The 72,089-nt window shown below is 35.2% G+C and overlaps 2 long non-coding RNA genes across 7 annotated transcripts; both read right to left on the reverse strand.

Moving 5' to 3' along the window:
• Positions 1 to 32,255: 32,255 nt before the first annotated feature.
• On the reverse strand, positions 32,256 to 56,162 carry LOC107842574. 6 transcript variants are annotated; one of them, XR_007044893.1, is made up of 12 exons: positions 55,931 to 56,044; positions 52,159 to 52,227; positions 51,934 to 52,047; positions 46,363 to 46,469; positions 45,867 to 45,925; positions 45,467 to 45,537; positions 45,264 to 45,389; positions 44,879 to 45,156; positions 43,323 to 43,441; positions 43,159 to 43,239; positions 41,246 to 41,338; positions 32,256 to 32,691 (listed from the first exon to the last, which is right to left on the reverse strand). It is a non-coding gene; the product is annotated as an uncharacterized LOC107842574 (long non-coding RNA). The 6 variants fall into 6 exon arrangements; XR_007044894.1 differs by lacking the exon at positions 32,256 to 32,691 and adding an exon at positions 39,641 to 39,791; XR_001665902.2 differs by lacking the exons at positions 32,256 to 32,691; positions 41,246 to 41,338 and having other exon boundaries at positions 42,703 to 43,239.
• Positions 56,163 to 58,164: 2,002 nt separating this feature from the next.
• On the reverse strand, positions 58,165 to 59,124 carry LOC107842036. Its single transcript, XR_001665574.2, has 2 exons — positions 58,755 to 59,124; positions 58,165 to 58,356 (listed from the first exon to the last, which is right to left on the reverse strand). It is a non-coding gene; the product is annotated as an uncharacterized LOC107842036 (long non-coding RNA).
• Positions 59,125 to 72,089: the final 12,965 nt, after the last annotated feature.

Genomic DNA, 72,089 nt, shown 5'->3' on the forward strand with positions numbered 1-72,089 from the left:
AGCTTCCTATCAGAGAGGGTTTCCTCACAGCTTATCGTTACTTATGCCACGGTATTGATACCCTTCCAGCTGGGGTTATAGGTTGGACCCCACCAGTTCTGTTTTAGGGCATGTCGATTAGATGATTACCTCCCACCGTCTCAATTTTAGTCTCAGTTTCAGTCTCAGTAATAGAACTTAGATAGTTCTATAGATTTTTGGACTATCAAATACAGTCGCTCAGTATCAGTATACTAGTTATACGAAACTCATGATATTAGTTTTCAGCTTCAGGACTATCAGATACAGTACTAGTTTTTCATAATCAGAACTATCGAAAAATAGTTATTCATTTATCCATAATGTAGTGTCAGTACCTCATTATTTAGTATCCCAGCATCAGTAAACTCAGCTATCTGTAAATCCATGTTATCAGTAAACTCAGTAGTCAGAACTTAGTATTCAGTCCTATCACAATCTCAATTACAGTTACATATTTATGCATGTATTACCACGCTCATATCATTCAGTCAGTTAGTGTTATCCATGTATATGAACCCTTTTGCATTCAGCCTACCTCACTTGCATACCAGTACATTCAAAGTACTGATGCATTTGCGCTATGGTGTCTTATACCATAGATTCAGAGATATGAGCTCCAGAGCATCAGTAGATTCTAGATATCAGCAGTCAGTCAGCAATGAGTCCTCATCCTTCAAGGATGATATGATTTGTTATTTTATTATTTCAGTACTTAGTTATTTTAGTAGTTGGAGTTAGTTGGGGACATGTCCCATAAACTCCACAATTTTTAGACAGTTTAGACGCTTTCAAACTACAGTATATTCAGACAATATTTTAGTTATTTTGAGTATTTGATACTCCACACTTATGTTGTGTTTTATCTATTATTCAATTTGAACCTTACGTCCTTACATCTTCTATTACGCATTTTTATAGTGTATATATATATATAGAGAGAGAGTATATTATACAGTGTATAGGTACATATATCAGTCATGGGTTAGATTGTGGTCCTTCGGGGTCATGAGCACCATGTAGCATTCCGGGTACAAGGTTTGAGGCGTTAGAGTCTTGACCTCCTAAGGAAGAAACCTCACATTGGGGAGAGGTGTCGCACTCTTTCCAGGGAGTATAACCTAATCCATGTGATCGATCACAAGCTAAATCTGTCATCCGTATAGAAATATGAATAATCTGATAATCTGTACCTACGTTGGCTACGTAGTTCTGTGGAAGATAGGGCACTCTAATTCCACACTTCCCGCTCGATGCTAAATACTACTCCCTCTGAAATTTGTATGCTCAAACTATTAGAAATCCACTTTTAAAACTAGTATAAGGGTTCATATGGAAAACCAATTATGCATTTATATGAGTAAATCTGTAAATAAAGCTAATCTGATTTCTGTAAACTATTATAATCTGGAAAGTGGATTCCAAAGTTAAACTAGTTATTGAAAGATCAAAGCTTTATTGAAAACTATAAATAATCTACTCATAAGATGCTTAAAGCATCATCTTTCTTAAAGTAATACTATTAAATCTTGAGATAAATAACCCATCCGTCAATCTCATATTAAATCAATCATAATAATCATGCTTGATAATGTAAATATGGATAAGACAACCCAAAATCTGTAGATTTCAGCAATATGTATGAAAATTTGAACATAATCATGGAATTCCAGTTTTAAATCATTGGAAATATCATAAACTTGAAAATAACACTGATGGGTGTAAACCCTAACTTGAATTTCATGTGAAATCATATAAATTTAGTAAGTTTGAATTTAAAATAAATTTTGGGCATAAGGACGAAAGGATTGTCCATGCTCATAACCCCACATACCTTAATTGATCATCTTTGATGAAAATCTTGAATCTTGGATTCCTATAAATGCTTTGAAGATAAATTCTTAGAGTTCTTGTGTTGGGGATCCTCAATCTTGAATTTCTTTGGTGAATTAACGGAGGAATTTGGATTTCTTGGGGAGAAAGTTTGATGTGCTAAGGTTTTCCTTGAGAGAGATTTGATGAAAAGTGGATGTAAAGTGCTATGGAGGGGTTAATTCATTGTTTAAGACGGATTGGGGATGAGTAAGTTACCAAAATACCCCTTTTATCTTTTAGACGGAACTGAAAAAATGAACTTTTTTGTGAACTGGGTGGCTACCGACACGTGCCACTATCACGGGTTTTCACTGGAAAATGGACGAGTGGGAACTAGGCTTTCACCGCGACATGCGACGATCACGCAGCCCTTTAGTTTGTCATTTTGACCACTGGCGCGACGCGCCAGTATCGCGAGGTCTAACTGGAAATAGCCAAACGGGAAATTAGCCCTCTCCGTGATGCACTAATATCGTGGAGGTCCACTAAAATTTGGCAATCGTCACTTTACACTTATCCACAATGCGCTAAGGTCCCAAATCACGGTATTTTACGACTGGAACTTAAAATAGCCATAACTTCTTACTCAGTTATCGAATTTAGGTGAATCTTATATCGTTGGAAAGCTTATTCAATTTCCCACACAATAGGAGGTCTAAATCTGAAGAATTCCATACTAAATAACTAATATTCATTTCAAAAGCTATCCCTTAACATTTTAGGGATGAATTTAAGCTAAGAAAGGTATGGGGTATTACAATATCTCCCTCTTGGAAACATTCATCCTCGAATTTTGCAAGTTAGACTAAGAATACCGAGGAAATCTGAGACTATAAGATATCATGCACAACTAAAATAAACTGAGCAACTGAATCTAAATCATTCTAAGCTTCTAAGTAATTTTATGAGTGCATGAACTTACATGAGGACAACTATATAGCTAAATATATGAATAGAAAAGAACTATATCAAGGAAGAGTATTACCTTCATCTAAATCTGAGTTTACAGGGAAGAGGTGAGGGTACTTGGCTAGCATATCTGCTTCTGCTTCCCAAATGGCACCCTCAATAGACTGATTCCACCAAAGAATTTTGACCAAGGGAACTTCTTTGTTCCTCAGTCTACGGATCTGATGATCTAAAATCTTAACTGGAATCTCTTCATAAGAAAGTTTGTTCTGAATGTCTGAGATTTCTAAAGAAACTACAATGGTAGAGTCACTATTGTACTTCTTAAGCATATAGATGTGGAATATGGGATGAGCAGCTGACAAGTCTGCTGGAAAATCAAGATCATAAGCTACTTTCCCAACACGACTCACAATTCTATAAGGGCCAACATACCAGGGACTAAGTTTCCCCTTCTTGCCAAATCTCTTCACCCCTTTCATGGGTGAAATATTCAAATACACTAAATATCCAACCTCAGACTCAAGGTCCCTTCTTCTCACATTTGCATAGGATTTCTAATAACTCCGAGCTATTTTCGATCTTTCTCTAATCAATTTAACTTTCTCCATAGCTTCAAACACTGTATCGGGCCAAAGAAAAGCGGCCTCACCCACTTCAAACCAACCTATGGGTGATTTACATCTTCTCCCATAATGAGCCTCAAACGGGGCCATCTGTATGCTAGAATGGTATTTGTTATTATACGTAAATTCAATCAATGGAAAATGCTCATCCCAACTACCTTTGAAATCAAGAGCACATGCCCTCAACATATCTTCTAGAGTTTGGTTGTTCCTCTCTTCTTGACCATCTATCTGAGGATGGAAAGCTGAACAAAGATAAACTCGGGTACCAAGGCCCTTTTGAAAAGCTCTCCAAAATTGGGAAGTAAAATGACTACCCCTATCTGAGATGATAGACAAGGGAACTCTATGCAATCTGACTAACTCTCGGATATATAACATAGCATAATCCTCAACTGTATAGAACCTAAGAATTGGAAAGAAATGCACTGACTTAGTCAATATGTCTATAATAACCCAAATCAAATAATGCTGGTGACGCAAATGGGGTAAAACAGTCACAAAATCCATATTCAACTCCTCCCACTTCCAAGTAGGGATACCAAACTCTTGTAACATAACCTGTTGACAAGTTACACACTTAGCTATAAATGCTGCTATATCTCTCTTCATACCACTCCAGTAATAGATTTTCTGTAAGTCGTGGTACATCTTGGTAGTATTGGGATGAATATAATAATGTGCACCATCCGCTTCAGCCATAATCTATTGTCTCAACGCATCAATACATGGCACACATATTCTACTTTGGTATCTCAGCACGCCATCTCCCCATTAGAACAAAACCTTTACTTTTTGTTCTTTAACTGACTCTTTTAGTTTGACCAAACTAGAATCCATATCTTTCCTCTCCTTCACTTCCAAAACTAGGGAAGATTCGAAACTACTTTGAACCCATACAATCCCTTCAGCTGAGTCAACCAACCTAACGCCCAATCTAGCCAAACGATGAACTTCTCAAGATAACTCTTTCTTATCATTCTCCACATTAGCAACACTACCCATAGACAATCTACTAAGGGCGTCTGCTACTATATTGGCCTTGCTCGAATGATACAACACACTCATATCATAATCCTTCAGCAACTCTAACCACCTTCTCTACCGGAGATTCTCTCACTGGGTGAACACATACTGAAGGCTTTTGTAGTCCATGAATATATCAACATGAACACCATATAGATAGTGTCTCTAGATTTTCAAAGAAAACACCATAGCAGCTAATTCCAGATCATGGGTTAGGTAATTCTTTTTATGAGGCTTCAACTATCTAGAGGCATAGGCTAGGACCTTACATCTTTGTATTAACAAATAACTCAAACCAACTCTAGAGGCATCACAATACACCACAAAACTGTCTGTACCATTAGGTAACACTAAGATTGGGGCTGTAGTGAATCAACTCTTCAACTTCTAAAAAGTCTTCTCATAGGAATTTGACTAATGAAACTTAACTTTCTTTTGGGTCAATCTAGACATAGTTGATACAATAGATGAGAAACCTTCAACAAAACATCTGTAATAAGTATCTAGACCTAAGAAACTCCTAATGTCTGATGGAGAGATGGGTCTAGGCTAATTTCTTATGACTTTTGTCTTCTGGGATCAACTCTAATGCCATCGCTGAAACAATATGATCAAGAAAAGCTACTGACCTTAACCAAAATTCACACTTTTTGAATTTAGCGAACAATTGATGATCTCTAAAAGTTTGCAAGACAATCCTAAGATGATCTATATGGTCATCCTCAGTATGGGAGTACACAAGGATATCATCTATTAATACTATGACAAATATGTCTAGATACTATTTGAACACTCAGTTCATGAGGTCCATGAAAGTTGTTGGAGCATTGGTTAGCCCGAAGTACATGACTAGAAACTCAAAATAACCATAACGGGTTCTGAAAGCTGTCTTTGGAATATCAAACTCCCTTACTTTAAGCTGATGATAGCCAGATCTAAGGTCTATTTTTGAGAAATAACTTGCACCTTGGATTTGGTCAAATAAAATATCAATCCTAGGAAGAGGGTATTTGTTCTTGAATATAACCTTATTCAACTGATGATAGTCAATGCACATATGTAAAGAACCATCTTTCTTTCGTACGAATAAGATGAGAGCACCCCATGGAGAAACACTAGGCCTTATGAAACCTTTATCTAAAAGATCCTTGAGTTGTTCCTTCAAATCCTTAAGCAATGTGGGAACCATTCGATAAAGAGGGATAGAAATAGGCTTAGTATCTGGGATAAGGTCAATAGCAAATTTTATCTATCTATTAGGAGGTAACCCTGGGAGATATTCTTGAAAACTTCCAAAAACTCATTAACCACTCGAATGGACTAAAGTGTTGGAGTCTCAGAATTAGTGTCTTTAACTTGAACTAAATGGTAAATGCAACCTTTGGAATATCAATGTTTTGGGTTGAAGATAAGATATGAAAGGACTCTTGGGAGACACTAAATTGCCTGACCACTCAAAGACTGGATCATCTGGGAATTGAAACTTCACTACATGGGTACGACAATATATGTTGCATGACAAGAATAAAGCCAATCCATACCAAGAATAAGATTAAAATAAACCATGTCTAACTCTATCAAGTCTGCTAATATAACTCTATAAAGGACAGTTATAGCACACTTCTTATAGATTTTGTTAGCAACACCTGACTCACCTACTGTGGTAAAAACTAAGAAAGGCTCAGGGATCTTTTCAGAACTTATCTAAAAATTTACAGCTACTAGTAGGGTCAGATAAGGAAAACTCGACCCAGGGTCTAACAACATATAAACATCAAAATAAAAGACATGAAGCATACCAGTCACAACATCAGGTGAATCCTCCTACTCCTAATGGGATGGTAAAGCATAAAACCAATTCTGGCACTCACTGCCACCATTACTGGACGAGGCACCTTGAAGAGAGATTGGGCAACCTAGAGGAGCTGGTGCATTATTAGCTTAAGTCTGAGGATGAACATATTTATATCCCTACCTAGCATATGGCCACTCTTTGATTCTATGGCCCGGCTGGCCGCAAACCTCTTCGACTATCTAAACACTAACCAGGATGATTCTTACCACACCTAGCACACTAAGGATAACTGGGCCTATTACTCATGCTATTCTGAGATCTGCACATAGAAGACTTACCCCACTATTCTTGTCTGGTTCTGGGTGCATGAGCACTGGCAGAATATGGTACAGGCATAGATGAATGATTCTAAAACTATGAACAATTTTCTCCTCCATACTAATTCTGACAATGATTAAACTGCCCTGTTTTAGCCCTCTTATTTACTCTCTCTTTTTCCTTCATCTTCTCTACCTTAATCTACCGAGCATGCATCAATAATCTAAGAAGATCCATATATCAAATGAGCATAGCAGTCCTACACTCCCTAACTACCAACCCAGACACACCGATCACAAACTTACTCATGCCTGACCTAGGGTCAGCCATCTGTTCAGAGGCATACTTAGGCAACTGGTTGAACTTGAGACAATACTCCTTCACTGTTATTGGGCCTTTTCTTAGGTTTATGAACTCTTCTATCTTAGCTTTCCTCATCTCATGCGGGAAGAATTTGTATAAGAATGCATCCTAAAATATCTTCCAAGTCATGGGGGTTGCATTCTCCCCTCTACTTTTTCTTAACATCACCACCCAATCATATACAATATCCTTCAGACTATAGGATGCTAATTCTACACTCTCTTCTTTAGAAACATACATAATTCGGGTGATCTTCTTCACCTCATCTAAATACACCTGTGGGTCCTCACCTGCCTTTGACCCAAAGAATTCTAGTGGGTTTATCCTCATAAAATCTCAAATTCTGGCTATGGCTAGGTCCCTATATTGCTGAGGTAGGACCGCAGCCTAACGGTTGCCCTGAACATTAGCTATTACAGGTTGGGGTAGCACCTGCAAGGCAGCCCGAAACTCTGCATGTGACACATTCTCGATCAAAGGATCTGCGGCCTGAGATGGCTGATTGTCATTTTTATGTTCATTAGATGGATGAGGAGGCAATTTCAACTATCATATAAAAGCATGAGTAAGAAGCTGATAGAGACACTAAATGCAAGATAGATCATGAAAGAAGAGATAAATTCCTAAGAACGCTTCATAGCCTCTTGCTCATAGATATGGCTCGCTTCACGCTAATGATCAAGACTCTACATAACACGGCTTGTCTGACTTCCTAGGACTCTCTAAACCTTAATCTATGATACCAAGTTTTTAACACCCTAAAATATGAGCTCTCGGGATGCCACACGATGCTCTGAACTACAATTAGTTTTGAGCTAACCCTGGCTACCTTCTACTAAGTCTGGATCTCAAAATAGGTGATATGAATGTAAAACATAATACATACAAAAATATTATCTAAAACATACTAAAATTTTTGGTAAAACAATACTGAAAGATTCTGAATACTGAATTAAATGTATAAAACTGAATCTAGTAGTCCAACAAGCCTCTACTTACTAAATCTAGAGAGTCACTGGGACAGGCCCCAACTAACTCAAACTGTCTAAAATGAATACGAAAACATCTATTAATAAACTAAAAATATTAATAGCTAAGTCTCCAAACTATAAGGACTCACCAACTACAGAGATATAGATGAGATACTCGGAAATCACTCGCACTACTGAAGATGAGCACCTAAAACTATATTATGAGACAATATAGCACATAGACCTATATGTGGATTAGTGTTTTGATGATGTACTGAGTATATGGGGGTGAATAGAATAAGTGAGCAATATCATAAAAAGATATAAAATCATGCATGCTAAATGTAAATGACTCACATAGGCTTGAGTAAATTTGAAATCTGAAGATCATAAATCATAAATAATAAATCATATACTGTAAATCTTGGGAGCCATTATACTTAGTTCTAAAATCTGCATTCTATTCTTAATCTCAAATCATATAGGTTAAGTGAAATCCAAAAACTTATTTTGAAAATCTTTACTATCAGGGAAATACTTTTTCAAAAGCTTATCTATAAGGGAGGTTCTCTTAACTGACATAAACCATGTGAGGTACATAGAGTCCAATGTCTTGACCTCCTAAGGAAGACACCTCACATTAGGAAGAGGTGTCATTCTCTTGCCAGGAAGTATAACCTAATCTATGTGATCGATCAAAAGCTAAATCTATCATCCATATAGAAATGAGAATAATCTGATAATCTGTTCGTACATTGGCTACATAGTTCTATGGAAGATAGGTCACGCTAATCCCACACTTCCTACTGGGTGCTAAATGCTACTCCATCTTCAATTTGTATGCTCAAACCATTAGAAATACACTTTTAAAACTAGCATAAGGGTTCATATGGAAAACCAATTATGAATTTATATGAGTAAATCTTTAAATAAAGCTAATCTGATTTCTGTAAACTATAATAATTTGAAAAGTGAATTTCAAAGCTAAGCCAGTGATTGAAAGATCAAAGCTTTACTGAAAAACTGCAAATAATCTGCTCATAAGATGCTTAAAGCATCATCTTCTTGAAGTAATAATACTAAATCTTGGGATAAATAACCCATGCATCAATCTCATGCTAAATCTATCATAATAATCATGCTTGATAATGTAAATATGGATAAGACAACTCAAAATTTGGAAATTTCAGCAATATGCATAAAAATATGAACATAATCATGGAATTCAACTTTTAAATCATTGGAAATATCATAAACTTGAAAATAACAATGATGGGTTTAAACCCTAACTTAAATTTCATGGGAAATCATACAAAATTCAGTAAGTTTGAATTTAAAATAAATTTTGGGCACAAGGATGAAAGGACTATCCTTGTTCATAACCCCACATACCTTAATTGATGATCTTTGATGAAAAGCTTGAATCTTGGATTCCTATAAATGTTTTGAAGATGAATTCTTACAGTTCTTGTGTTTGGGATCATCAATCTTGAATTTCCTTGGAGAGTTAATAGAGGAATTTGGATTTTTTGGGGAGAAAGTTTGATGAGCTAGGGTTTTGCTTGAGGGAGATTTGATGAAAAGTGGATGTAAAGTGCTTTGGAGGGGTTTAATTCATTATTTAAGATAGATTGGGGTTGAGTAAGTTACCAAATACCCATTTTATCTATTAAAAGAATTGGAAAAACAAACTTTTTTGTGAATTGGGTGGCCACCGCAATGCGCCACTATCGCGGTGGCTCACTGGGAAATGTACGAGCGGGAACTGGGCTTTCACCGTGATGTACCACGATTGTGAAGTCCTTTAGTTTTTCATTTTTACCACTGGCATGACATGCCTGTATCGCGAGGTCTCACTGGAAATTGCCTAACAAAAAATTAGCCCTTTCCTCGATGCACCAATATTGTGGAGGTCCACTGGAATTTGACAATCATTATTTTATGTTTCTCCGTGACGCGCTAAGGGCCTAAATCACGATATTTTATGACTGAAACTTAAAATAGTCATAACTTTTTACTCAGTTATTGGATTTAGGCGAATCTTTTATCGTTGGAAAGCTTATTCAATTTCTCACACAATGGGAGGTCTAAATTTGAAAAATTCTACACTAAATAAATAGTATTAATTTTGGAAGATATCCCTTAATATTCTAGGGATGAATTAAAGCTAAGAAAGGTATGGCGTATTACAGAAGACTTCAAATCAAAAAAATGGTTCATAAAACCAAACGAACTGCCAGGTAACCGAACTATCAATTCCAGAAAGTCACTAATGACTTGGGGCAGATATGGAGAAGCTCTATCAACAAAAATAATCAAGACCACAGACAATGACCTAAAGGGTCATTATACTTTTTCTGTTGGAAAGAGTGGTGTATTGTGTTGCTTAGTCCATATGAAAGAGTGGCACATAATGTTGCTTACTCCATGGGAGAAATTCATTCGTTTCCTAGCCATTCTCATACCCTCACTGGAATTTACATCTTGAATCCTACTCGTCTTATGCATTTTTTCTTCAATCCCATGACCTGTGGTGTTGTCTTTGCTTGATTTTTAGGTGTTTGGACATCCATATATCATCATAATCAACTCACAAATCATACTAAATCATCATACTCCACGAATTAGATCTCAAAACCAGAAACACACAATAACGATGAACTAGAAACTTGAGCTAAGATTAGGCTTGCCCACGTTGATCTTTAAATTATTATTTTGACTCTTGGCTTGATCCAATTGACTCTTGAACATTATAAACAAGTTTTTCAAAAATTAATTTCTCAAAAATTCCATTAGTAACTCTTTACACATATTAGTATCCATGATGGTAGACTAGACAAATACCTAGCTAGAGTTAGTAACACTAGTTTTCTCGATTGAACTTTAAGTGATCAATTTGAATGAAACTTGTTTGAAAATACCTTTAAACATTGTAATCACATAATTAAATACTTATATACTTATTTATATCATTATTTACTCATTAAGCACACGAGAAGTCATCACAACAAGTCTAAATAAGCTAGGATTATAACACTATAGTGCATAAAACCACCTCAGATTAGAAATCCTCCATTGATTGTTTTCTTTGGGTGGTATTGGAATCTTAAATTCTTTGTAATATAAGGAGTTATCAATGAGGATCTTGGGTTGGAAAGTTTGTCGGTTACAATAAAAAGGTATGGCTTTGATGAAGGTTCTATGGTGGAACTAAAAACTTAAAGAAGCCATATGAGATGCAAAAGTGGACATGGAGTCCAGGTATCCTCATTGGTTATTTATTTTAGAAATTTATGCGTGAGGTATGTATTCTTCATGACATCTTTTTTTTAACTTGGTTATAGAAAGGGTGGATTTCTTTGTATCTTTATTTTCTAACTTAGTTAGAGGTTGGGAAGAAGGTATTGGGATGTAAATCATCCTGATTTATGTCCTTGTCTTCTAATTTAGTTAAAAGAAAGTTTGATGTGTATTAATGGTTAACTCGTGCTTGTGCTTGACTTTACCCGTCATTTGAGGATGAATAATCCTAAGTGGGGGAGAATAAAATACAATAAACTTTGGCCTTTGCAAAATTTCTTGAGTTTTGAACATTATTGACAAGGTATGATTCATGGGTACTAATCGTATGCTAGGGTACGCTTAGTTTCCCTCCTCTTATATGTTAGTCAGTGAGTTTTGGTTTTATTTGAATGGTTAATTGGCACATGGTTTTGTCTTTGGAAACACTATGCCCCTAACTTGTTTTATAAAATGTCTACGAGAATATTTTTGGTTAAATTATTGGACTTTCATTGAACTATGCCTGGTATAACTTGGTAATGGAACCCTAAATGGTTTGGAATGGTTAAATGGTAAGATCTTATTTGTTATGGTTGGTCAATTTAAAATCCTTGTGGGGTACAAGGGAATCCACCAAGCAAAATTAAAAAAAAACATCCTGTGGGGTACATGGGATTCCCTAAAGTCAACTTAATAATGTAATCTATGGGTACATGGAAATCCCTTCTTCTTAAAAAGGATGGCTAAGGAAATTTCTTGCAATCTATAGTCGGTATGATGATACCACTTCTTATAGTCTTGGTTAATAATAAATTGAATTGGTAGTTTGGTTGTGTGGTAATGGTTTTAATTAGGCAATAATGGCGGGTTTTAATATCTAACAATGATAGTGGGAGTCTAATGGACGAATAGTAGAAACTCAAGTTTGCCAACATAAGGATGGGTTATGGAGACCATATACTTAAAGGGTACACGGGAATCCCCTAACACTTGTATATATTTATCAAGGAGAGCGAAGGGTACACGAGAATCCCCTACTCCATGGCATCTCCAGTTTGTGCTGCTACACATATCGAGTCCCATCCAGGGGATAACAGTAGACCCATATAGCCCATGAGTTAATTATTATAGTAATTCTACATATACCCAAGTTAATAGTTTTAATGGCATTCTAAACTTGATTCCCCTTTGTAGCATGGTTTATATATGTATGTATGGTTATGAATGCATATGGATAGTTTACTTGGTTTTAAAAGTTTTTATTATTTTATCCTTATCCTGATTAGTTACTATTGTTCACCCGCTAACCCATCTTCGGGCACTTGTATCCTCACTTAATGCAGGAACCAACCATACTACTCATCCTATTTATTGATCGAATTTGGGAACAGTCGATTCTAGATTAAAGTGGTGAGCTTCCATAATTTGGAAGATATCCATTTTATGTCATGGATTACTTTATATGCTTTCATCTTTTTATATACTTTGGTTTTTTTCTATAGTCGTAGGCATGTCCCGAATAGATACTCTTTGATTTGGATTAGAGGCTTTGTATGGATAACTGTGGACTTAGATATGGAACAGTTATGATTTATATATTATATACATTAGATTATCATTTTTGGTTTGGTTGGTCTGTTATAGTATGGATTGACTTGGTTGGGTTAGTCTCGGATATAGACTTATCCAAAAGTCATCACATTGTTAAATCCTTATCTTGTTATATGTTTGGATTTTATTCGATAAGAGGTATATGTTTGTTGGTTGGGTTGGGTATTGGGGATGTTCTTTGGTCTCATTTAGACTTGAGATACCCATTACGATAAGGACCTAGTTCGGGTCGTGTCATTGTGTTACCTTGATATGCCAGGAAGATCAATTCCTCAATAGAGCATATATATATCCCCAAGTTTTGCCCATATGCATTGGGACCTTTCTAGTTGGGGGAGAGCTTGACCTATATAGCTCATGGTTGTCATCTTATGTTATGACAATTAAGCTACACAATCAACAATGTTAAGCCTTGTCTCCTATCCCGGCATGTGATATATATATATATATATATATATATATATGTATATGCATTTGATTATGTTCATTGGTTTTGAATGATTTTGTACTGTTGATCATGACATTATATTATCCTTATCCCTAAATTACATGCTAGTGTTTGCCCTACTAACTGTCTTTGAATGTTGTATCCCTATGTGATGCAGGCATGAGAGATACTTCTATTTTTCTGCACAGAGTTAGGTGGATCAATTTGGTTTGTCATTTATTATAGTGAAGTAGTGAGCCTCTATTCTCCAAAAGGCTTAGACATTTTATTAGTTTTATCATGAATTAGAATTGAGAGTTTTCATTAACATTAACATTATTATTGTCGTTGTTAGACTTGGGGACATGTCTCGATCAATTTGGTTTTTGATTCATTTATTATAAAGCTTTGTTGGTTACTGTGAACTTGGGTGATATTGGTAGGTTGTTTGGTCGGTTACCGATTGTCAGCTATGGGCATGATTTAAATATCATTGAGCTTACTTTTATGTTATCTTGTTATATATTCAAATTTCATCCAATGTTAGGGATGTTAGTTCACTTTGTTAGGTGTAGGGGTGGTGTCCAGTCTATGTGGAACTTGTGATGCCCACCACGACCAGTCCCTTATTTGTGTCATGACAACATCCGAAGACACCCATCTTCTTTCGCACGTAAAGTACAGCAGCACCCCCACAAAGAAACACTAGGTTGAATGAAACCTTTATCAAGAAGATCATTTAACTACTCTTTTAGTTCTTTTAGATTAGTTGGAGCCATCCTATAAGGAGGAATGGAAATGGGATGGGTATCCAATAGAATATCAATCCCAAAATCTTTTCTCCATCGGGAGGAATTCCAGGAAGGTCATCAGGAAAAACTTTGGAAAATTCATTAACCACGGGGACAAATTGCAAAGAGGGACCCTAAGAGTTAGAATCTTAAACCCAAACTAGATGATACGGACACCCTTTGAAAATCAATTTCTGAGCTCTAAGATAGAAAATAAACCTTTCTTTTGATACTAAGGAACTCTACTCCCATTCAATCATGGGTTCATTAGGGAATTAAAAACTGACCTATTAGTTCCTACAATCTAGAGAAGCATAGCATGAATGAAGTAAATCCATCCCCAAGATTACCTCAAAATCCACCATATCAAGTTCTATCAAATACACCAATGCCTTTCTATAAAAGATGGATACAGCATAACCCCTATATATTTTTTTAGCAACAATGGAATCACGCACTAGAGCAGACATAGAAGAGGGGTTAAAAATACTTTCATCACTAAAACCAAAATTCACATCCATATAAGAGGTCCCATAAGATAGGGTATAACCCTGATCAAGCAAATAATAAATATCATAAGAGAAGAGTTGTAACTATAAGGTACAACTTCTGGTGACACCTCAGATTCCTGATGGGTAGCAAGTGCATAAAGATGGTTATGCCCATTATCGATACCTAAAGTGGTACCTTTAGGTGCAGGAACTAAAGAAGTGGTGATCGATATCTTACTATCTCCAATGGCAACCCTGGCTAAAGGACACTCTTGCTACATATGACCAAGCAGACGATAATGAAAGAACTAATTTTTCCCCTTCTCACAATAACCATGGTGAAGATACCAACAAAACTGACATGGGGGTAAGGTAGGTTTTGACTGAGTTCCACTAACCTTAGATTAGGTACCATATTCCTTAAGTCTACTACTAGCCTAAAATAATGATCACCAGAAGGTTTAGGATAAGAAGCACTAGCTGTCGAATAAAAACTTCCCCAATTCTTCTTCTTAGTCCACTGTTTATTATCTCTCCCACTATTCTTCTAACCTACACCCTGCTTTGAATATCTAAACTTCGTGTTCTACCTCTCTGTCATATCAACCTATGAAACACCTATGCTTAGAACCATTGAGAAATTTCTTTATTTAATATCACTGGGTGGGTTTGACTAAGGGCATGAGTCATACCCCTTAGATATGAGTCGTATCCTTCTCTCCATACCTTCTCTAACCCTAGGATGTGTGGTGATGATATCTCACTATCCTAGGTATGACTGAGCCTCAAACCAATCATGCCTTATGGTATGAGTCGTACAAAGACCAATTGTATTGAGTGATGCCTCAATTTAAAGTTAACTGTTTTTGGTACGAGTGATATGTATCAGTTAGTGCATGATTCATACCTTTAGTATATGACTCAAGGGTGTGTATTCATACCCTAACCAGTATATGTGACCTAGGAAAAGGCTAGGGTACAAGTTAGGGTACCACCCGTACCCTATGGTACGGTTCCCTAAGTGAGTCGTACCCCTGCACAAGCTCATTTCCTGCTTTTAACTAAAGGCTTTGTGGTCATTTCCTACACCAAAAAACCTAAGTCTCCTCACTATATAAGTTTTTGTAGCCTCCTAAACATCCATTTTTGATGGATCAAACACCCTAAATACACTTTCAAACTCATTTCTGAAGAATTGGAGGCTAGGGTTTCAAGAGTGATCTTCAAGAGGCAAAGTAAAGTCAAGAAACTTAGTGAATCAAGTTTTCTAAGGCATGTAACTCTTCCCCTTTATAAATAACTCTAAACTTGTGTATTTTACAATTGAATTAGTTAGTGCACATGGTGATTTTAAAATCAAATGAAAAGGGTTTTGTTGCCTAATGATGAATATTGTTGACTTTTTCTTAGACTTGTGTTTATATTTCTTTTTGATGATGATTTGCATATATGGGTTTTTTTGTATATTGTATAATATATGGGTCTTGACTAACCCTAATATTCATGATTTCTACCATGAATTTAGTCTTAATTAAGGTACGCACATAAGGTGTTTGTGAAAATATCTAAATGAAATGACTAGTTACATGTTGATGATGTTGTGAACTAGGGAAAAGGCCCAAATAGTATAAATGGTTAGTTCATGCTATGTTAAAGATATTTTTAGCCATGTTATGTGTTATAGTATCACCATGTTGGTTTGATAGCTAAGAAAGGGGTCCAAGTCCCTAAGAATGAGCTCGAATTGTGTGTGGAGCTAAAGTATGGTATAGAAAGGCTAATGAAGCTTGAATGGCTTGTAAGGGTCTTGATGACTATGATTTGAATTGAATGATTATATGAATGAAGGAATTGTCCTAATAAAGTAGTTAATCAATGATTACTCCCATAAAGACCTTATGGCCACATATAGTGTTAATGTGAGTAAATGGTTCAAGTTTTTAAATGTTAAATGGATTGAACGGATGATAATACATGATCAAAAAGGGGTTAAGAGTGCCAATTTCATCTAATAATGGAAATGAAATGACTAGTGGTTCGAGTCCCTAGTCCGATAAATGACTTGTGGTTCGATTCCCTCGCCCAAGAAAATGACTAGTGGTTCGAGTCCTTAATCCAATGAATGGCTTCTGGTTTGAGTCCATTTCCCAATGATATGGCTTGTGGTTTGAGTCCCTTGCCCAATAAAATGACTAGTGGATCAAGTCCCTAGTCCAATTAAATGTTTATGGTTTGAGTCCCTCTCCTAATGAATTAGCTTGTGGTTTGAGTCCCTTTCTTAATGATAAATGTTCAGTCATAAATGTGGAAGGTCAGAGTCTTCACCTTGTGACATGGAAATAAGTAAAATGAGAATTCTTGCTAAGTCTTATTTCCTTTATGGCATAATATGAACATGTTGTGTATGTATATATGTATGATTATGTATTTAAGAATGTTGATTAAAATGATGAAATGACTTAGCTTTAAATGATAATGTTATTTTATCCTTATCCTTGAGTTGCATGCTAGTGATGTGTGAGCAGATGCTAACATATTTAGGGATTTTAACTGAGAATAATTGTAAGGTCTTAAGAAACTTTTATCATTTTTTATTGTTTTCTCATTGATATTGCAGTAAAAGTCAAGATACAAGAGAATCGACAATTATGGGAGTAAAAGAGTTAATTTCTGAGCAAGTAGAGATGGAAGAATAGCTAATGACTTGTCTGATAAGTCGTCATCCTTGTGATAACTATCAAAGTTGCCATCAGGCTTAGACAGAGAATGGCCTTCAACTGAATGTGTGACGACATCTGTGATGGGCCGTCACATGTCTGATAAGCCATTAGGCTCATCGTCAGGCTTAGGCAGGAAATGGATTAAAGCGAAGAAATAACAACATCTATGATAAGGCGTCACATATCTAATAAGACATCAAGCCTCATCGTCATCCCAAGAAAGAGATTATCAAAGAGAAAAAGAGATAAAGATATTCCTAATAAACCGTCAGACTCCTGATAAGCCGTCACACACGTCGTCACCTGTCCGAGAAAATACTGTGATCTATGATTTTGTTTACATAATTAGACTAAAGTATTTAATGCATATGTTAGGGTTTTCATTTAGCATCTTGGACATCTGGAACTTACATTTTGAGAACTTTTCTCTCTATGTTTTGACTTTAATTCTTTAGAGAGATTATTACTATTGTTTTGGGATTTTCTACTGGATCAAATCTAAGAAACACTTATTGCTATTCATCTTGCTGTAAGATAATCTATCTAAGTATGAACTCAACTTGTTGTCTTGCTTATTTAATTATGAGTAGCTAAATTCCCTTAACTTGAGTTGTGGGATCTATAGGTTTGGGTTTGTAAGTAACTAAGTGTTCAACATTCTAACGGTGGTAGGAACTTCTTGTTAATTCCATTATTTTACATGTTGACTATTAGTTGCAAATAATAGACTTTGCTTACGGGTGATTTGCTTGAGATGAGAAATCAACCCTAGTAAGAAGTGAATCATCAACAGGGACTTGGAAGCATTAAACTTCCATTTAATAATTAATGTTATAACAAGATTAATTAACTTGGGATAACATCCTGTTATGAAATAAAAATTCCCTAAGTTTGAGAGAATTAGGTAATTAAATGTCTAAATAGGTTGAGAAACATTTAGACATAACTTCGACAAGGATAGTCTATTGTTCCTACCTACCACAAGAATCTTGAACCGTTACTAGCGTCTGTCAAATCCCGATACCCATAGTGAACATAACTCTATTTTTCCTTATCATATTGATTTCAAACACAAAACTAAGAATTAATTATTTTTTACACTTCAAAAAAACCTCATTCATAGGAAACTGGTAACTATTAGTTTATTAACCCGCAGATAACTTAAATTCACACCCTATTCCCTGTGGATTTGACCCCAACCTAGTTGGGTTATATACTAATAATGATCGCTTATATTCTTATAAGAGAGGTGTAGTTTGAGCGTTATCAAAAATGGCGCAGTTCTGGGGATTACGGTTGTGAATTAAAGTTTGTGTGATCTAATTGATTATTAGTCAAGTTTTGCAGTTTTACGTTTATTTGTTGTTTTTGTTTTCTATAGGACTTTTGTGGTATATTCCAAGAACTAGAAGTTCCGGAGGATCATTATTACCATTTAATCCAAAACTGTAACTATTCGGCAGAATGGCAGACCAACTGGAGGCTAACAAGTTAGCAGCCTTAGCTAGAGCTCAGGTGAATGTGCAAAATGTCAGTCAACAAGTATGGCATCTGAATCTTGAGGATAAAGATTCGGGTGACGAGGAGTTGCTAAACCCTGGTAACCCAAGGCGTGCAGAGCAAATAGCTGCACTAGTACAGCGTAATGCTAACAGGAACCGTCTGTTCTAAGGAAGGAAAGATAACCAGCCGATCTAGTATGACCTCAATGATAATAATGATGGAATGGATGGAGCAGGTGCAATAGGTTCAATTATTCCTCCACCATTAGCACCTAGGTCAAAATTCAACATTATGAGTATTATGATTCAAATTCTTAATCTGAAGGGGTTGTTTCGTGGCCTTCCTGGGGATAATCCAAACTTGTATCTGGTGAACTTTGGCACCATCTTTAAATCTTCTGATAACCTAGGAGTGGGTCAGAATTCTATCCTTTTGAGATTGTTTCTGTTATCTCTGACTGGGGAGGCAACATTGTGGCTTAATGAGTTGATACCCTATTCTATCACCAACTGGAGGCAGTTGAAAAAAACTTTCATAGAAAGGTTATTTACACCTTGCAGAAGGGTACAGTTGAGGCATAAGATCAGTAACTTTAGACAACTCCCAACTGAAGACTTGCATGAAACATGGTAGAGATTTAAAAAGAAGCTGACGCAGTGTCCAAACCACAATATAATGGACATACTCTTGATGGAGACTTTGTACAGGGATCTTAACTCTGTGACCAAAATAATTATAGATAATGTTGCTGGTGGTTCATTTGTTGATCTTACATTCCCAGAGGCTTCAGAAATGCTAGAGAGAATGACCAAACAGAGTCGGGAATGGCATACCAGATACTCTGTGGTAGGAAGCCCCACTATTTCTGTGGGTATGACTACGGAACAACATAGAAGAGATGACGAGTGTGATCAAGACATAGCTCACCTAAAAACACAGATGGACTTTCTAACCAAGAATTTACTATCAGGTAAAACTGAGAAAGTGAAGGCTATGGAATCGCAGCGCAAAGTGGAGTCTAACTCAGAAGAAGAGGCAAACTATATAAACAATCAGGGGGGTTTCTGAGGCAATAGCCATGGAAATAAAGGTCGAACTTACTATGAAAAGGCTGGATATAAAAATCAAAAGCAAGGAAATTGGAAGAGCAATAATGATAGGAGCGGGCTATATATCTCTCCTGGAAATCGTGAGGCTGCTACAACAAGTTCTGAAAAGATGTCCATAGAGGACATGATGGCTAAATTGTTAAATAGAGTGGAGGCTACTAAATCAAGTGTGAAAACCATGAAGACCGATCTGTCCTCTATTAGTCAGTTGGTAAACTCATACTCTACTATGATCAAACAGCTAGAAAACCAGAGGAAGAGTGAAACATTACCTAGTGATATGGTCCAGAATCCGTAGAATGATTGCTAATGTATAGAGATTACCACTTGAAGTGGTAAGATATTACCCAACACTTATATGGGAAAAAATATAGTTGATGAGGTAGTTGATTATGAACCAGAAGAAGGTGGTCCAGTGGAGACTGAGAAGCTGGACAACCCTACTGATGCTTCAGAAAAGGGAAAAGAGAAGGAGAAGTAGGTAGTGGTTACCACTATTCCAAAACCATCACCTTCCTTTCCTCAATGATTGAAGAATAAAACTAATGATGCAAAATTCAGCAAATTCATCGTAATGCTCAAGCAATTGACAGTGAATGTGCCATTGGTTGAGGCACTGGAGCAAATGCCAGGATATGCTAAGTTTATGAAGGATCTGTTGACAAAGAAAAGGGCAGTAAGATATGAGATAGTGGACAATCTATACAATTGCGGTGTCGTTTCTACACGATCCTTAGTGCAAAAGAAGGCTGACCCTAGAGCATTCACTATTCCATGTACAATCGGGCCTCTTGATATTGCTAAGGCCCTATGTGATCTGGGGGCGATCATAAATCTGATGCTACTAGCCGTGTATAGAAAGATGGGTTTGGGAGTTCCAACACCAAAAAACATACGACTGGTGATGGCGGATAGGTCTATAAAGCAGCCAATAGGAATATTACATGATGCATTGGTAAAGGTGGCCAACTTTATACTTCCTTCTGATTTCATAGTCCTTGACTATGATATAGATTTTGAAGTTCCCATTATTTTGGGTAGACCATTCCTTGCTACTGGGAGAGTGATAATAGACATAGAGCAAAATAAGTTGAAGTTTAGGCTCAATGACAAAGAAGCAAGATTCGTAATGCACTCACCCATGACACAGCAAAAGGAGATGAAAGTTTTCTCAATCGTGGATGTACTCTATGAAGATGGTAAAGAGGTATCAGCAGGTTATCTTGATGAAGTCTGAGTAGTCAAGATAGTCGAGCCGTGTCGCGACACTAAATCAGGCGCTATTGGGAAGCAACCCAAAATTTTTATATTTTCAAATAAAGTGTTTTTAGTTTTTGTAGTTAGGTTCTAGGACAAAGAAGGTGAAACTAATATAGCCAGCTCAAGAAAGTTGAGACATGTTCTAATAAGGCTAACGATGTTTGTGATAGGCTATCACACCTGTTATAAACCATCAGAGATGGCTTCAGAGAATTGAAAATGAGGCAATATACTGCCTTAAACTGACGACATCATTGATGACTTATCAGATATCTAATAAGCTGTCAGGTGAAATTCGAGCCCAGAATTAAAAAAAAAAAATCCAACACAACCCAGTCAACCTTTTCACCTTCCTGCGTACTCTTTTTTCTCTCCTTTAAGTTTTATTTCCTTCCATAGTTAGTTTATTACCTTTCTTTTTCAAAAATATTTCCAAGTAAAATAAGAAAAATATCCTTTCTTGTGAGAAAAAAATCAAGGACCCTCTTTCATATGTGAACTCTTCTTCACTCAAGTAACCAAGTGAAAGTCGTTCATCAGGTATGCTCAAAAATTAACTCTTCACTTTATTTGGTAAGTGATGCAACTAATATAAATCATAGTTTCTAAAGGATTGAGGAAAGCATAACTTTCTATTATGTGAAAAGCGACATCTAGGGTTTATAGCGTTGTATTATGCAAAAGGACCTAGGGCTTAGCTCAAAAACACAACTCCATGCGATTCTAAAAAAAATGGTTTGATAATCAAGACTAAAACTGAGCTGGAGGTTGTATTCTGAGCAAATGACATGTTTGATAAGTTATCACGCATATGATGGCTTATCAAACTATGTTGTCACAAGCAGGGAAAGATAGGCCTATTCTATTTAAGGCTGACGATATGCCTGATAAGCTATCACAAATGTGACGGCTTGTCATACTATGTCATCACAAGTTAGGAAAAATAAGCCTGATCTATTTAAGGCTGACGATATGCCTGATAAGTTATAGCAAATTTGACAGCTTATCAGACTATGTCGTCATAAGTTAGGAAAAATAAGCCTGTTCTATTTAAGGCTGACGACACGCCGATATGCTATCACATTTTTTATGACTTATCAGAACATGTCATCACAACTTTGCTCTAATACAATTGTGAACCTCTTTTGAGGGATGTGGAATTATAATAACTGAACTTCTTGAGTTGTATGATCATGAGTGCTAAATGATTGCTTTCTTTTGCTAAAAGTCTGGTAATGGCACCCAAAGGAAAGAGTACCAAACCTATAAAAAAGGTGATAAAGGGGAGTTTACCTTGGAGACTCTTTGATGAGAGATCCGATTAAGAGAAGGAGGAGCTACTACTCAGGAAGCAAAGGAAAAAGAAAAGTCCAAAAGTCCCTTCGCCACCTCCACCAGTTGAGGTAAAGGAGAGTGAAGAAAGTGATAATAAAGCAACAACAACACCTGATAGTACGGCTTCTGAGCAGCCTGAGTCTGAGCATTCTGAGTCTGGGGAGCCTGAGTCAGAGTATGTTGATTATCTGAGTCCCCTTTTACTGAGCAATAGGATGATAAAGAATCTCCAATTCGGGGAACTTTGGTTAAATGATGGAACCCCGGGGTTCGATATGGTGCTAGGTGGAAAATTCCCAAGGAACAAAAAATATTCTATAATGGGCTTCTCAAAACTAAAAGAAGAACCGTTAAATGCCCAATATTTGAAGAAAAGAAGATCATCACTATTGGGTTGAGCAATACCCTGAAGTGGAGCAGAAATTTTGAGACTATGACTTAGGATGGACCACGAAATGAGGAATCTCCTTTTGGCCTACACTAGTTCGGGAGTTCTATGTAAACTATCAGGCTCGACTGGAGAACATGTGCAAAGAAGGAGAGAAAATAGTGGATCAACCTTTATTGGATAAAGTTCCAGTACGGGGTGTGATGGTTGATCTCACAGAAACAACAATTAATAGATTTCTTCATGGTCCCAAATTCATTCCTCAGTCTACTTCACCTATATTCTACACTCAATTGAAGCATTGTGCAAATTAATGGTCTTGGTTAGCCACTCTCAAAGCTGAAGAGAAAGCTGAATGGCTGACCAACCCAAATGAAAGGATTTTTAAGGCCTCCCCAACTCAAGAGAAAAGGTTCTGGTGGGGTGTAGTGCATACCCATTTGATGCCTACTAAAGAAGATAACATCATTAGAGACTATGGAGCAATACTGGTTGCAAGTCTTGTGGCTAAACTCAGTTTGAACTTTGAAGAGATCATTGATGAGAAGATGAAATTTGGTTCTCAAGACCCGACATAGCATATCCTTTCCCTTGTCTAATCATGAGGTTGTGTCAGGCAGCCAATATACCTAAAGTTGCAGGGATAGACAACAAATTGCCAGCCAAAAAAACCTACAACCCTATCCGATATGATGAAAATCAACTAAGGCTGACACTTGATAGAGGAGCAGGGGTTAAAACAGATCCGCCAATTACAGGTACCAACTCAGCACCTAATTTAGCAGTGCAGGAGTCTGAAGTTGCAGCATCGACATCCTCAATAATAGCAGAATCAGTGCCTAGAAATAAAACAAATCCATCAGCTACTGTGTCTACCACAGAATTTGCCTTTAACCCAATAAATTTTGGGAGAGTGGCAAAACAAGAAAAGTGGTGCGAGGCTCATCTATAAATTTTTACCAAATAATTTGCCTCTACGGTAGACAAGAGGAATAAGGTCGCATTGGAGCCCTTCCGATCCTTGCCCGATCAGATTGCTGAGTTAGAAAACAATTTCAATACATAAATATGCGAAATGTCGGGCTCAGACCTTGCATAATTTAGAGCAACCCTGGATAAGGTAAAGGCAGATGTTGGGGTATTACAGTAGCACCAACTTATGGTATTGGTAGATCCAGCTGTTGCTGAGTCTGAAGGTAAAATCCCATTGCTTGATCTCATGGGGGAACTAGTGAAGAAAAATAAAAAGAAAGGTGAGAAGAAAGGTAAGGGTAAGAGAGAGAGGCCTGATAGCGATAAAGAAATAAAAACATAGAAAAGGGCGAGAAAGAAGGCTGAAAAATAGGAGACGAAGAAGGAGATGATGTCCTTAGTTGACAATGAGAAATAAGAGGCAGCCATCTGAGCGAGAGCCATAGGTGCCTCAACTAGTAGGCCCCCAACAACTGTTGGGACAGATGCATCATAACGGAGAGAGACTCCCGATGGAGATAAGGCAGCTTCAGATGCAGCAGCAAGGTCAGGGACCCATGATCCCTATGATTGATCTACTCCAGGTATACCCTAACCCTTAGTTCAGTTTTTTTATTTTAAGTTAAGGGTGTACGGTGAGTTATTGTTGTAATATTTTGTAGTTGACTAGGAGAAATATAAGTACCTGAGGAAGTTAACATGGTTTTTTTATTTTGTTAACACCACTCAAATGGTCTAATTCTTTAACTGTGTGATTTGTATCTAATTGTGACCACTGTGCATCTTTGTATGGTATTAGTTCTAGTGACTTGATATCTATTGTTAAACAATTGCATAAACTGGATGAGTAGTAACTTGTGATATACTTGTGTGCCATGCGCGTGTGATATTTTACTTAGTTCTCTTTTGTATGTTGAATCCAGAACTTGCCCGATTAGTCTTACCTAGGTTGAAGGATAGGTGTGATGAAAGGATTATAGGACGTTTTGATGTTAGCCCCCTTTAGCCTAAATGAACTTCCCTTTATGCATAATATCCCTTGATCCCTATTTTGAGCCTGAATAGCTTATTTCTTTTTATGACACCTATCACTATCCCATTTATATCATAATGAACCTTTTTTGGCCCTGGTCCTCCTTGGATATTGTGCACCTTGACTTAGGCAAATGGCCTAAGTTGAGGGTGGCTTTCATAGGGGTGCATGATGTAAAATGAGTATAAATAAAGGTAGAATAAAAAAAAATAACTAAAAAGTTGGGTGCGGTGGAAAATAACAAGAAAAGAAAAGTTGTGAAAAAAACAAAGTGATTGTACAAAAGACCGCACCCATCCTGAATATGTGTGATCAAAAAAAGAGAAGAATAGAAAAAGGCTAATGAGTGAGACCCTAAAAGCTAGTATAGTGTCAAGGATACTAAGTCACTTTAAATATCATCGAGTATTATACCAGCCCCTAGCCTACATTACAAGCCAAAGAGAAGACCTATAGTAATCCTAGATGACCTATCTGGAAATCTTGGTAATGAAAATAAGGGCAAGCCTATGGTATTCGGCACACACTGATTGGAACCTCATTTTGAGAGTGAGTATATTTTGATTGTCCCCATGTTTACATAGGTGATATCTGATATAAGTGAAGTGGGACTTCTTTGTAGTGAGGGCACACTGGTTATATTGTTAAGTGCTAACTTATTTAGATAGTATAGTCTTGATACATGCATAGTTATTGTTGCTGAACTGATGTCATAACTTGATTCCTGTGTGTCACATTGTTGTTCTTTGATAACATACACAGTTGTTTTTTAATTGATTGACCTTGGAGATGGTGAAGATGTTTTGAGATAATATCGATAGTTGACTGCTGAATGTGCATTGTATCCTCTTGGTTGTGTTTTAATTGCTTGAGGACAAGCAATTGTTTTAAGTTTAGGGTGTTAATGTGTGAGCAGATGCTAACACATTTGAGGCTTTTAACTAAGAATAATTGTAAAGTCTTAAGCAACTTTTGTGTTGATTGTTTTCTCTTTGATATTGCAGTAAAAGTTGAGATACAAGAGAATTTGCAATTATAGAAGTAAAAGAGTTGATTTCTAAGAAAGTAGAGAAGGAAGAATAGCTGGCGACTTGTCTGATAAGTATTCATCCTTGTAATGAGCTATCAGAAAATGACCTTCAGCTGGAATATATGACGACATCTGTGATAGGCCATCACATATCTGATAAGCCATTAGGCTCGTCGTCAGACTTAGGTAGGAAATGGATTTTGAAGTGAAGAAGTGACGACATCTCTGATAAGGCTTCATATGTCTGATAATCCATCAATCCTCATCGTCATCCCAAGGCCGAGATTATCAAAGTGAAGAGGAGCTGACGATATTCTTGATAAGCCGTTGGACTCCTGATAAGCCATCACACACGTCATCACCTATCTGAGAAAATATTATGATCTATGATTTTGCTTTCATAATTAGACTAAAGTATTTAACGCATATGTTAGGGTTTTCATTCAGCATCTTGGACATCTGGAACTCACATTTTGAGCACTTTTATCTCTATCTACTGACTTTAATTCTTTAGAGAGATTATTATAATTGTTTTGGGATTTTATACTAGATCAAATCTAAGAAACACTAGTTGTTATTCATCTTGCTATAAGATCATCTATTTAAGTATGAATTCTACTTATTATCTTTTTTATTTTATTATGAGTAGCTAAATTTCCTTAACCCGAGTTATGGGATCTATGGGTTTGGGTTTGTAAAGTAACTAAGTGTTCAAGATTCTAACGGTGGTAGGAACTTCTTGTTAATTCTATTATTTTACATGCTGACAATTGGTTGTAAACAATAGACTTTGCTTACGGGTGATTTGCTTGAGATAATAAATCAACCCTAGTAAGAACTGAATCATCAATAGGGACTTGGAAGCATTAAACTTCCATTTAATAATTAATGTTGTAACAAGATTAATTAACTTGGGATAACATCCTATTATGAAATATAAATTTCCTAAGTTTGAGAGAATTAGGTAATTAAATGTCTAAATAGGTTGAGAAATATTTAGACATGACTTTGACAAGGATTGTCTGCTATTCTGAGTTACTACAAGAATCTTGAACCGTTACTAGCATCTGTCAAATCCCAATACTCATAGTGAACATAACTCTGGTTTTCCTTATCATACTGATTTCAAACATTGAACTAAGAAGTAATTATTTGTTACACTTCAAAAAAATCCCATTCATAGGACACTGGTAACTATCAGTTGATTAACCCGCAGATCACTTAAATTCACACCCTATTCCCTGTAGGATTCGACCCCAACCTAGTTGGGTTATATATTTACAATAATTTCTTAAATTCTCGTAAGAGAGGTGTAGTTTGAGCGTTATCAGCTAGCGCTTCAACCACTTATCATCTCAAAATGCTATGTCCCCACACGACATAGGGATCAAAGCATTAGCTTCTCTTTCTACGCAATAATTAGGTGATCGAAGCGGTTTGTGCATTTACTTTAAAGTATTGAGCTTTCTTACTTAAAAAGCCATTCCTTATTGGTCCTCTATCGTTAGACTTAGTCTTATTTTGACTTGGTTTGGCTATTGTCGAGGGCTTATCCCAACATGTATATTTCTAAACATCAGTTTGTATATATGTATTGTGTTTGACTGTGGACTTGGGTATAATAGCTATTTTGATGAAGCTAATAAAGTGTTTAGACATGTTTAAGCTATGACTTGTAGTATGTTTTCCATTATCTTATTTTTATTTAGGATTTATCCAACCCTTGTGATTTATATTGAGGGTTGGGTTGGGTTATCGGGGAGACCTTCGATTCATGTAGGCTTGAGGTGCCCATATCACATGGCCCTATTTTGGGTCATGTCAAGAAGGTATCAGAGTCTAGTTTTATGGTCAGTAGAGTGTCCATAATACCTGTTAAGTAGAGCCTCTTTTATGGGTGAAAAGTGTGCCATGTGTCCATAATACCTGTTAAGTAGAGCCTCTTTTATGGGTGAAAAGTATGCCACACTTATAAAAGAGGGGCTATAAGACATTTTAGGAAATGTTTCCCTTTCTTGTGTTTTAATATCAAGCTATAGAGTCTAAGGTCTTGGATTTCTCTGATTTTCTTTGGATATCTTTTAGGTCATTCCACCAAGGAGATCTGAGATTCAGCCAAACACTTCTTTCCCGACTAAGGGCACTATGGACAAAGCTCGTTCAACTTTTGGAGTTTAGACCCAGGCTAGGGTTTCCACATCTGACCATCTTTGTGGGGTTCCACCATCCTCAACAACCCCAACTATGATAGTGACCCTCCTATTCCATCACCTCAAGGAAATACTACAAATGTGGAGTTTCATTGCTCTATCAATCTCTTGACTTAGTTAGTATCTTCTCAATCGGAGCATGGTTCTCTGGCTACTGTTTCTTTTGAGTCCACAAGAATTGGTCAATTCATGAGGTTTAATCCTCCTTTGTTTATGGGTACGAAGGTTGAGTAATATCCTCAAGGTTTTGTTAATAAAATGGAGAATATCTTCTGAATCATGCATGCTTTGTAGGTTGAGGCCATTGAGTTTTCTTCCTACTAATTGAAAGATGTAGAGTACTAATGGTAAGAAGGGTGGGAGTTGTCTAGAGGTGTTAATGCTAGTTCCCTTATATGGGAGGATTTCTCCAAGGTTTTCTTAGACCGCCTCTTTCCTCAAGAGTTGAGGGAAGCAAAAGAAGAAGAGTTTGTGAACTTGAAGCAAGAAAGGAAGTCCGTTCAAAAGTATGCCCTAAAATTCCATTAATTGTCAAGGTATTCTCCTGATATGGTCTCTAGCATAAGGGCTAGGATGAGTAAGTTTGTCTTGGGATTGTCCTGTGAGTTAGTCCTTGAGAGAAAAGAGGCCTCGTTGATTGAAAATATAAACATACCTACGTTGATCTTGTATATGCAAAAAGTGGAAGAAGAGAAAAAAAACAAGTTGAGTTTAGTATAAAACAAGGGAAGAAGTATAGGTCTTCTGAGCACTATGGTAGATATAGGGGTAAATGGCCATGGAAAAAGTGGGGGACTTTGGGCTCTTTCTCCTCAGTTTAGTGGTCATATCGGGAACATGCAGTATGAGTGCCCTTCTTGGGTATATCCTTGGCCCGACAAGGCCCCTATTGCTACTCCATCTACTCCCACACCAAAGGGTGCTAGGTCTACTTCTACTTTTATTTTTGGCACCGGCGCTGGTTAGAACCGCTTGTATGCACTTGCTACTCTCCAGGATTCTGAGGTGTCTCCTAGTATTGTCATGGGTATGTTGAGACTTTTCTCTCTTGATGTATATTTTTTTCTTGATACAGGGTCTACACTTTCTTATGTGACCCCATATGTGGCTGTGCATCTTTATTATGGTCCAGAGATTCTATCAGTTCTATTTTTTGTTTCTACCCTGGTAGGATACTTTGTGATTAACAGAAGGGTCTATAAGGGGTGTTTGGTATCTATTGGTGGTAGAGACACTCTTGTAGACTTGATAGAGTTGGACATAGTCGATTTTGATGTCATTCTTAGGATGGGTTGGTTGCATTTGTGTTATGCTTACTTAGATTGTCGGACCTGTCAGGTCATGTTCAAATTCCCTAATGAGCCAGTCATTGTATGGAAGGTGGTTCCTAGGTTCCTATGGAAATATTCATTTCTTATCTTAAAGCCCAAAGATTGATTTCAAAGGGATGTTTCCATCATTTGGTTCGAGTTAATGATTCTAACTCAAAAAAACCTTCTCTAGAATTTGTTCCCGTGGTTAATGAGTTTCCTGGGGTATTTTTCAATGATCTTCCTGGTGTTCCTCCCGATAGGGAAATTGATATTTGGATTGATCTTGTTTCGGACACTCGTCCTATTTCCATCACTCCTAATCGAATAGCTCCGACAGAGACAAAAGAGCCTAAGAAGCTATTGACGAACCTCCTAAATAAAGGTTTTATCCATCCTAGTATGTCTCTTTGGGGTGCTCCCATGTTGTTTGTGTGCAAGAAGGATGGTTCACTTTGTGTGTGCATTTATTATCATCAGTTGAACAAAGTGACCGTAAAGAATATCTATCATCTTCCTAGGATAGATGATTTTTTATCAACTTTAGGATGTGAAGTGTTTATCTAAGATTGATCTTAGATATGGTTATCATCAGCTTAAATTAGGGATGTGGATATCCCTAAAACTGCCTTTAGAACTCGGTATGGTCACTGCAAGTTTTTTGTCATGTCCTTTGGGTTGACCAATGCCCTGAAGGCATTCATGGATTTGATGAATAGGATCTTTCATCCATTCTTAGACATGTTTGTCATTGTTTTCATAGATGATATCTTAGTGTACTCTAAGAGTAAGTCGGGTCATATAGATCACCTCTGTGTCATGTTGCAAACTTTAAAGGATCATCGTTTGTATGTCAAGTCCTCCAAGTGTGAGTTTTGGTTAAAATCCGTAGCTTTTTTTGGTCATGTTATCTCTAGTGAAGGGATCATTGTAGATCCCCAAAAGGTTGTAGCAGTTAAGAAGTGGCCTAGACCTACGACTCCAACCAATATTCGGTTCTTCTTAGGTATAGCCGATTACTATAGAAGATTTGTAGAAAGTTTCTCGACTATAGATACCACATTGACCAAGTTGGCCCAAAAGAAGGTCAAGTTTTCATGGTTGGATGCGTGTGATGATAGTTTTGAGAAGTTGAATAATAAATTGACTTCGGCTCTAATTTTGACCTTGCCTGAATGTAATAATGGATTTGTGGTATATAGTAATGCTTCTTGAATTGGTCTTTGTTGTGTGTTAAATCAACATGGTAGGGTAGTGTCCTACGCTTCTAGGCAATTGAAAGTTCATGAGAATAACAGCCCTATACATGACTTAAAGTTGATAGCCGTGGTTTTTGCATTAAATATTTGGAGAAATTATCTTTATTGGATTCATGTTTATATCTTTTCTGATCATAAGAGTCTTCAATATGTGTTTACTCAAAAGGAGTTTAACCTCAGGCAAAAGAGGTGGCTTGAGTTGTTGAAAGACTATAATATGAGTCTTCGTTACCATCCTAGAAAAGCTAATGTGGTCGTCTATGCATTTAATAGATTGTACATGGGAATTTTGGCCTATGTGGATGAGGACAAGTGAGAATTGGTGAAGGACATTTGCCTTTTAGAAAATCTTGGAGTTTGACTTGCAGACTCCGAGGAAGGTGGTGTATTTCTGTATCTGGTATCTCAGTCATCTCTTGTGGTTGAGATAAAGGAAAAGCAAGTATTGGACCCCGACTTGATGAATATCAAGAGTAATATGGGTCAACACAAAGTTGCAGACTTTATGAATGGTGGTGATGGTATCTTGAGATACCAAGGTAGACTATGCATTACCGATGTCGATAGATTGAAGGAAAGGATTATTGTCGAGGGTAATAAATCTCAATATGCTATACATCCCAGTTCCAACAAGATGTATCATGATCTTAGAGAGTTTTATTGGTGGGATAATATGAAACAAGATGTGGCTAGTTATGTGGACAAGTATATAGTGTTCCAACAAGTGAAAGTTGATCATATGAGTCTCGAGGGATTGTATTGACAGTTCCCAAGTGCACACACAAGTGTTCGTAGTCTACTAAGTTGTAAAGTAGCCTTCAAGAAAGCCGAGTATAGATCCCATAGGGACTTGTTTCAACAACGATTCAATTCTAGTTCGCAGTTTAGATTAATTTAGTGTAAAAGTAACCAAAAAGAGAGTTTGAAAATTGTAACTGAAAGTAAAGTAACAGTGTGTAAAGTAAATTCTTGATAGAATCAATAGAGTAAAACCTAGGGTTAAATCACTTTGAACAATCATACTATGTAATTGAACTTCATTTGTTAACTTGCTTATCTTGGTTGTTGATTTGTACAGTTAATTGCATGATCATGGTCTCCCAACCTCTAATCTTTAACCTAATTTGGACATTACAACTACATTGTTGAGCGGGAATGTAATAATCCAATTAAGTGTTTTAAAGTTATCATCCTACGTGTGAATCAAGTAAGGTATCTAAGTACATCCCTGTCCTAGACACTAATTCAAATTCATTATTTATAAAAGAAGAAGAACCATACTTTGTTCATCTCCACGTTCTATCTCCCTATTCCCTCTCTCGAGATCAAAAGGTAGACAATTGATATATTTTCCGGGTGGTCAATCCATCAAATAGTTAAATCAAAGATAAACACACAACCAATAATGATAAGCAAAATTAAATAAACTTAATTCAAAATAATAGTACTCATGTTCTTGGCTTTAACACCGAAAAGGAGTTTTTTAGCCACTCATAGTCATAATCATGATCCAAAAGGTTGAATACATGATATAATCGAAAAAAAAGCTAAAGGAATAATGTAAAACCTAAAAAAAAGTGTAGTAGCAGCTTCTTGATGTTCCAAGACGTCCCAAGATGATTAAAAATGTGTAAGTTGTATTGTATTTATAGAAAACCAATCACAATTCGTGTAGTATAAGGAATTCACTTGAATTTAGCACTGAAATAAAGCAGGTGGTGTAGGCTTGGCAGGACCGAAGTAGAGGGGGTGTCACGGGCATCATTCCACCGCAATAGAGGGGGTATCTTAGCCTCAACTCCACCACAATGGAGGATGTGTCACGGGCTCATCATGGCCAAACTATGGAATGGCATCTCAAAATATTTTCTAAGGCATTCAAAGCACGTTGTGAACTATGCAACGCGGGCAATTCATATGCAAGCACTGGAAGTTGCTTCCACACTTTTGGTTAAGTGTTGATCGTTCCATATTTTGTCCCTTGTATTATGGTGCATCTCCAATGGATTTCTAGCCTTTATATTCTCATTATATCACCGTATTCAGCTCACAAAGATTCCTACATAATAACACACCACGAATTAGAGATCATAACAACACAACATCCATAACAATGAATCAAAACAAGAACTACAATAAAGCTAGTTCGCATAGATCTTCACTTATCATTTAGACTCTCGACTTAATCAAATTGAACTTTGGACATTACCAACTAGTTATTACACATATAATAACACACACTTAAACCATTTAGAACTCATTAAACTCGCTAGAATTCCATGAAACCAACTAGATACACACATAGATCAAGCTAGTAAAGCTAGTTATCTCGATTGAATGCTAAATGACTCAATTAAGTACAAACTTGTTGGGAAACACTTTTAACAATGTAATCACGTCCTTTGACACTTAAATGCTTATTTATATCAACATTAACACGTTAAGCACATGAAATTATCTCAAAACAAGGCTAAACAAGCTAGAATCGTAATGCTTAAGTGTATAAATACACCCAACATCACCACCCTACACTTAAAGCCTTGTTCTTCCTCGAGCAACCCTTTACTATAAGCATCATGATTTGAGGAGACTCTACACTACTACCACTATAAAGACACTCAATCTAGTACTACAATGACTACACAGAATGGTAGTTTTTACACTAAACATGTTATACACAGTTTGAAAGCTCAAGAATACTAATTTAAAATATCTTAGCCTTAAGAATTGACTCACAAAGTGGAAAACTTATGCATATTTCTCAATAAAGAACATCATACAAATCCCCCACATTAGAGTTGGAGTTGCCTTCTAGTATGAACTTCTTTCACCAAGTATTCCATGTCTCTATGTTGTTGAAATATGTAGGTGATATTTCATTAGTTATCGCTTTTAGGGATGTTGATATCTCAGACTCTTTGTCCTATGAGGAGATCCCGATGAGGATCTTGGATCTATAAGTTTTTTGGTTCTAAATGAAATAAGTGGCTTCAGTAAAGGTTCTATGGAGGAATCAAAAGTCTGAAGAAGCTACTTGGGAAGTGGAGAAGGACATAAATCCAAGTATCCGCATTTGTTTTCCATTATGGAAGCTCCTAATTGATGTTTTTGTTAATCTTTTTTATTTGACTTATGATTGTGGTAGATAATAGGTTTGAGTCCCTAAGCTTTGAAGGAGCCAAGTGCCTTTGGTAAATGATGGGTGTGAACCCCAGGTGAATGAAAAGAATGGTTGAGTAATAACGATTGTGATGTGTCTTGTATCCTTGTTGTATGCTTTGTTCTAACTTGTTTAAAGGTTGGTTTGATATGTGATAATATGTTAACTTATGTTTATGTTTTCCTTAATCGTCATTCATGGATGAATGATCTAAGTGGGGGAGAATTAAAACACCTAGGCTTAGAACCATTGAGAAATTTTTTCATTTGATGTTACTGGGGTGGGTACGACTAGAGGCATGAGTCCCACACCTTAGATACGAGTCGTATCCTTATCTCCCTCCCCTCTCATACACTAGAAAGTGTGGTGAGGGTTACTCACTATCCTAGGTACAAGTGAGCCTCTATCCAATTGTACCTTAAGGTATGATTCGTACCATTACCAATCGTATTGAGTGATGTCTCAATCAAAAGTGGATTATTTTTGGTACGAGTGATGTGTACGAGTTAATGCATAAGCCGTACCCTTTTGATATGTCGCAATGATGTTTAGTTGTACCATAACCAGCGTAGGTGACCTACAAAAAGCCTATAGTATGATTTAGGGTACCACTTGTACCCTAGGGTACGTTTCCCTATATGAGTCGTACCCCTGCACGAGCTCATTTTCCAGCTTTTAACTAAGGGCCTTGTGGTCATTTCCTACACCTAAATACCTAATTCTCCTTACTATATAAGTGTTTGTAGACTTCTAAAAATCCATTTATGATGGATTAAACACCCTAAATACTCTCTCAAACTCATTTGTGAAGAATTGGAGGCTAGGGTTTTAAGGGGGATCCTCAAGAGGCAAAGTGAAGTCAAGACTCTTGGTGAATCAAGTTTTTTAAGGCATGTAACTCTTCCCCTTGATAAATAACTCTAAACCCATGTATTTTACACTTGAATTAATAAATTCACATGGTGATTTTGAAATCAAATAAAAAGGGTTTTGTTTTCTAATGATGAATAATGTTGACTTTTGCTTAGACTTGTGTTTATACATGTTATTTATGATGATTTGCATATATGGGTGCTTTTTGTATGTGTTATAACATGTGGGTCTTGATTAACCCTAATCTTGATTATTTCTACCATGAATTTGGTCTTGATAAAGGTAGGCACATAAGGTGTTTGCAAAAATATCTAAATGAAATGACTAGTTACATGTTGATGATGTTGTGAACTAGGGACAAGGCCCTATGAGTAAGAATTGTTGGTTCATGCTATGTTAAATATATTGTTATACATGTTATGGAAGAGTATCACCATGTTGATTTTATGGCTAAGAAATGGGTCTAAGTTCCTAAGCATGAGCTTGAATTGTATGTGGAACTAAAGTATGGTATAGAAAGGCTAATAAATCTTGAATGGCTTGTGAGGGTCTTGATGACTATGATTTGAATTGAATAATGATTTGAATGAAGATATTGTCCTAATAAAGTAGTTAATCAATGAATACTCACATGAAGACCTTGTAGCCCCATATGGTGTTAATGTGGGTAAATATTTCAAGTCCTTAAATGTGAAATGGATTGAACGGATGATAATTCATGAAATAAAAGGGGTTAAGAGTTCAAATGTCATCTAATAATGGAAATGAAATGACTAGTGGTTCGATTCCCTTGTCCGATAAATGGCTTTTTGTTCGAGTCCTTCGCCCAAGAAAATAACTAGTGGTTCGAGTCCCTAGTGTAATAAATGGCGTATAGTTCGAGTCCCTTGCCCAATGATATAGCGTGTAGTTCGAGTCCCTTTCCTAATGAAATGACAAGTGGTTTGAGTCCCTAGTCCAATGAAGGGTTTGTGGATAGAGTCCCTCGCCTAATAAATTTGCTTGTGGTTCGAGTCCCTTACTTAGTGAGAAATGTTGAGTCTATAAATATGGAAGGTCAGAGTCTTCACCTCGTAACATGGGAATGAGTGAAATAAGAATTCTTGCTAAGTCTTTTTTCCTTTGTGGCATAATATGAAATGTTTTGTATGTCTATATGTATGATTATGTATCTAAGAATGTTGATTGAAAATGATGAAATCACTCTACTTTAAATGATAATGTTATTTTATCCTTATCATTTAGTTACATGCTAGCTCTCTAACCGCAAACCATCTCCGTAGTCTATTTCCCCACGCGACATAGTGACCAGAGCATCATTTTCTATTTCTGTATATTTATTGGGTGATCGAAGCAGTTCGTTCATTGACTTTGGAGTAGTGAACTTTCTTACTTCAGAAGGCATTCCTTCTTGTCTCCTATATTTAGACTTAGTTTTATTTTGACTTGGTTTTTCTATTGCCGGGGGTTTGTACCTACATATACATTTCTAAACATCAGTTTATATAGAGGTATTGTGGATGACTATGGACTTGGGTGTAATGGTTAGTTTGATGAATCTAATGAAGTATTATAGACATGTTTAAGCTATGACTTATAGTATACTTTCCACTATCTTATCTTTTGGTTGGGATTCGTCCGACCTTTGTGATTTATATTGAGGATTGGGTTGGTTTATCGGGGTGACCTTTGGTTCATGTGGGCATGAGGTGCCTATTCGACATGGCCCAATTTCGGGTCATGTTGACCTGCTTCTTTTTTGCATCCCTACTAGCTGTATATGAACCACTACCCTGGATATGTCGATATCATTATTTAACATCATAGTCTTACACTCTAACACCAAATCACGAGTCAACCAGAAGCAAATTTCCTTAATCGAGACCTCACATTAGATATTACTTAGGAGCATAAAGGGACAGTTACTGGAATTTCAAAGCATACTCCTTAACACTCATCTTACCCTACTTCAAGTTCACAAACTATTTTGCCTTAACTTTCCTCAACTCATGAGAAAATAAGTGATCAAGAAAAGCACTTTAAAAGTCATCCCACAATATCGACCCAGCATCATCACCCCTCATCGTTTCTCACTCCTCATACCACTGGTAAGCTACATCCTTCAACTGATAGGCAGCAAACTCCACACCTTCTAAATAAGTAGCATGCATAACCCTAAATATCTTCTCAATTTCATCAATAAACCCCTGAGGATCCTTCTCAACCTTAGAGCCTATAAAGGTTGTAGGACTCAACCTTATAAACTGGATGAATTAGCAACAAAACCATTATGATCAGGCCGACGAGACTGGGATGTTATTGATTGAGCAAGCATATGAATAGACTAATCTAACTCCACATTAGATATCTCTCCCTAAGGTGACTAATCATAAGAATCACTAGCCCAAGCAGACCGAGAATGACTAGTGGGACCAGTGGAACCCCAGTGGAGTAGTACAGTCAGGAGTAAGGACCCTAGATTGGGTATGCACTTCATAAATAGGCGAGTTCTCTTCAAATTTTTCTCAGATAGGACAGAGGGTCCAGCATAATTTCTACGACCATCATATCTTTAGGGAGGCATGATCTGAAATGCGAGTAAGCTAGGAATTAGTGATGTTTGATAAAAACTAGACTTTATAGCCCAAAATAGAACACAATAAAGGAAAATATTCCTAAATGCCTTGTAGCCTTCACCTTATAAGTGTGGAGCGCCACACAACCATAAAAGGGACTCTACTCGACATGGCTATGTGGAAACCCGAATACCCTGAATCATGCTTTGATACCAATCTTGTCACGGCCTAACCTGGGCCTAGCTATGAAGGGTATCTCAAGCCTACCAAGGGCCAAAAACCACCCCTTAGCCTTATCTTAAGAGCAAAATTAAAGTACACAATGGAAGCCAACCAAACCAATGATAGATAAATGATACCAAAAGAAAAAGTAAACAGTCAAAACATGACATCAACAACATCCCACTTCTATCCATGAAAGCCTCTAATCAAAGAATATTAACTAAGTCAGGACTTGCCCCCAACTATAACCAAAAAGGATCTAAAAGAACTATTAAAACATTAATAAAAACAATAAAGTGAATGGGTCTTCCAAAGAATAGAGGCTCATCACTTCACAACTGATTGACAAAAGTACTTAACCACCTAACGCTGAACAGGAGCAATAGAAAACCTTTTAAACCCTATATCATGAAATGATGCAGCGTCAAAGGACAGTCAGTGGGGCGAGCATTAGCATGTAACTCAGGAGACAAGTATAAAATAATCCAATTACCAAAATTCAATCATAAACCATATGCATCACATTCATATACATATATATAAGATGTCAGATCGGGAAAAGGTCCATGAACATGAGAGTTTAAAATATTAATCAAAACTATGTAGCTCGCTCCATCCTAAAGGCACGCATAGGTTATATGGGCCCTGCTCCCCCAGTTGGAAGGGCCCAGTGTGTGCTAGCTGCACAAATCAAGGAAAAACTAAGAAAAGCCTAGAGACACAAGATTATATTCCTCACAAAATATATAATGTGTGCACCAAAGCACACGGTCACATAGACCCCTAACATCGGTAAATGTGATTTTTAGTGTTGATTCCCCTGGGACCTACACCTTCACGGTGAGCTACACATTTTTTTAAGCTCAAATTAAAATACTTTACACCTAAGCCAACCATTAACCAGGGAGTTCTTTATGAAGGCATTTACCAATTTGGTATCATCATCCAATAAGTTTGCAAGCTAATTCAATTATGTCAAACCATTCTATATAACCAAACTAGCTCCCAAGTTCCATTTAAAATCTATGTCATGGCCACCAATGTCATCCAAAAATCATATTTGTCCATTTATCATTTAATGTAATGAAATCGGTTTAAATGATAAGTTAAATCATGCAATTATCCGTATTCAAAACCAAGTTTACAAAGTGGATTAAGTTTAATGCCATTATCGAGTAAAAATTTCATCAATTTGGGAAAATTTTTGTCATATATTCCAACCATTTAAATAGAGCATCAATTCAGTCCCAAACATCATCAATTAAAACATGAATAATCAATTTAAATCATGGGACAAGAAATTCAAGTAATTATAACTAAAATACCTCAACCCAGCTTCAAACCCATAATTTAAATTATATTAATATCCAATCAAGTACTGCCATAGTGTAAAATTCAAGTTAGGAAAAGAGAAACATGCCCGAAATACAAAGAAAATTGAAGAGAAATCAAAATTTGGAGCTTGAATGTTGAGTTTTCTGTAAAACCCTTGAGCTTTCTTGGGTTTTGAGTTAAAAAGAAAAATGAATGGATGATCTTCGAAAACTAAAAGGAAATGGGTTATTTTACATTTAAAAGTCATGCAAGCCCCTCACCCCAAGCGAATAAAACAAAAATAGGATGAAATTAACATATCGGCGTGGCACTCCCTTATCGCGGAGGTTAGCCTCCGTGCCACGCCCTTATTGCGGAGGTTAATCTATGTGGCATGCCACTGTCGCGGAGGCTTACTACCTCAGAGGCTTACTGCCTCAGAGTTCCAAAATGGTTCCAGACCCCTTTCAAAAATTTCAAAACTTTTCCAAAATATCCTTTTAACATCCCTAAATATAATTCAAGTCAAAAATTAATATTATGTACACGAAAGGTTCAAAAGTAAAATGGTTGAATTTTGCGGGATCTTACAATCTGATTTGAAAATTCAATGTTTTAATTAACAAAGAATATATCAATATTAAGACTCTTATTAGTAAATAGTTAACAATTTTAGTAAATTGTCAAAATATAATTCGATAATAATTTAAAGTCATTGATGCAAAAGTCGCAGTGCAAAAACTTTGCAGCGAAAGAAAAAAAATTATCTTCTTAGATAATAGAATTATCAAAAATTACAACATATACTTGTTATATGATTATGCATTCTAAAATATCATGTGAAATGAAAAAAAGGTCAAAAATGTGGTATTCAAGTCTCAAGGTGTTGTCATCTTCGATTCTAATTAGAAGTGAATTTTGATGAAATCTTGGTCTGAAATCCTATAGTTCCAAGCAATTAATGTCCCCCATCACCAAGAAAATTTGTTCTACTTGCAGGAGAGAACAAACGATCTGTTGAAAAAGTTAAATTTATAGCATAATAATTGAGAAACTAACACAAATGTACAAGTATGAGCATTTTACCATATAATTGAAATTTATATTTGACAAAATCATTGAATCTCTCCTAGTAATAATCGGCGAGGACATATGCAGATAATATAAACTATAATAAACATCAACATTTACTTATTTCAAAGCTCTTTATGTTTTTTTTTTCATCATGAATTTAGGCTTTGAAAACATATAAACTCAATTGTATCATGATTCTTTCTCATATTTGTTTATTCAAACAACTTATAAATCTTTTTTTATAGTATAAAATGTGAGTCTAAACAGACTATAAGCATGGTCACAGTTGAGATTCTTTTTTAACTTTTTGAGTTCATATCTTCTCAAAATGACTCTTTTTGACTTTTCAGAACTGACACTCTTGTTTTTTTTCTTAACACCTTTTTGATATTCATGGTTGTCAATTTTCTATTCAACTAATTCTACTTTATCTCTGTGTTATCATTGTTTTATCTGTGTCCTATCATGTTAGAAGAATGCAAAATAGAAAATATTATGTTAGACGAATGCAAAATAGAAAATATTGAACGCAACATTAAATAATAAAGGAAAAACATTAACAATATTCAAATGTAAAATGGTCCAAACTTTTAACAACAAATCGATACTTTGTAAACTTAAGTATCATATATTTATTAAAAGGAAATTCCGGAAGGTAATACCTTAAAATCTTACGTGAGCCCCAAACCGAAGGAGCCATGATGTCAACGTACACATTCTTGTAAAATTATTTTATTGAGGTATACTACAAATAATTTTTTTTCTAACTGGCCAACATCACAGAAATGAAAATTAGCTATGCCAATGCATAGCTAGCTCTTAGCTTGAAAAGTAATATATATGAAAATATGTGGTGTTAAAGATTAAAGTAAAAGACTGCATATCTTCACTATAGCACTAAATCTTTTATCCAATTTAGTAATCATGTGAGGAGCCTTTGAATGGAAAGCAGGAATGATCCACAGACATATCGAGGTTGTTGTTTAGTACATCAATACTATATATTTAAGAATAAAAATGCCACATCAACTTCAGGTAAAAAATTCCCGAGATTCGATCAAAATGCTTTTTGTGATAATAAAAAAACTAAAATTACTTTTATGTAACAAAAAAAGTGACTTTTATTTAATGAACATTAAGTTAATTGATCATTTATGAAATTCATTCGTAAATTTACATCTTTTCAAAGCAACACACTGTTACTCATATTTTATAAGGCGGGATAAAATTTTCTACCTGTCAATAGCTCGTAGAAACCATAAAATGTTAATGGTATGCCTCTAATCAAACAATTGGAAAGATAGAAAAAAAAGCATATATAATACTTATAAAAAATTATGATGTGCAAAGAAATAATCTAAATTAGTAAAAGAAGAGGAGACAAATTGACTTACTTCTGCAAACTAACTACCAAGAGGACACGTGCACTTATTCTTCTGCATGCTTTCTATAACTGGTTGTGGGGTATTGGCAATGCCCCGAACTTCCTGATCAATAGGAAAAAATTAAAATGAGAAAAAGAATAATAAGTAGTAGACCACAACATGTAAATTGTAATCACGCTGAAGTGTATCTTTAAATTTGCGCAGTTATAGAACATTACATATTAAAAGTATCTGTGAGCACCTTTTTTGTTAAATGATAAACAAGATTCTTCTTTCATTTAACTCTAGCATTATAAATAAATAACAAACACAAATATTACTACAACTTCAGGTTAAGAAACTCAATTTTACAAATCAATTTTTTCTAACAAATCTTAAATCTTATCTTCCTTCAAACGAAATCCTTCTAAAAATGACACAACTAATCTTATTCAATTTTTATGATATGTTAATCAAACTCGAGATACCACACGATTTAAAAGATTATATTAAGAGATGCATACAACGACATTAAATTCTAACAAAGTCTCAATATTACATTGCACAGATGTATAAATAAACTCATAAGCATAGCTTGATAAGTATATATTTATGGCCAACTTCTTGAATTGTCTAGTTAAAAAATGTAAAAAAATGAAATTTAGAATAGCTCATATATAGTAAATATACTACAATGGTTGACGCAATACTTCTATAAATTGAGACTCTAACATAACAAAAGAGTAATTCAATTCATGTTGTGTTTAAGAATTAAATTATATGGTAAAACTCTATGCTCTTATGTTATAGATAGAAACCTGTCCAACGAGGTAATAAAAAATGTGTCTGTGTCAAATGCAAAATACTAATAGAAAACATCATTTTTTCGACGGCTGATGTAGTCAGAATGTGGTCAGAAAATAAGGTAGTTCCGACTACTTTTCGACTGTTTCATGATAGTTGGAATATAGCTTGTCAAAAAAATTGGAAACTTCCGACTACTATAGTCGAAAATGTAGTCGAAAATTTAATAAATAATTATTTAATAATTATAAATTGTCAGACTGCAGTAATCAAAAATTTAATAAATAATTGTTTAATAATTATAATTATTCCGATTATTGTAGTCAAAAAGTTAATAAATAATTATTTAATAATTATAATTATTTCGACTACTGTAGCCAAAAAGTTAATAAATAATTATTTAATAATTATTATTATCCTGACTAATGCAGTCGGAAAGTTAATAAATAATTATTTAATAGTTATAATTATCCCACTAATGTAGTCGAAAAATTAATAAAAAATATTTAATAATTATAATTATTTCGACTATTATAGTCGAAAAATTAATAAATAATTATTATTAGTCCGACTACTATAGTCGGAACGTTAATAAATAAATATTTTAGAATTATTCTTCTGGCTACTTTAGTTAGAATTTTAATAAAAATATTCACCCAGTAATTATATAATTAAATCTTGTATTAGCTTACGCTACTCTCAGATTATAAACAACATAACTAACGTATTTTTCACAATAGGATCAAACACGACAAAAATTTATAAATACAACCACTTTAAAACAACCAAAACAAACATCAAATCAAATAGATTAAACATCTAAATGTCACAACCAAAAACAAGAACAATAACTACAATCTAATTAACATCAGATTCACTATCTTCCTCATCATGAAATACTTGAGGCATGTTCTTCTTAACCAACTGCTCAAATTTAGCAAACTTAGCATCGTTAACTACACATTGCTACGTCAATTCCATAATTTGCTTTTTCATCGCTTCCATTTCTTTCATAGTTTGCAAAGTAGAAGAGGAACTGGGAAACAACAAAGGACTACTCGAGGATTGGAGAACCACTATCCCGTAGGTTCTACCTTTCTTTAGACTATCTACGATAGTTGTCCACATATTAGTCATACCTACAGGTGATGGTTGGACCATGGTACCATCCTTTGAAGTAGGTTGGGTTTGACGCCAATCTTCTATACTTTTTTGAAATTCTTCCAGAAAAAAAATTATTTGTCAGTATGTAAACAAGCAAAGTTGGGTAATAATAAAACAATGTATGAAAAAGTTATCTTACATATGCATTCTTAGTACGAGCTTTGACTCAATCTCCTCTTGTACCGTCCTTCTTTTCTTTCTATGCGTCTCTTCGTAGACCTCAAGAAAAATGGGCTCTTTTCCCTCATTTTCATATTCCTACAAAATTTTAGAAAAAAAGATAATGCAAGTATGAATTAACTTATTTCTCAAATTCTAGTAGAATTGAAACTGTCAGATGACTGTTATGAATGTCACCATGATGGAGGTCGATGCCAGACTGATAAAACCAATAAATTTTCTAGTCACAAAGGTAGACATCTCCTTAATTCTATAAGTAATAGACATTTTTCACTTAATTGGAAACGCAGAAGTGTTCGTTTGCAGATGTTGCTGAAGTTAGCAATCTAACAGCAGGAACATCAAAAAGGGCTCACTTTCGGACAATCTGGTTCTTGTTAGACACGAGTCTTCTTTCTTCTTCACCACGTGAATCCATTTTGACGTCTAGTTATATATTTTCAGTTGTTCAAGATTACAGATGATGAACTAACAGTTTCAAGAACGTCTTAGGCACATTTTTCTTAACTCTACTTTTAGACATTTGAATTATTATTAGCAGATTTCCCGTACCCATATCCATATCTAGATTTATACACCTGATTTCAAAGTTTGGATCATGAAGGACCCAATATCTAGATCTGCGCCAACGTAGTGTGCATGTAGTATAAACAACAAGTGCAAGCAATTTTTTCTATTTTCAGTGCCTGAGAAGGCATCTAGATATGATATAACCATAATTGGAATATGCTATAACAGCTATAAGATTTTAACTATACATGATATTGACCAAACGAAGAAAGAACAGAAAAATATGCATAACTAGAGTATAAAAAACTTTGGAAATATCTATACATAATGCATAGACTTTTCCAATACCAAGTTTTTGCAATCCAATTCTTACGTGGAAATGACCACCTACAAATTGGATAATTTTGTCACAAGGCTTGATAGTTATATCTAAATAATTGGTGCAAGACTTCAAGTCTTTCTGTTGACTTGAAGGTGCTTTGAAGATTCCTCACAGCCCTTAATATACGTTGGTGCAAGACTTCAAATCTTTCTGTTGACTTGAAGGTGCTTTGAAGATTCTCTCACAGCCCTTAATATACGTTTTAACAAATTTTTCACATCCAACTATGCTATTAAACACATGTGTAGTGAACAACAAGAGTTCACATTTAGTCTTCCTGGAGTTAAAATGGCTTTTACTTCTTTTATATGTTTTTCTGATCTTTTACTTAGTTCAGGCAAAGAGCATAAGTATCCACACATTATCCAAATAGATGGTCCAGTCCACTAGCAATGATATGAAAGTTGTTGGATTCAAAGCACCAAAAGGTATATATATTTGGAAACAACTATTTACTTATACCATTCTTTTAAATTTTATTGCATGTTTATCCACTCCAAAATAACTTTGAACATGTATTGTCTAACGTAACATATGAGCGAAGTTTATGTATTTCTACCTAAGTTCATGTATTAGAACATTGAATTGAACCAAAAAAATCAGAAAATTCAAGCTAATATTACCGGTCTTCATCGGTGGGTAGCAAAACTCATGAACCTCTAGTGTGCAATGAGCCAGCCGTTTGAGACATTCTATTTGCCTTTGCCCATTCCCTCCTCGCCCTATATTCAGGAGTATCCCACTTTTTCAAGAACTTGACCCACACATCAGCATTCAGCCAACCAGGTTTTTCCAAGTTCCTCCGGACCTCATACAAGTGTTCTTTGATCTGTAGTGCTGCTTTCAACTTGAAAATGGGTTGTATTTCATTTTCATGACAAGAATTCCATACACACTTTATCTGCAAAATAGTTTAGTATAAAGTCATGAAATGATTTGATGGATACAAAGGTAAATCCATCACTGATAGCATACTGAAATGGTAAATTCTTTGATTTTTTATCATACCATAAACTGTTTCCACATAAGAATTCTGATGTCGAGTTGAATCTCGTTTCAATTACCCTACGACTCCGTGTAAATGGTTTAATTACTTCTATAACTATATGTCCGGCGCTATATGCGGTAATGAACCTGCAATAAAATTATATTAAATTATTTTAGCTTTCGAAAATTTTTAAAATTATGAAAAAACATAATGTGTTACTTACCCATAACTATCAGGGGCGATAATTAGCCTCGTGTTGCTGTCATATTCTACTGCCTTTTTAAATTTCAAAATCTGACAAGCAGTTGTTGTAGCATTAGACGTTGTAGCACTATCAATGAATGGCGATGTTGATGTGCTAGGACCTCCAATTCTCAATTCAGAAAGGCTAGATATGGATGATGTCGAAGGTACTGATGAAGAGCTACTATGCAGATTATTATGGAGAGAAAAAGGCTGGAACAAGTGGGGCGGTGGGGGCATAAAAAATGCATTTGGTAGTGAAATAGTTGCCCTTAGAGGAGGAAGAATATTTGTAGTAGCTGGTTGAAGATTTGTGGTAACAGGTGGTGGTGGTGGTGTTGTATATTGACGTGCAGAAAGATTATCAAGCCCTTTCTTACCTTTCTTACGCCATCCATTACCATGACCTTTTGATCCCAATGATTTCTTTATTAATCACCTGAAAAAAAAAAAAAAAAAGAACAATCAAATTGAACAAAACAGACAACACACTGAAATAGTGATACTAAAACTTTACTGAAAGCTGTTGAACAGAATTCTGATGATTAATGAAAGCATCATCCTTGATAACATAAACTATATCGTCTTAATGATTTAACCCAAACACCTTGTTTCAGATTGAAAGGCAATTTCTGAAGCCAAATAACAAAACAGAAAAAGTGTCGCTTATTATGTTGCTAATTAACTTAGAAGAATTTTGAACCTGAATTCAGTTCGTAGGAAAACAAAAAAATATGCAAACAATTGGTATGATCAAACGTTCAGATTATCACACTAGAATAATTTAAACCCTGAAATTGTTCTAATGATCCAACATTGGACTCACTTTGCAATAAAAAAGAAAGAGAACTAATTCAAAATAAATTAAAGGCTCACTTTTGTTTAGTGAGAGTTGCTTGCCTCTGATAGTGCTGATAATCTGACTTCAAAAGTGTATGACTTCTGTTCTGTTTTCAGGCTGCGACGATCTGTCCAAGTCAGTTCTGAAACGGCGAGGATTGAAATGATCAATAACAACAGTCTAATCCGAAAAAATATTTTTTTATTAGTTTAAGCCAGAATTTCATTGATAATACATTCAGTAGATGTTGGAGATTACATCAGTGGGCAAAAGGAATTAGCTTTTCCAGTGAACCTTCCTGTATGCATTCCAAGGTCTAACGAAGTTCAAAAATTCATTGAAACTATTTACAGTGTGAAGTTCACTATGACATGTGCTTTGCAAGGCATTTTGTTTTCAGCCAAAAATACCTAATTCCCTATTTACTAAATGAAAAAGTCCCTAAAAGAAAATATTCCATTCTCAGTTCAGTTTTCATCCGTCTATACTTATTCCTATTCTCGGACAAGCTTAACATATTAAACTTGATTAGACTAGAGCATAAAGGAAATGAAACGGGGCTAAGTCTAAATTTCTCCATTTAGTATTATCATGCATAGGAATAATCGATACTGAACTGTTTAAATGCTGAAACAAATACATAAGAGAACATACTTTCATCTGGATAATCAAAGAATTCCAACAGTGCATTCCAATGTCCTCTTCTAAAGTTATTCTTATGTATCTATTACAGTTGGAAAAAGATAGTAAATGCATTGTACTCTACTTCTTTATCGGTAAATCACTTTCCTCTCATCAACACATAAGTAACCTCAATAAGACCTGGAGAATGACAATTCACAGATCGCAAAACAACAACAGGTTTTGGTTCTAAATGTAAATATAGTAATAGTAGCTTTTGATAGATAGAGCACTCTGTAAAAGTTCCATGTAGCAGTTAACGAAAGTTTTACCACCTAGAACGCAATTAAAGAGTTGTAAAGAAAAATAAATATAAATCAAATTCTTGAGAATTTGAAAACGCACACCCTTACATACTTATACAACAATAACAAACCTAGTGTATTCCTACATAGTAGAGTCCGGGGAGGGTAAAATGTACGCAATTCATACCACTACCTCCGAGGAGTAGAGAGGTTATTTTTAAAAGACCCCATTAATAACGTAATTAGGACGGCAATACTAATTAATGAACTGCCAAATTTAGTTCATGCAGTTTCCTAGTGCAAAATATATATTTGGTAAATTACAACTTTCTTGATTATACAGATGTCTTAGTCCCAATCACATGCATAGTATTATGTTCAAATAGTTAATATCCATACATGATGCTACCCAACTAGTCTCAAACATTCAAAAACTATGCTCTAATTTTGCCAAATAACATCTTGTTAAGACCTCGATATGCAACAACAACAAACCCATTGTAATTTCCTTAAGTAGAGTTTGGGAAGAGTAGATTGTACGTAAACCTTAACCCTACCTAGAAAAGGCAGAGAGGCGGTTTCCTATAAACACTTGGGTCAAAAAGGAGGAAAAAGATGCAGTAGCAACAGGCAAAAATAATAAGATAATAACTGAGGCTAAAGAAAAAATATTTAATAATAGAAATATAAAAGTGTCATCAAAAGCTTCCAAGTCTAGACTCTCAAAGTTTGGTGTCGTTTCAAACATTTCTCGTAAACTGGTTGAAGACAAAGAGAAGGTCAGTCATCCATCAAAGCCCACTTCAACTCCAAAAATCATAGGAGAGCAAGTTGCTTCCAAGTATCTTACTACTCCTAGGAACAAAAAATGTATCCAAATCCAAATTCCTTTTGTAATGTGCAAAATCCAAAACCTGCAGCACTTGTTGCTCCAAAGAACAGAACTATAGCAAAGGTTTTAGTCTTTCACTCCCAAAAGAAAGCCATCAGTTTGAAGAAATCAGTGGAAACTCCCTTAACCAAATTATGTCAAGGAATCAAGAAGCTAGGGATAAAATACAAATGTTAACAAAGAAAAGACACTATATTGTCAAGAAAAATAGCAAAAAGTAGCAGCTAAAATACAATTCAAGACCTTGTTACTACACATTACTACTATTAATAACAACTCAATCCTCGTCACTTGTTTTATAGTCATTTATTAATTCTTCCTCATCACTTGTTTCATTTTCATCAATTAACTCTTCCTCGCTTATTTCATTTTTATCAAGTAATTCTTCCTCGCTTATTTTATTTTCATCGGTTGGATTTTCCTCGTCGTTTGCCCCAGATGTTCCTTCTCCATAATCATTAACATTCTCTCTAAGTTCAGAAGGATCAAATTCTTCATATAGGCCTTTACTATGCTGCAACTCACCTGCTAATTCATCTACCCACGAGCTTTGTTTTTATAACTACTCACCATGAAGATTTATTCTTACACAAAGGATAAGGAGCGTAATATACTTTTTTCACATTTTGTGCAATGGAAAATGGATCATAGAGTTCATACTCCCTTGATCGCTTAAGTTCAACTATTTTATATTGAGGGTGCACCTTTGTACCTAACCTAGGCATAGGATCATACCACTTACACCGAAAGAGTACCAACTTTTTCTTTGTCCAACCAACGTGATAATCAAGTTCTAAAATCTCTTGAAGCACACCATAATAATCAACACCGCCATCACCTTTCACCCACACCCCACTATTATTGGTTTTCTTGCCCTTAGAAAAATCTTCTATATGAAATTTGTATCCATTAACAGAGTACCTAGAAAACTTCCTAACTTTAGTATAAGGTCCCTGATCTTGGATGTATTTATACGCCTAAGCACCATAACTTACCCATATTTTAGCTAAGTTTGGAGAACAAAGTGCCTAGTTTCTTATTTTTGTACTCTACTTCAATGTGATTAAGCTAACCGATGTGATTATCATGATTTCAGGTATTAATGAGGTAGATGGAGACATAATGGGACTATGGAATGCGGATGGCATATGACACAAGAGAGAGTAGCAGTTTGGACCAAATGTGGTGCCTAGAAACATGTCCAAGACTAATTTATCATTTATAATTAGTTCAGAGACTTAGAAGGAAATTCTGAGAGAAAAGATTATTAAAAAGACTTGATGCTGAATTTTTTATCATTATTCAATATTCTGTAGTATTTTGAACAAGGGAATAGTAGCTTAGGGTGGAGAAAGAAAACGTTTCTATCTTGTTTTCACTATTTGCACACCAAAATCGTCTTCTAGTTTTTGGTATGATGAATATTTCTATTTGTGATTTCCATTTTATTCATGAGTAGCTAAGTTTATTAGTTAGTGTTATGGAAGCCATATAACATATAATCTATTACTTTGGGTTTTTGAATTCACAATGTATTGATCTGCTTATATCATACTCTCTTCGTTTATCTTAAATTCTCGTGGTTGCAAACATAGAGGATGTTCCTTAAAACTCAACTTATTCGATAGAAAGGTTGAGGTTCAGAAAAGAGAGTAATGACAAGAAAATAGGATTTCTAACCCTTATTACATATGTTAATGCCTTAACAGGATTAACTACTTGGATATTTTGTATTGTTTTTTGTAAACACTTTTGATTCGAGAGAACTGAAGTGAATTAGTCCTTGATGGTTGATAAACACTAGGATTATGTTATTAAATACAATATGTTTCTCTGTAAGCATGATATATGTATGAATTCGTAAAGCCCATAGTTAGAAAGTATTGAAAACTACAAGGTGGACATAACCCTAGCTTGCTATTTCTCTAAAGTCGAATACCACTACACATATCTCATCTTGTTAAACTGAAACCATTAATTTAAGAACTGAATCAAATTTCTCCTTTTTGTTTTACGAAAATGAATGATTAAAAGTCAACTAATCTGCATACAACTTAATCAGCACCATATTCCCTGTGGGATTCGACCCCAATCTAGTTGGGTTATATATTTGACAACGACCGCTTACACTCTTGTAAGAGAGTTGTAATTTGGGTGTATCAGTCCCCAAGTTATATCACGTAAAAATTGGTCATTTGGGTCAAAATTATCTAGATTATGAACCTATAATAAGTTCAAGAAAGGTTAGAATTTAAATATACATAAAACTGAACAAAAGTGTAAATCATGTTAAATATTAAAGTTAAACTTAGATATTCTCTAAACAACACTGAAAACATAGGATAAACAGCAGCATCCTTGTGTAAAGCCACGAAGTAGTTGTCCGATAAAGTTATGACCTTTATTAGTTAAAGCTTAGATAGTACTTGAATGATTATCATTAATATATATATACTCACTTATAAAAAGGCAGGACCTCAGGACAATTTAATAATACATGTGTTGTAGCTAACTTAAGCTCCACCTCATTCAAATATCGAAGTGGACCAACTTTTGGACTTCCTTTACCTGGTTGATTGAATATTAAAAATGCTATTGCTGAAGGATTTGTATTGTATCCATCATCATGCCTATTAGGTCGGTTTCTTAGACATGGTACATCATGATCAAAATAATATGAACAAAAATAAGAGGTTTCTTTAGCCAAATAAGCCTCACAAATTGATCCTTTGATTCGAGATCTATTTTTTATGGTCCGCTTATATTTTCCAATAGTCATGCATAGTATGATCTTTAAGATGAAATAATGTTCAATTAAAACACATGAAGGTAAATGTTAAAAGTCAATACCTCTCAAAGGGATACATCCATCTACACTGAACAGGCCCTCTAAGTCGTGCCTCTCTCAAGGTGAATTGGAAGATGCTCCATAACATCAAAAAAAATAGAAGGAAAATTTTTTGCCAACTTGTTTAAGGTTAAGAGAATGTTGATATCTATCAAAGATAGGTTCTCCTCTCTTAATGTTTTAGAATATAAATCTTTGAAAAATAAGCTTATCTCTATTATGGGATTCCAGATTCTATCGGGCGATACGCAAAATGCAATAGGCATCAATGACTCCATAAAAATATGACAGTCATGGCTCTTTATAGAGGTCAACTTTCCTTCCTTCATGTTAGCACACTTAGAAAAATTTGACGCATATCTATCTGGCATTCTCAAATTATTAATCTAATCACAAATCACTCTTCTATCCTCTAAAGTGAATGTGTAACTGGCCTTGGGGTTCTGAATCTTATTGTTTAAGTATGTCAGTTACAACTTATTGCGTCGATAATACTCCTTTAAGTCCATCCTGGCCTTAAAGTTATATTTTGTTTTGTTACTTACATCCATCACAGTATTAAACAAGTTTTCAAAGAAGTTTTTTGCAATATGCATGGCATCCAGATTATGAGGCAGAAGATTATCCTTCCAGTAATCTAACTCCCAAAATATGCTTTATTTAGTCCAGTTATGTGTAACACCATAACCAGGTATCCTAGATGGTACAGACTTTATTACCTTAAGTAGATTCCTCACTCTATCCCAAATTTCTTCTCGTGACAAAATTGGTGGTGGCCCCTCAAAATCAATCTTATGCTTCATAAAATCACTAGTATTTCTCCTAAACTCATGTTACATTGGCAAGAATCAACGGTGATAGTCAAACCATGAGTTTTTACCCCCATTTTTTAAAGTGAATGCTTTTGTGTCTTCCATACAACAAGTGCAAACTAACTTACCCGAAGTCGATTACCCAGACATCATTCCATAAGCAGGAAAGTCATTTGTAGTCCACATCAAAGTAGCACATAATATAAAGTTTTGTTTCATTGATACATCATATGCTTCCACACCTTCATGCCATAATAAGTTCAACTCATCAATCAATAGTTGTAGATATACATCAATCAAAACTTTTGGATTGCGAAAACTTGAAATAATGTAAGTTAGAAATATATACTGACTCGTCATACACAATTCAGGTGGGAGATTACAAGGAGTCACAAATATTGTCCAACATAATTATGGTGTAGCTGCGATAGAAAATGAAATAAATCCATTAGTAGATAATCCCAACCTAATGTTTCTTGGTTCATTAACAAAATCTGGATATACACTATCAAAATGCTTCCACTATTCTCCATCTGACGGATGGCATAAAATACCAAGTGGTCTTTTATTTTCATAGTGCCATCTCATATGAGGGGCAGAGCTCATTGATGCATACAACCTCTTTAACCGTGGTATAAGGGGTAAGTAATGCATCGACTTTACATGAACCTTCTTCCCTTTGGCATGTATGACTTTATTATAACAAGGCTGAGTACAAGATTTGCATCTTTCTTATAGAATAACATGCAATGTTTCTTGCAATAGTGAATCCTCTCTGATGAAAGTCCTAACTTAGAAACCAACTTCTTTATTGTGTAGAAATCTTTAGGTAAGTTAATTTTATTTAGGTTAAGTTAATTTATAAGTCCAATGAAAGAATCCATGCCCTCTTGAGAAATACAATAATCTGACTTAATACTCAGTAACCGAATAACAATAGATAACTTAGAATGCACTGATTCTTCATACAATGGATGACTAGCTTCCTTTAACTGTTCATGAAAGTGCTTAGCCTTATCATTTGGTTTATTTTGAGCCCCTAAGTTTGTCCCAAAAGCATCCCTGACCATCTCACTATCCTGAACTTTCAATATTATTCTCTCTTATTGGACTTTCAACATAATTCTGAAAAGCAAAATTATTAGTAGCACTACTCTCTCCATGAGTTGTCCACACAATATAATTTAACATAAAACCCTTATTATAAAGATGTAATATAACAACATCTGGACTCAATAACTTGCAACACTTGTAATTCCAACAAGGAAACCTAATGGTCCGTTCAGTAACAAACAATAAATCCAGCTACCCCAGCTTTATATTCCTCCCTCAATCCCACAAGGTTAGGATAAATTCTATTATACATCCATGTATGATCTTCATTTTCCATCTACATAAGATCGACAATAATAATAATAGAGAAGAGAAACAAAACAATAACAGGTTTGTTTAGAGATGCTACTACGCAGTGGACATAAGAAGAAAACTAAGAGATTCAATACAACATAGTAAAGCAGCCAAGAACAATAAAATATTTTAATTAAAAAAGAATTTTTGTATCAGTGAAAGGAATCCAATCCATATGATAGCTTCACAAACAAGATAAAAAAAAGGCAAAAAGGGAGACAAGCAGATGGGGTAAAGAATTTAAAAGAAGAAAATAAAAAAAAATGCATGTTGATAAAAGAACAACCCCACCTATATTTGGTTGAATCAATACTTAATCAATGGCAAAAAATAATTACTCCCAATGGACATCCACTTTGGTTATCAACAAATGATGCACAAACATATACTACGAAGAAGAAGCATCCCACAAAATAATAAAGGTCGAATAAGTCTCAAAATGGGAAATTACTGACTTTCCCCATTTGAGCCAACCTCAGCCCAAATAGACCACAAATAGCATCAAAAGAAGAATAGAGTACCCATCTCAACAATAACACCAACATCAAGACTACTACCAGATGATAAACCAACCAAACCAAAAGAATAACCTCAACTTAACATTCTTAAGGACATGTAGCGTTCTCTAGATCCCAATCAGATAAAACTTTATCAAAGTTTGTGCTCTCTTTTTTGTTCTGTATTACTATGTTAATTGATCATACAGCTATGAATGACTTTAAAATTCTAATTGGGTTAATCAGGGAGTAATGAAATGCAGGATATTTCAAATAAAGCTATAGTTTCAAATATTAATTGGTCATATATTGACCAAAGACTTTAAGATTCTAATTGGTTGAGCAAGAGATTGATGAAATGCCAGATATTATAAATGAAGCTATCATTTCAAATATTTAGCATCTCGAAAGTTCTGATTTCAATTAATTATCAATTAGAAAAAGATCATTCAACTTCATTCTCAAAGAAAAAAAAAACTCAAAAGGAAAAGAATAAACTCTATGTCATAAGATGGAGAATACAACATTTTCAATATATAAAAGATTGAGAGAGCTAGATTTCAAAATCGATGAACCTGACACGCATTATTTCCATATATTGGATTAAGGTGTTACAAACTAGCAATAAAACCTTTTTTATTATTTGGTGACCTTACATGGTGAGAATTGTCTAAAGCCATATAAGGAGACATCAACCATAATTAATAGATGTTTTATGCCCTATAATCACTGAATCAGAGTTTTACCATATTGTAAGCTAGTAACCAATATAAATTCTAAACTAAACTTGAAGAAATAATCAAACTTTTTCAATCACTTTTCAATTATTATCCTTATTTTTCATCCCTCATCGAGTTTTCAGATGGTATATCTCAAATCTGTCTTACATCTCGGATTTAGTGCAACGAAGCATACTTTAAAATAAAGTAAACATAACTCCATAAGCAACAATTTAGATGTATTTTTTTGGTTTAGTTATCCTTGTAACATCATTTAAACAGTGTATTGTTAATTTCAAATGGTGCCTGAGTGAACAATGACCAACACTTCTGCCATTCAAATGATCCTCCATCCACCCCAAACAATGAAAATAATAATAAAAAAAGAGACACATAATGGCCCTGGATCATTACAAGAAAAGTTTAGAACACTCTAACAACTATGAGTATCCATGTTTGCGCTCCTTCTAATCAATACCAGCTGTAAGGTAAAACACATAAATATACTAACTCCCGATTCCTAATAGCGAAATATTTATACACGAAAAGGGACAAACAGTCAAACAAGAGAAACAAGGTAGTACTTAGTGGAGCTATCATATTTTTACCAAATGATACACATTATGCTTGTGCATTTATATTGCAATATTATACATAAGCTGTAAGGAAAGTATTATTCAAACACACAGGAACAAGTTGTGCTTTGACATTTCTATCCATTTATCATAACAAGCTGCATGGCAAGTATTAAGATGCAGTGTGATGAAAGTTAGAGCAAAATGATAGATATATATATAATAGTAAACTTCATGAATCATAGACGCATTGTACAACAGAGAAAACGAATTGCCAATGCTAGAATCACAACAGAACCGTGGAATGCCAAATATTTCTTCCTACGACTTTCTCAACAACTAAATGCTAAGCCATGGTACTCCACTAACTGTTAAAAAGAAGTTATAATTTCTAGATCCATCTCAGTTGGCTTGCCGTAGAAATTAGCACACTTATCGAGAGCATGCTAGAAATGCAGAACAATTCAACCATTTACTCAAACAAGTTTACAATGGTAGAAACAGATTTAGAGAAAGAATAGCACTACAAGATAAGATATTTTTTGAGAAAAGAAATGAAAACACTGAAGAGGTTTTACCAAAAGTACCATAAATGACAAAACAATGAAGACTAGGGTCCGCTCATCAATCAAAGGTACTAAAAATAACAACGACTCTGAGATGAAGCATTCTACAGAATTAGTTCATCAAATGAATTACATAAGAAAACCATGATAGCAAGTGCATTTCCTGAAACAACTCTGGCAACAAAATAGACAACCAAGATAACATGTGAATATTGAAATACCAGATATCAATCAGTGTTTTGGTTTTACCAAAAGTACCACAAATGACACAACAATGAAGACTAGGGTCTGCTCATCAATCAAAGGTACTAAAAATAGACCACGTCCATAAACTCTTATAGAAAATAGAATAAATCTTTACCTCGATTCAGTGAAGATGTGAGTGAAGATAGGAAGACCACGTCTCAGGATCAATACCGTCATTCAGTGAAATTATACCTCGAAGGTCAAGTTCACTGAAATTGACCTTCAATACTACCACTCTACCGTCGCTAATTTTTTAGAGAGAAACGTTACCACAGGAGCCCCTAGCTTAGGGAGAGACGACTGTGAGAGAGAATTGGAAAAGTAGTTGTGATATGTGCTTATATTTTATATAATTAAATATAAATTTTCAACTACTTTAGTCGGGTAGTAATTTAATATATTTAATTATATATTTTTATCGACTGCATCAGTCAATTAAATAATAATATATTTATTTAATTATTTATATGTCCGACTGCAGTAGTCGAAAATACATATTTAATAATTTATTTAAATAATTATTTAATTTTTGTATAAGGGTTTGATTATATATTTAGTAATATATTTATTTAATTATTTATATTGGTAGTCGAAAATACATATTTAATAATTTATTTAAATAATTATTTAATTTTGTACAAGGGTCTGATTATATATTTAATAATATATTTATTTAATTATTTATATTTTTGACTACAGTAGTCAGAAATACATATTTAATAATTTATTTAAATAATTATTTAGTTTTTGTATAAGGGTATGATTATATATTTAGTAATATATTTATTTAATTATTTATATTTTCGACTACAGTAGTCGATAATACATATTTAATAATTTATTTAAATAATTATTTAATTTTTATATAAGGGTCTGATTATATATTTAATAATAAATTTATTTAATTATTTTTATTTTCGACTACAGCAGTCGGAATATACATTTTTCAAAATTTACCACCAAACATTCTGAGTGTTATAGTCCCAAATAGTATCGGAATAATATTATATAAAAAATAAAAATAAAAAAGTAAATTTTTCGATCGAAGTAAGTCAAAAAATTACGACTAATTTATTTCGATCGGAAAATAGTGAATTTCTGATAGTGAAATTTGTATCTTCAATCACATGATCAGATGATGTGTTAGAGTAAGAAAATGCAACATCGCTTGGGGATTTCGAGAAGAGCATTTTTCACGACATTGTTAGGTTACAATGTATAATTATGATCATACCTAATTGTTAATGCAAATCACACAGAAGATTTTATGAGTTACTTTCAATTATTGCATTTGTGTTCAATTTGTGCAAGAATTTTAAGACCTTTATTGACTTTGAATGGACCTATCTCTTCGGACGCCCCAATTTATAAGAGAATACGAAAATCTAACTCTAAAGATTAGCAAAATTTATAAACCGAAAAAAAAGTAATATTTTTCATTGAATAGTTAATATAAATCCACAGTTTGAATTCTGTGTGATTAAGATTAATTAGTAGCATTTCTGAAAGAACACTTCTGTTCCAAGGGCTGCTGACTTTGGTGGCCTAAAGCAAAAACTGAACGGAGGTCTTAAATTTTTAAGAAAAATATATATATTTTCTTATGAACTCTATATTTTTATATATTTTGAGATACAAAGTTGTTGGAGTAATATTTTTTATAGTCAATTTCTTCTGATAATTTTTCTTTCGTTAATATAACTAATGGATTCAATCTTTCTTGTTACATAGTACTTTAATGCTTAAATACATCAAACTTCTAATAATTCTTTACTTTTATATAAGAAGTTTATTTTTTCTATAAATAGTATTTAATAATTTTTTTATAAGAAAATTATAATCTATTATTGTGAAAAAATAAGGCCCCACAAATTTAGGGTCTAAAACGGTTGCCTATTTTTTCGGTATGCCTATTCTGTATAGCTGGCCCTATTCTGTATAGCTGGCCCTATTCTGTTCAAAAAGCTATGGTTGGAAAGGTTCAATCGTGTTTTTTCTTTTTGTAGCTGGTAAGGTAATTAGGTTTTTAGAATGACTATTTTAGTAATTTCACTATAAATGTATGGAGTTCATACATTTAAGGTCGTACAGAGTATTGATATGATTTTCTTGGACAATTCAATGTTTACAAATTAAAAATTACTATAAAGTATAGATATGATTTTCTTGGACAATTCAATATATACAAATTAAAAGATCAAGAAAATAAATTTTTTTTGGGGATAATAGTACCCGTAAAGTTAGATGTGTATAGTTGACAATTGAGTAATACGTTGGGAGTTTTGTTATATTCTCCATAAATGTATATGAATTGAACTTTAGTGCAATCAACATAATGAAGACACACTATTAAATCAAAAAAAATTAATTAAATGTAATTTTATTTTGTTTAATTCTTAGCATTACAATGCCACGGGAAAAAGAAATTAATAATAATTTAAACAAAATTCTACTATTTTATTCTTCATTTTCCCTAACTCCTTTTAGAGGTGATTCCCTGCATCTTTGGTCCTGATCAAGGCATGATTTCCTCGAATTCTTCTGTTAAAAGTAGAACACAAAAAATAATTGTAAGCAGAAACAGTTTGAATATTATTTCAAAACGATTAATAAATAAAAAGATGGTCATGCATTGTCAAATGCTACCTACATTAGTTTTGAGAAACTGAATTTATTTAACAATGTTTGATGTTTCCAAAAAAAAAAAGTGAAAACATTTTTTTTTTTTATTTATCCCTAGAATTTCCTTGTTAGTAGATTGCATTTAAGTGAGACATTTATAAATTCTTTTAAAAAAAATAAAAAAAAATAAGGATAATTGTGATAAACATTGTTATATTATTAAAATCTAAATATTTCTTCAAGAGCTGCATCAATATAAACAGAATAATTTTTTAAAAAGATTAACATGAATGATCAGAGATATTAAAAAAAGGTACCTTTGAGTTGCTTAAAACTGCAATCGGTCTCACATTTCAATGCACAGACAGTGTAGCCATGACCAGAGGCAGCACAATCCTTGTGACAGTTTTTGTAGCAGTTTTCGAAATCAGCCGTGGAAACTCGCACAGCTGACAACACAACCATGCACATCAAAAATACTATTACAAGCTTATTGGCCTCCATTTTTTCACGAAGGCTAATTTGTTGTTTTGTTAATAGATTTTGCTTTTTTTCTGACTGATTTTCTTAAGCTTATTAGCCTTGGACGAATTGTTGATCATAGACTGATTTTCTTAAGTTTATTAGCCTTGGACGAATTGTTGATCATAATGAGATCCTATGTTTATAGCAGTTTCAACCCTTTAAATTAGAGGATAAACCTTAAAATAAGAAAAAATAGTGGATTTTCTTGGATTTCGGAAACCATCCCTTTTCTCTTGAATTAAATTTTAATTTGCATACGATATGTCGTACATCATTCTTTGGTTATTATTCAATACTTGCCACTAAAAAATTTTAATGAGTGAGATACACTTATTACATAGAAGACATAAGTTGTATAACATTTCACTACTATTTTGATACGTGGATTATGAACCCATTTTCTCAATTTAAAACTATGGAGAAGAGAGAGAATCTTTAATTTGTGCAAGAAATCGAAAATGACTAGTAGGCTCCACACAAAATTGAATTACGGAAATTATAATCAACTCGAGGCCGATTGACTTGAAAGACTCGAAATGTCCTTTTTGAGCTGTTTTATTGTAATTAAAGTGACAAGGGAGGGTGCTAATGACATTTCACATTTTTTTCCTACCCAAATTACTCTTTTCATTTCAAAACCGGCTGATTTTTTTTAAAAATCATTCCCCACACCTATGTTGTCATGTCTCCCACTATCTCTTTCCACTTATCCTTTATCTTCCCCATTTATTTCACTTATTCGATTTTTTTTTTTGATTTTTTATAGTAAATTAGGGTTTGAGACCTTCTAATTTAGGAACTATTCATTGGGCCCATTTATTATTGTGGCTCGATTTTGAGAACCTTTTGTTTGGGCCCAATCCAACTAAGTAGATTGTTAAAATTGTTCTCATTTTAGGTTTAATTTGATGTGCATATGTGTAAATTCTTCATGGGTCATTTCGTGGGCCTTAAATACAAATTAGGATTGGGGTGAAGTTCTTGTTAATATGAAAAAGAAAAAAAATGTACATAGAAAAAAAAATTGTTGAAGTGTAAAGGTACAATTTATGATTATGCCATAAATAACATTCCATCGTCTTTATTAATTTACTACACTGATGCGCAAGTCATTAATTTTGAATTATTTTTTACTATATGGATTACTAGGTACAGAATAATAATGTAATATTTTTAGTGATAACTGTTGGAATTGTTGCTATCAATGTTGATGTGCATTGCGTATTGACATTGTTCCACCCTTCAAAATCTGTCAAATATTTTTATTCATTATTTTCACTTCGTGAATGGAAGCATTGACAGGCATAAACGTATTGTAAAGTTAGTGAACGTTTGTGGTTTTGCTAAATTTATTAAAATGAAAAAATAACTGTTTGCATGCTAAGTGACATCTCTACTATACATTATGTCATTTTTTTAGTGAGCACTATCATGGATAATTAGGGCTTTTATATAACACATTTCGTTGCAGTATGAATTAGCACTTATATCAACTAAATAGTTAATTAGCACGCAGTTCCTCCATTTTGAATTTTCTTCTCCCATATTCAAGTATAATTTGAAGCAAATTTTCATATATCCTAGTTCAATTAAGGAAGACTATTAGGTGAGAATGTATTCAACAATTTATTTGTTAAGCCATCCAACATACAATCATGTTTAAACATTTGTTGAAGTTGTTCTTGGACAATAGGACATTTAGAGTTAAAGATTTGGACATTAACACATTCAATTGATGTGTCACACACAAAGTTCATAATCTTTTGTCTCAGTGCTTTTTTTGTAGCGAGTTTGTGTTGGACACTTATTATTTGTTAGTTGCAGTTCATTACACAATTATAAAGAAGGTATTTATTTTTGGAATAAGTTTGATGAAGAGTAATTGGCTTCAACAAAATATTTTACCTTGTTCAGTCCAAAGTCGTACTTACAAATATATTGATCTGGACAACTTTTACTTTTCATATACCGGAATAGTGAAAAGAAGAAATGAATTTGTAAGGAATTTGAATAACAGTCTTCGTTTTTGTTCAACGTCTAATCTACGGTTTGTCCATAACCTGAAAACTTCTTCACACAGGGATTATATTAACATTTAATAAGATAGATCGGTCGGTACTGTTAGCTATCTCGATAACCAAAATGTCGTCTACTTCGATACCTGTAGCATGGATGAAAAACTTTTAGCCGTAGTATATCCTCTGGCCTCTTAAATAAAAGGGGAATTAAGAGTAGAGATATCACTTTAATAAATAAAAGGGGAATTATAAAAGACATTCAAATCATTACATAACCTGAAAAATACTTCACATAGGAATTACGTGTTTAACATCTAAGAAGACAGATAGGAAATTACTGTAGGTGATTAGAAAGACCAAAACTTCTCCTTATCGAATACCCCCATCACAAATAAAATCTCTCCACCTGTCATATATCTTCTTCCTATCCCGATGCTCGCAGAATAATTTAGCACAATACGACTTTCCATTACCACAATGACTAATGATTACTGGCGCTGGGCCGATAGGGAAGTATTTGCTTGCCTCTGGTGGTATCCACTGAAAAGGGGAAAAAAATGAAAGAGTTACTCAAATTTAAAGAGAACAAAGTTAAATAAATGTAATAATGAAACATAGAATCCTTAATGAAGAAAAAAAATTAGAAATTACCACTTCGTCATGTGTCACGTCTGTTATGTTCAGCGTAATAACAAATTCTGGAAAGGGAGAAGTAGGGTTGAGATCTACTTATGTGAACCTTATTTTTGGTGGTGGGGGAATAAGAATAGGGTTTTGGTTGAGATTCCGCAGTGTATTGTGAAAGAGAGTGTCGATTATAATTTTCGTATTAAAGGGATATTTTTAGCTTCCCTCCAAATAACTACATGTAAAGCTTTGGTGGGAGTTGAAAACATTGTGAAAATGCCTTGAAAATATTAATTAATTAAATTAAATTAAAAAAGAGAACAACAGTCTTGAACTTGAGACCTATGAAATCTAAAGTTGATGTTTGACCAAGCTGCTGCAATAGCATTCAATCCTACTTGGCATGCATTATTATTTTTATTGATGCGCTACTTAGGTTTCATGTAGATTAAGGGCGTCGTTATGTATTACATGTTGATTGCCAAACACAAATTAAGGGGCTCGTTATGTTTTACATGTAGATTCCATATCTGTAACAAAAAATGGCGTATGCTTGAATGTTCAATTGATTATCCAAATCGTGTCATCTATTAGTGAATTCAACTGAATGACTTATAATCGTTAGTTGTTGATGTCATATAATTTGTTCATACATTGAGTATGACAGTGAACCGACTTAATTAATGTGAAGAGAATGACAATGTTGATCAAATCAATGTTAATTGAATATACAATAGTGAGAAAGTTTGATTGACGTATAGTCTTAATATTGAGTCAATGTATGTTTTGTGCAATCGTAATTGTTGATTTAACGTGTGTTTGTAATTTAATACATTTTGATTAATTCATGGACATAGAAAATGGAAAGATTGTTTTAAGTATATACAACTTATTATTGTCACAATTAAGAAATTAATTTCAATCATAAGTATGCATAGACAGCTAATATTATCTGCCAAATTGCAAACTGTTGTTCCTAAATATTGCCCAATTTGGTTTTAATGTATTATATAGAACTTGTGTGGCCGTAATGAATTATGTTGATTCTCAATTTGTCAATATTATATGCAATAACTTTACCAAATTAACTCGCGACAATAGATTGTTGAAGGAATGTGCGTTATAACGAATTACGCCGACTCTAAATTGGTCACCGTTGTATCAAGTACTATTAACCAATTGACTCGTGGAATGTGTTTGTTGAATGAATGTACGTAGAAATGAATTGTGTCGATTCTCAATGTGTCAACATTATATGCAATAAGTTTACTAAACTAACTCCTGACAATGGATTGTTGAACGAATGTACGTTATAACGAATTGCGTCGACTCTCAATTAGTCACTGTTGTATCAAACACTATTATTAAATTGACTCGTGGCATGTGACTATTGAATGAATGTACGTGGTAATCAATTGTGTCGATTCTCAATTTTTCTGAATTATATGCAATAAATTTACTAAATTAACTCGTTAGAAAATTGATTAATGATTTTGGTTACTCTTAGAAATTTTCAACATAACAATTTTGAAGCAGAAAGTAAATAAAGATGAATAAATGTGATGTACACGAACTACTGAATTTATTTACCAGAACAAACCAACACAAAAAGGTATTAGTGTAACGCCCTAATTTTCTAAACCGAAATGCTACACGGTGCTTATGACCCCAAGGGACCACAAGCTAACCCATTACTGATATCTATACCTGTATACTACAATTCATGACATAATGCGTAAAACATGCACAATAGGCCATAGGGTTCAACTGAAATAATATAACTTCCATATGGGCAAAAAATACCCAAAACAACTGAAAACTGAATCTGAAAGCTAAATCTGAGCATAAATCCTAAAGCCTCTAAATACTGTCTGAAATAAGGAGTTGAAGGAACATGTCTCCAACTAACTCCATAAAACTGAACTGAAGAAATAAATGAATAAATCAAATAATGTCACCCTTGAGTGAAGAGGACTCACTGCAACTCTGTATTGGTGAATGCAACTGCTACTGCTGGTATGGGACTCGTGCCTCTGAACCTATGGTGTAACATAAAAAGAAAGAACCATAGTGCAAATATATCAGCACAACTGGAGTACTGAGTATACGAGTGAGGTAGGCTAATGCAAGGGTTTATGTGCATGAATAATATTACTGACTGACTGATATGAACATAAAAGTATAAACATACATACATAGTAACTAAGATCATGAGTACGTGATGGATAAATTTGTATGCTAATACATGGTTGGAACCGTAGTTCTGATAACATGGATGACTTTATCTGACAACCCTGAATCTGGTTGAACTCTTTGAGTTTTGTGCTATAACTGAATTTGACCATATCTAACAGTGGTGGTATACTAATATCTGAAGAACTGTCTGAGTTCTTTTACTGAGACTGATACTAAAACTATGGGAGGTAGTTGTTTAACCGACATGCCCCATATGTGCTATTATGGCTAAGATGGGCTCCAACTCTGCCCTAACTGAAAGGGTGTCAATACTGTGCCACTGGTAAGGACAACATATGAGCAACCCTGATATAATAGGTAAATCTAGTGAGAATGGTAGGAACCCTCATATAACAGGTTAAGCCACCTCATCTACCCTCATATAACAGGCAGCGATGTCTCAACCTATGCTGGCTACATAGTTTTGGAATGCAAGGATGACTTCTAAGAATCACACCCTCATATACAGGTGAGTTCCCATCCTTGGGTTCACTCGGTGCTAACTCCTACTCCCATATGAAGAGACTAAACATGATTTAACTGACTGTACATGGACAGATTAACTGACTTTCATTAATTGACGGAGTAGTACTATTATCTGAGAGTTAACTGGGATCATGAGATTTCTGAGGTTTCCTGAGTCACATGACTGACTGAGTTCTATAGATTATAGCTTGACTGAGATTATCGTGACAACATGACATGGCTCTAGGCACATAATTATATTTTTCAGGTATAAATACCCCCAGGACTCGATAGAAGAAAACTAACACACATGACATAACTTGATCACAAGACTGGAGTCCATAATTCGCTATATCATAAGTAGGGGATAGTATACTTCATGTATTTAATCAACACCTCAAACATGGTAGGGAAAGCATGGATATAATTTGCACACAAAATTCATATTTCCATCATCATACATACTTCATGCCATCACCATAAGAATACATAAATAGCATGGGCATTCATATTGAAGTGTATCGCTAACATGGACTTGTCATTTAGATATCATGAAATCGTGTAAATATGAACTTCTAACATCCTAGGCATTTTATCAAACACCTTACATGCATTCTTTAAGGCATAGGTGGATTTCATACTTGCATTAGTTCAACCCACCCAAAGTTCATGATTTTCAACCAACAATCACATATATTCCATGAAAAACATCCTTAGATATCATCTTGAAACTTGAAAAACAATCATCAACGTGTACATGCTTATATCACCACAAAAGTTTACAAAATAACATTTAAAAGCATGGTTCTTGAACTCTATGAATGAATTGAGTCCATAGATGAACGCTACGCATACCTTAAAGCTTGATCTTGAAAGAGATCTAATGTTTCTGAAGGTTCCTAAAGAAATCCTTAGGCTTGCCCTTGATTTTTCTTGACTAGGGTTTAACACCTTTGGGAAAGAATGCTCTTGTTCCTGAGGAGATGATCTTGAGAGAAAACCCTAATCTTGTGGTTGAAAGTGTAAGAAAGGGGTTGTAAGATGTTTTAATTAAAGAGAATGGAAGATAATACATTCCTTGAGGGTTATAAGTCATGGGAAGTGAAGGAAAAAAACCAAAATACACTTATGAAATAAATTCCCAGTTACTGAAAATCATAGTTGACGACATTTGTGATAAGGTGTCAAAAGTGTAGTAAGCCATCAAAAAAATTGTCACACAGGAGCTGGAGCTGATGGTTTCTGCCTAAGTCTGACGACCTTCGTGGTAGGGAGTGACAAATATGGTAAGCTACCATGAATGTCGTCATACAGGAGCTGATTTCTGCCTAAGGCTGACGACCTTCGTGGTAGGGCATCACAAATATGGTAAGCTACCACGAATGTCGTCACATAGGAGTTGGATTCTACCTAAGGCTGACGACCTTCGTGGTAGGGCATCACAAATGTGGTAAGCTACCACGAATTTCGTCACACAGTTTCCTGCCTGACATGCTAGAGTAAAATAGGAATAACTCTTTGCTCTGATATCGGATTTAGAAGAAATTAGTATCGTTGGAAAGCTAATTCAATTATATATCTATTGATAGGTCACGAACTCATAAATTCCTAGTATAATAAGAGATATGATCATTTGAAGTTAACTATACCAATATCCTTCTCAAGAATTCAATCGGTAAGGAATGTTTTGATTCGTCTGATAGATGGGAGTTATTTGAAGCCTTAATATACATATAACTTACTCATAAAACTATAAAAGAACCATGATGTACTATGCATGATCTTGGTACATGGCTCTAATATTAGTTTGGATTTTTTGGGGTATTACAATATCTCCCCCGTGGAAACATTCATCCTCGAATGATGACTCCTTAAGAGGGGAGAAAAGATAAAACAACGCATACACTGATGATGCTCAACTGGTACATAATTTTAGGACTGAATTGAATTCTAAACTGAATATAGACCAACTAAACATGCATATCTGATGCATGACTGATAAGCTAAACTCATGAATGCATGATAAGCTACACTGATACTTGATACCAATTTTATCCTGGAATTTCGAACATGTAACTGAATAAGCTTATGGAAAAATAGTTACCTCGAGCTAAGCCTAAATTAGCGGAGAAAAGATGAGGGTACTTGGTTTGCATGTCTTCTTCTTCTTCCCAAGTAGTTCCCTCCATGGACTGATTCGGCCAAAGAACCTTGACTTGAGGGACTTCTTTGTTCCTCAGCCTACGAGTATGATAGTCAATGATTTTGACTGGATCTCTTCATAAGAGAGTCTATTCTGAATGTCAACTCTCTGAATAGGTACTACAAATACTGGATCAGCTATGCACTTCTTGAGCAAAGAGACATGGAAGACTGGATTAACTGAGGCTAGATTTGAAGGCAATTCGAGCTCATAGGCTAACTTGCCGAAGTGACTGAAAATCCTAAAGGGACCGACATATCGGGGACTGAGCTTTCCCTTATTGACGAATATCTTCACTCCCTTCATGGAGAGATCTTGAGATATACATAGTAATTGACATCAAATTTGATATCCTTTCTACGTATATCCGCATAAGACTTCTGTCGGCTCTGAGCAGTCCGAAGTCTTTCTCTAATCAACTAAACTTTCTCTAAGGCATCAAATACTAAGTTAGGCCCTATGAATATGGTCTCACTAACTTCAAACCAACTGATCGGAGACCTATATATCCTACCATAGAGAGCTTCGAATGGAGCCATCTGAATACTGGAGTGATAATTGTTGTTGTATGCAAACTCAATCAAAGGTAAGTGGTCATCCCAGCTTTCCTTAAAATTAATTACAAACGCCCTTAGCATATCTTCTAGAGTCTGAATGGTCCTTTTTGCTTGACCATCTGTCTGAGGATGAAATGTTGTATTGAGATGAACTTGGGTACCAAGACCCTTTTGGAATGCTTTCCAAAAGTGAGAGGTGAACTGGGTACCTCTGTCTGAGATGATAGATAGTGGAACACCATGTAATCTGACCAACTCCCTGATATAGAGTTTGGCATAATCCTCGGTGAAGTAAGAGGTACGAACTGGAAAGAAATGAGCTGACTTGGTTATTCTGTCTACAATGACCCAAACTGAATCATGCTGATGACGTGTTCTAGGCAAACCTTTCACGAAGTCCATGTTCGCTTCTTCCTACTTCCAAGTACGAATAGTGAACTCCTGCATGGAACCACTAGGTTTCTGATGCTCTATCTTAACCTGCTGACATATAGAGCACTTAGCCATAAACTCTGCAACGTCCCTCTTCATCCTACTCCACCAATAGATCTCCCGCAAGTTGCGGTACATCTTAGTGGCCCCTGGATAAATAGAGTATCGCACACCATGCGCTTCTGCAAGAATTCGCTGCCTCAAGTCATCTACACCGGGAAAACACAAATGGCCCTGACAATGAAGAACACTATATCCTCCTTGGGAGAAAACCTCTACTTCCTAACTCTGAACTGACTCTTTGACCTTGACAAGGATAGGATCCCTGTCTTGCTTCTTTTTCACCTCAGAAACTAGGGATGACTCTAAACTACTCTGAACACATACACCACCCTCTGAAGAGTCAACTAAATGAACGCCTAGTCTGGCAAGCTGATGAATCTCCTGAGCTAATTTCTTCTTACTATCCTCAACATGGGAAACACTACCCATGGACAGTCTACTGAGTGCGTCGACCACTACATTGGCCTTGCTCGGATGATAAAGGACACTCATGTCATAATCCTTCAAGAGCTCTAACCACTTTCTCTAATAAAGATTGAGATCTTTCTAGGAAAAGACATACTGAAGGCTCTTATGATCTGTGAAGATGCCTACATGAACACCATATAGATAATGCCTTCAAATCTTTAAGGCAAAGACAACTACTGCTAAATCAAGGTCATGAGTAGGATAATTCTTCTCATAGGGATTTAAATATCTGGAGGCGTAGGCTATGACTCTACCATGCTGCATGAGGACACAACCTAAACCTACTCTAGATGAATCACAATATACTACAAATCCATCGGAATCGTTGGGAAGTGCTAAAACTGGAGCTGAGGTGAGTCGAGTCTTTAACTCCTAAAAACTCTTCTCACAAAGTTCTGACCACTAAAACTTGACCTTCTTATAATTCAATCTAGACATAGGAGATGCAATAGAAGAAAATTCCCCGACAAACCATCGGTAATAGCCAGCCCAACCCAAGAAACTCCTGATATCTGATGGACAGACAGGGCGAGGCCAGTTTTTACCGCTTTGGTTTTCTGAGGATCTACTCTAATGCTATCATTGGAAATAATATGGCCAAGGAATGCTACTGATCCTAGCCAAAATTCGTACTAACTGAACTTGGCAAACAACTTGTGATCCCTGAGAGTCTGAAGAACAATTATGAGATGGTCTGAATAATCACGCTCTGTCAGAATAGACCAGAATATCATCTATGAAGACTATGACAAATGTGTCCAAGTACTGCTTAAACACCCGGTTCATCAAGTCCATGAAAGCTGCAGGGGCATTGGTAAGACCAAAGGACATGACTAGAAATTCAAAGTGACAATACTGAGTACGAAAAACTACCTTCAAAATGTCACATTATCTAACTCTGAGCTGATGATAACCTGATCTGAGGTCTATCTTGGAGTAATAACTGGCACCCTGAAGTTGGTCAAACAAGTCGTCTATCCTAGGCAGCAGATACCTATTCTTGATCGTGACTTTGTTGAGCTGATGGTAATCAATACACATTCTGATAGAACCATCTTTATTGCGCATGAATAAGACTGGCGCACCCCATGGGGATACACTGGGCCTGATGAATCCCTTATCTAAGAGATACTTTAACTGATTTTTCAGTTCCTTGAGTTCTACTGGTGCCATTCTGTATGGCGGAAAAGAAATAGACTGAGTATCTGGGAGAAGGTCTATGCCGAAGTCTACTTCTTTTTAGGGAGGAATGCCTGGAAGATCTTTGGGAAAGGTGTCTTAAATTTATTAAACACTGGAACTGATTCGATACTGGGAGATTCAGAACTGGAATCCTTAACATGCACGAGATGATACACATACCCCTTGGAAATCATTTTCTTTGCCTGAAGGTAGGAAACAAACTGACCCCTGAAAGACGAAGTGCTACCCTTCCACTCTAGGACGGGCTCATTCAAGAACTGAAACTGAACTATTCTATTTCTGCAGTCGACTATGGCATAGCAGGAATGAAGCCAATCCATGCCGAGAATGACATCAAAATCAGTCATCTCTAACTGGACTAAATCTGCTGACGTGGATTTCTAAAATATCATAACTGGGCAGTTCCTGTATACCCGCGGAGCTATGATAGTTTTACCCACTGGGGTAGAGACTGAAAAGGGCTCTGCTAAAATTTCAAAACTGATTCCAAAATCACCTACAATGTATGGAGTGACAAAAGACAAGGATGCACCTAGGTCTAGTAAATCATAAATATGAATATAGAAAATCTGTAATGTACCAGTAACGACATCAGCAGAATTTTCCTGATCCTTTTGGGTCTGACGAGCATATAGTCTATTGGGCATTGCCCACTAGTAGCACTGGAAGTGGCACCCTGCTGGTTCGGGCAACCGGACTAAGCTGTGGAATGATTCTGCTGACCCTGAGGACCTAGCCAAGGACAGTCCCTAACTCTATGGCCTGGCTTGCCACAACCAAAACAAATGCCTTAACCCATTCTACTCACACCCTAATAGTGCTTACCGTAGGTCTGACACTGAGGATAATTGCGGGTACTACTAACACTGCTCTGAGATTTAGAGCCTGGTGCCCTGTCTCTATTATCGTCCCTAAACTTTGGCACTGGGGTACTAGCGGAGGAAAGGGCTGGAACTATTGACTTAGGAAGAAACTACGAATGATTCGCTCCCTCTGATTTGGGCTGAGCAAAACTAAAACTGCCTGCTCTTGTTCTTTTGTTCAGCCTCTCCCTAGTCTTAACCTTCTGCTCCTCTATTTGTTGAGCATGGGTCATGAGCCTGGCTAAAGTCATATCACTGTTCAGCATCACAGACCTACACTCATTTACCACGCTATCATTCACCCCTGACACAAAATTGCTCATCTTATCCCTGTTGTCTGCAACCATATAAGGGGCATATCTGGTTAGCTGAGTAAATCTAAGAGAATACTCTCTAACTATCATATTTCCCTGCCTGAGATTGATGAACTCAAGAACTTTGGCCTCTCTTAGCTCTTGGGGAAAGAATCTGTCTAAAAAAGATGTGACAAATTCTTCCCACTCAACAGGACCTACATCCTCTAACCTTTCTGCTAACCACTGCTTGTACCAAGTGTGAGCGACATCCTGCAATTGGTACGTGGCTAACTTGGCACACTGAGAAGAAGTGACTCCCATGATATCAATGACCTTCTGGACTTGGTAAATGAATTCCTGAGGATCCTCATCTGGCTTAGACCCAAAGAAGGATGGAGGGTTCACTCGAGTGAAGTCCCAAATCCTAGCTGTTGCTGAATTGGCCACTAGGTTGGCCAGAACAATTGCTGGTCATTCATTTTGGGCAGCTACAGACTGAGAAAGAGTGGTAAATATGGTCCTGAACTCTGCATGATAAACATGTTCACCCAAAGGATCTTCGGGCTGAGGAGCTGGCTGATTTCTTCTCTTTGGAGGCATATTTCAGAAATAAGAGAAAAGTAGATTAGACTGAGAAACTGACTTGAAATTAATCTTACGAGCACGACATCAATACTAAAGAAAGAAAACTGTTCCTAAAACATCTCATAGCCTCCTGTACATAAATGTGGAACACAACACAACCATGCACAAGACTCTACTAGATGCAGCTTTCAAAATTCGTAGAACTCTATTAAACCTTAGGCTCTGATACCAAGTTTTTAATGCCTCGATTTTCTAAACTGAAATGCTACACGATGCTTATGACCTCGAGGGACCACAAGCTAACCCATTACTGATATCTATATTTGTATACTACAATTCATGACATAATAATGTGGAAAACATGCACAATAGGCCATAAGGTTCAACTGAAATAATATAATATCCATATGGGCAAAAAATACCCAAAACAATTGAAAACTAAATCTAAAAACTAAATCTGAGCATAAATTCGAAAGCCTCTAAGTACTGTCTGAATTAAGAAGTTGAAGGAACATGTCTTCAACTAACTCCATAAAATTGAACTGAAGAAATAAGTGAATAAATCAAATAATGTCATCCTCGAATGAAGAGGACTCACTGCAACTCTGTATTGCTGAATGTGACTGCTACTGCTGGTCTAGGACTCGTGCCTCTGAACCTATGGTGTAACATAAAAATAAAGCACCATAGCACAAATGCGTCAGTACAATTGAAGTACTGAGTATACGAGTGAGGTAGGCTAATGCAAGGGTTTACGTGCATGAATAATACTACTGACTGACTAATATTAACATAAAACTACAAATATACATACATAGTAACTAAGATCATGAGTACGTGATGGCTAAATCTGTACGCTAATACATGGCTGGAACCATAGCTCTGATAACATAGATGACTGTATCTGACAGCCCTGAATCTGGTTAAACTTTTTGAGTTCTGTGCTATAACTGAATTTGACCGTATCTAACTGTCCTGGTATACTGATATTTGAAAAACTATCTGAGTTCTTTTACTGAGACTGATACTGAAATTGTGGGAGGTAGTTGTTTAACCGGCATGCCCCATATGTGCCATTATGGCTAAGATGGGGTCCAATCTCTGCCCTGACT

The sequence above is a fragment of the Capsicum annuum genome, chromosome 9 (assembly GCF_002878395.1).
Source record: "Capsicum annuum cultivar UCD-10X-F1 chromosome 9, UCD10Xv1.1, whole genome shotgun sequence".
NCBI classification, from domain to species: Eukaryota; Viridiplantae; Streptophyta; class Magnoliopsida; order Solanales; family Solanaceae; genus Capsicum; species Capsicum annuum.